Source organism: Styela clava, chromosome 5 (assembly GCF_964204865.1).
Source record: "Styela clava chromosome 5, kaStyClav1.hap1.2, whole genome shotgun sequence".
NCBI lineage: Eukaryota > Metazoa > Chordata > Ascidiacea > Stolidobranchia > Styelidae > Styela > Styela clava.
Window position 1 is genome coordinate 10,660,255 of NC_135254.1, and position 56,456 is coordinate 10,716,710.

The window sequence follows — 56,456 nt, forward strand, 5'->3', positions numbered from 1 at the left end:
AAGCTACACTGCAGTGCAAAATTGCAGATAAAATAAACAACCACGACGACAAGAAAATCATAAAATGTACACATTAAATATTTAGCTTCTTCATACCTCATTGTGACTGCCAGCGCAGGCATCGGGCCCTGTTCGCGGAGAATTAATGCATGTGCGATTTCTCAATTTGATTATGGTTGAGCAGTTACATTCACTCCAAGAAGACCAGGTTCCCCAGTAGTTACCTAGATTGAAACAGTTCGTTTTTATAAATGCAATCATCTAGATCAGTGGTTCCCAAACTTTTTTGACCATCGCCCCCCTAAAGTAGTTTATGCAACTTCATCGCCCCCCTGCACTACAAAAAAATATAAAGTCAGAAACGAATATATTACAGACCAAATAAGAAGACAAATCATAGTTTATAGTGTTTTTTATTAATGAGATACATGAGCTCGGTGTTCTTCAGCGAGTTTTTTATTATATCTAAAATTACCCCGTTTACTGATGAAAAGGTGATTTCGTTGTTTTAATAGCAATAGTAGCCCGGCTGAAAACCCCTTTTTCACCATATAATAGGTCGGAAATGAAAGAATCCAGGGTTCTACCTCCTCAAAAACCGTCGTGTACTCTTGCCTTATAGCATTTCACTTCCTAAATTCACCCCATTTCACATTAAAATAATAAAAACAAAGTCAATTTTCCCAAACTTATAATAATGATTTTCGTACATCTCATTCATTCGTACAGCCTGATGACCTGCACTAAAATATTTCGGAAAAATTCATCCCCGATTCCTCATCCTATCACGGCCTCCAGTCCGATCATCAGTCCATAATTAACCAGCCATTTGTTTTTGGATTCATTGACTCGGATGTGGAAGAAGCCGTGACTGACTATCGGCTACGGCCCAGGGGTCGGCAAATTTTATGTCGCTCGCAGGACAAAATTCAGGGTTGCTAGTCTTTTGCGGGTCGCATATATTTTTCGAAAGTTAAAAACGGAACAGCGCGCGAAAACTGCGACAATTCGTGAACTCAATTCAGTCGTCTTATTGAAAAAATATTACAATGATATTTAATGTGACACCGCTCGTCGCTGCATCACACTGGATATAGCTTTACGACGCCAAGATTGAAACATTTTCTAAATGGGCATCAGCAAACCCACTTCTTTGCTTGTTCTTTGTCTTATTAAAAAAATATTACAATGATATTTAATGTGACACTGTCTCGTTGCTGCATCACGCTGGAAAGCTTTACGACGCCAAGATTGAAACATTTTCTAAATGGGCATCACCAAACCCACTTATTTGCTTGTTTTTTGTAATAAATAATAAAATGGTAATAATAAATGGTGTGTATTAGAATGATAGTTTGAAACAAATACCCCATTTTACAGGCAACAACAAAAATTTTGAAATGGTGAAGTACGGGAAGAATTTTCCGCAGTCAAAGGTCGGGGAAAGGTCCATTCAGTGAATAGCTCGGGCCAGATTATTTTATTCCGGCCGTATTTTGCCGAATACTGGGATACGCAAACTACCTTACCTTACTGCGAAGACGAGACCAGAAATTCTTTCGCGTGTGAATATCGCCCACATGATTCAAGACTGCCAATGCACACAGAGTACAGAATTAAGTGCGCCGAACATAAAACCGGTTTCGCGAAATCGCCCCCTCTCGCCCCCTTAGACTTTTTCGCCCCCCTCTGTATCGTTTTCGCCCACTGGGGGGCGATATCGCCCACTTTGGGAATCACTGATCTAGATAGTAATATATATAGATATACAAAGGGGGTGGTTCAGCAAAGTCCTAACTTTCTAACTAATTTTTTTGCAAAATGTTCTCGAATCTTCATAATATCCTGAACTATCACCCGTTGAAACATAGTATTCATAACTTTCATTAGGAAACCAAATTCCTCGAACTGTTTCACAAATGAAATATCAAATATTAGAATAATGACACTATCTCGAAAAATGCGCAGTGAAAATGCGTGAGCTAGTGAAAACATTTAAAAAATAATTACAAAAAATACGTTGGCTTTGGCGTGACCTATATGGAAGCGAATAACAGAAGTTTGTTCATATCTTATCTCTTTTTCCCGACGATTGCAATAAGTGTCCAGTTTGATGGGAAATGAAGGCGTAACAATCTAATTTTAAAATGGGTTTTTCATTCTCACCTTGTGGAGTCGGAGCTGTGGTCAATAACGGCATAGTTGCATTGCAGGAAGCGGATGGCGTGCATATCTAAAAAAAAACGTTCATTTTGTTCAATCATGCGTGTAGGTGTTTTAACCAAACTAAATGTAAGTCAAAAATTTAATATTTAATGTAGAATGATCAAAATATGATTTTTCTCTGGCAGTGAAATCCGAATTACTTGGGTCCGGAATGAAGGGTTCGCAAGTCACATTCAAAATTGGATTATGGAAATATTTTAATACGTCTATCAATCTGTTTGAATTAATAACGAAATACGACTAATCTGACTTGAATAAATTTACCTGGGTGGCAATGCTATGTGTAGCTATTATTGTCGTAGATGAAGTTGGGGACAAAAATCTACAAAACAGTTGCTATATAACGTAAGTGAGTCTCAACATGAATATGTATGGGAATATTTTTTTATTTCATTGCGAAGTTAGTTTTCGAGCGGCACACTAATCGACATGCTAAAATCCTAAACTTAAATGTAATAGTTATTAACACAGCCAGGTAATAAGCAAGCATTTTGAACGGAAACACAATCATAATGAGTTATATACAGTGGTGGGATTCAACCGGTTCTATAGAACCGTCTTGCGGAATTTTATGAAATCAGCGAACCGGTTAGCATTACTGGTTACTGTCAATGTTATGTTTGTATCAGAACCGGCTGAAAAATATGTCTTTTGTGAAGGAACCGGCTGACAAAAAATTTAAATCCCACCACTGGTTATATATATAAATATGTAAAACAGTTTTACTTTCAACTGTGATGCCGTATCGTTGCAAGCGTATGGACCAATTCTTCCGCTGTCAACACAAGTTCGGTTTCGCAGCTTTATTCCCGGGCATTCACAGCTTCCCCAAGACTCCCATGATCCCCAATTCCAGCCTGCAAAAACATGCAGATTAATATAATAGTTATATATTTTACAACCGAGTATTTCGAAGCAATATGATATCAGTAAATTTAAATCAAGATGAACTGTTAATACAATATGAGCGGTAGAAAAAATAGCATAGCTGCGCAATATATAAATAGCGATGAGATGACATTCTTAAAACTTTAAAACATTATCAAAATCTTTTCCTGCACTCATAGCTAATCAAAAAACTTTTTGTACTGAATATTTTAGATGAAATTCAGCTCACAGATTATTGGCGGTTTTATCGAAAACTGAGAATTCTTCTGACAGTAATTTAATGATATTGTGCAACTGCTTTCTTTAATAAACATAATTTATCCAGTTAAATTTAAAACATCTGACCCAGGCAAATTTAGTATACATTTATTACAAACAAAGTTTTTTACCGATTACTCGTTGACAGACAAATCCAGTTGGCGAATTCGCAGTGCAATTGACGTCATACCACGGTAGATTTGAAAAATACGCGTTAAACCACCCCATAGCAACACAAGGTTCAGATGAATCACTAGTAGGTTCTCCTGGGTTCCAGTTATCGTAGGTTAGTTTCGAATTGTCCTTCCATATGAAGGTAATGTTTGTGCCAACTTCCTTCAATCCAATATAAAATCCATAGGGTTGTCCTGTAGACAATAAAATGCTTTAGAGCAGAATTTCCCAAACTGGGCTCCCTTAGCTTAATTGAGCAGTAAAAAGCATTAATGACGTTTGTGTTGCTACATTGATGAAACATTATCCTTCCTCCTCCTTTCTCCCGGTTAGACACATAAATTGATGCGGCATACGATGGGGTCCGACAAAACTAAGATTCACAAATATGGGTACGCGACTTAAAAAGTTTGGGAAACCCTGCTTCAGATTAATGGAAAGTTATGTCGTGTGCAATTATTGTTGTATGTAAACATGGCTGATCAGGACTGTTGGACATTATTGTAAACAGGTGCAAATATGTAAAGACTGACGAATTAAAAATTCTCAAACAAACGTATTGAGAATTCCAACACAAATCCCAAAACGCATGAACAAAGATAAAGATCATAATGTTAAATAACCTTAAGCAAATTCATTTCGGGATTTGGGGTAAAACGTGAAATGTCTTGTTTACCTGAGGTAGCTGAGACTTGATTCTGAATAAACGTTTGAATCTCGCTCGTTTTTATCATTGCCATCTCACCATCATTGTTTTTACAGAATGTTTCACCATAAACATAAGATTTTATATCATTTTTTCCAGATACGTAGTATTGGTAACTTCCAAATGCATTCCAAATACCTCTACCTTGTCGTAAAATAAAGAGTTTATGAATAAGCACAGCATTTGAAAGACATGATGATATATAGTATATGCCAACCTGCGCAAACGACGGCAACCATCCAAGCAAAAATCCCAACGAATATCAAAAGATTCTCCTTCATTTCCGCGCTAATTATCTAACTTTCTTACCCCATAACATTCTAATTTGAATCCAAAAATTGAAATAAAACAAGGTTGATATATACCAGAGAGGAAAAACTAACAAGTATCGACATAAACTTTCCATGACAATACTAAAACATCAAAAGCTATGAATCGGTTAGATAACATTACTAAATATCTACAAAGCAAATAATATACAATGCATAATACTTCATGCCATAATTAGCAATGAATGATTTAATTGCCCACAATAGCATTAAATATAGTTATTCGAAAATCGTTATTATAAAAAGTTATTCGTTATTATTTTTAGTACACTGCAACTAAAGATCACATTTCTAGCCGCATTATTTTCATTATCAGAAGAGTGATGCAGATAAGACCTTAATTCGACTTGCCAGAATGAAATCATAAGCAATATGATCTGACAATTCTTACCTTACAATAACTAAGTCTAATATGAGTAATGAAGTTAATAAAGATAACATTTTTATAGAATACAAAATGAAACTTCCTATTACGAGTGGGATGTTTCAATAACCTTCTAGTCACAACATTTTTGAAATTACAGCAAAGAGATGATTAATGACGAATATGCTTCAGAAGAAAATACCTATTACAAAACTGATTAGCATTGTAATGCGGTATTCTCTAGTCACTTATGTTTATGTCATGGATCAAGCAAACCTTATTCATACAGAAACATAGCGGTATTTAAAAACATGAAGCACTCAGATATCAAAGTTTAACAATTAGAACGGAAGAGGATTGGCCTATTTAGTTGAGATTTGAACACAACAATTTTTTCTTTTCTAAAAATAAATATCTGTTTCATATTTTAATATATGAGTTGTTTCTAATATTGGACAAATTTTTTAATATGAAATCCTTGATTCTGGGTTCACCAATCAAGTCAAATTATTTGCTTATGTTGAAAATGATATTTCGATCATATTCTGTTTGTTTTTGTAGTATAATAAACAATTACTATAATAAGGTAAATAAAATTTATTAAACTCCTGACACATGAATAACAGACGAAAAGAATGAATGAATTGTATTGTTTGCTACATTGATTAGCTCATTGGTAGCGTTTTCCGTTTTGTCTTCTACTGCAGAAGCCATACAATAACCATTATTATGGCCTTCTTACTAAGGAAATGCATGTCGAGAAAACAACAACGGAGAATATGACTAATCTAAGCAGAACGAAGATGAAAATTACATAAACAACAACTATTAAAGTCATACATGAATATCATGACAACTTTATAAGCAAAGCCAAGTAAAGCGATGAATATTGTGGGCTATACTAGAGTTTTAACCTAATAAATGTATGATAATCTCTTGTGACCGACTGCTGTGCTATCGTAAATGGCAGAAGGATTATTGAACCATTATTAAAAATACAAAATTCGATATTTGTAGAAAAACTATTTATTCATAAAATAATAAATCCATGAGTTCAAATCAATTGCGTTTTATGGAACAAAAAAAAATAATCATTAAATTCTAAAATTTGTGTTGAAATAAATGAACGATTGTTGGTAAATGAGATGAATTCAGGTTTTAAGTTACACAAAATTTTTTTTTCTAATTATATGTAACAACACGATTTCTCGAATATCATCCTTTTTCTTAAGGGGTGTAATTAGGCACTTTTATTTTCCATTGCAGAGATGAGTGTAACATTACGATGATGACTTGTGCAACAAACACTATTTTCTGAGAGTAGATGTGTGAGCTACATATTTAGTGACGACTTATGTTTATTTGGTATGAGTATGTGATTCGTCCAATTTTCTAGAATTTGAGCCAGTTTTGGGGAAAGTTTAACGAAATTTGATTCAAAAATTACGATTACATATTGTAAACTGTATTTTAGAGATACACTAAGATAACTGTTTACGTACTGACGTTTGCGCAAATGATTCACTGGAATAATTAGTCATAAAAAATGAACCTTGGTGATCCCCTCGCATATAATTGATCACAGTATAGTTAAATCTGTATTCAAGTTGCATTTGTTTGCATTTTTGTTTATCAGTGCATATTATAGCCACCTGTGCTGTATATTTAAAAATATGAAAATTTCGCATTGTGACTAAATATCTCAAACCGAAATTAGTATAGCGATACCAAACAGTGATATGTAAATGGGGCATTGGAGTATGTATCAAGCGCACGTATCTGACTTATTATACATATTTTCAATTTCAATAAAATATGAAGGAATAATATACTAGTGGCAGAAGTAACTGAATGCCAAGGATTTATCAATTCTTTGGAACAAGTTTTTTTTTTAATGTTTTGGCATTTTCATTATCATTCTGTTTAACATATTTTTCAGAGCAATCATCCGCAAAGCATTACAATCTATAATTGAATTTTGTCAGCTTATAGGATTTAGAAGAATGAGAATTGAATCAATATTTTTGTTTATTCTTCTTCAATACCCAAGGCATCTGAACGCAGCAGGTATTATTTTATTGTTATGACTTTTTTAGGAAATTTGCTAGAAACAAAGTCATTCATTCAAGAAAAAGGGAGCTTGATCACTGATCAATGTTAGTGCAACCACGAAACGCCATCAAGAAATTTTGAGACGTTAAGAGATTGAAGCATAGAATTGAGCGTTGGTTAATACCGATGGGCATGAGGCCTAAAACTAACTGAATTTAACGGCTGAAAACTTTTAGAGGGACAATATTCAAAGATTCAAAAGAAAATTTTAAAAGCGGTAACAACGGTTGTCTGACAATGTGAATGAGTTTAGAAAATATAGGATTACATTACATCTCAAATATTAATTTATTTTGCCAGAATGTCGTGAAACGCCCATGGATCTTGTATTTGTGCTGGATGGATCGGGTTCCATCAGAGATGAGAATTGGGAGCTTATGAAGTCATGGGTCAAGTTGGTAGCAGAAAATTATGACTTAGGCGGATTAACACAGATTGGCGTCGTTCAGTTCTCACACTGGTTTCCAAATGAAAGGTAAGCTTAGAAAGATATAATCATTCAACAAATCCACGTCAATAAAGTAAGATTTTCCTTTTATTCATTTTGTAAGCCGAATTTATAATTTTTCTTTAAATTTTTCAAAGCAACTGCTCAATCAATTAAAATTAATTTACCCATAAACAGCTGCCATGCCATGAATGATTTTTTTTCAAGCGTCAGACCATGAATGTAGCTTCGAAAATTTTCTGACTGATGTACTGAGCTGTGTTATATATTGTAATATTTTTGGACACGTTAGTGGACATAACGATCGTTTTGTTATTATGTTGTTATTGTTCTTGTTGTTCTTTGTTACACAGAAAAAAAAATCGTTTTTCTCTTTGATCACTGGACCAATCGCTTTAAAATTTCAGTGTTTATTGAGGATCGAATTTTTTGCTAAAATGCTATAACTTTGATTTATTTTAAATATTCAATCGAGCTGTATGAAATTCGTTATTTTGTGTGCTATGACGTCATCAAAGTTTGCCACCATTTGGCGCTACGTTTTCATATATTGAACATATCTCTCTAGTTTCAATTACCCAAAAAGAGTCAATTTCAAACTTTGCCACTTTGTTGTTCCACTTCGCTTCGTGTTTTCACTGCTTTTATTTGAGTACAGTCAGCATACATTCTTCCAAAATCATTTTCGGCTTTTTTTGGGGTTTTCGAATCCATTGTCATTCAAACACAAAATATGATAAAATGATTTTCATTTTTTTTAACAGCGCACAGCCATATTTAAAAACTGAAATACAGCTCGGAAAACTGAAGACTGAAGCCCAATTCAAGGTAAAATATTCATCGAGCGTTGAATACCGCTGAGAGGGGCAGCGTCACGGTACGATCAGACGAGAGTGCTTGCTGATAATGTCTCAAGCATGGTAGAATAAAAAGTATTTTTCTATAAATAAAATACAATGGTGAAATTTCGAGTTAGCTATTGGGCGACATGGGTGTCAAAAAAAAATTGAAAAAAACAGCAATATCATTCGTAAAATCAAAAATACTAAAAACCAAAATTCAGACGGACTTTTTTTTTTTTTTTTTTTTTTTTATATATTCATTAATATATAAAACACAATTGATCGGTACATCTACAACAATCACTAATCATGAACAATACACAATTCATCATATAAAATAATCAGTAAATGTATCATAAAATTTTCCATTTTTGATCAGACGGACTTCGTGTGTACACGAAATGTAGTTTCCCAACAATGCTATTGAGCTAGTGTGGAGTCACCTTCTATGCAGAATAGAATTTAAAGGAAAATTCGTCGTATGATTTATCTTATTAAAAAGATTTGTTCACAAATGTGTGATATTTAAATATATCAAAATGCAATTAGCTTCAAAATAATAACTTGAACTGAGTATTCCTTAGGCCGCTGTTGACGAAATATCAATTCATGGATTCACAACTTACACTGCACATGCTATCAACAAAACAGTGAATGAAGATTTCATGAGATCTGATCGTTTCTATGATGCTTCAGTGAAGAAAGTCATTATTTTATTTACAGATGGAAGGTAATATCTTGTGTGAACAATGTCTGAATACACGTAAAATGCACCTTTGAATCGTATCGTTAACTGTTGTTAATGTTTTTGTTATTATTGTTAATGTTCACGGTTCATGTAATGGTAGTTAGCAGAGTTCTTTTGATATATCCGTATATTTAGCCCCTTTGTTTTTCAACTTGGGTTTCTGCGCGATATATATTATTTTTATACCATCAAGATATTAGTTGTTGAAAATCTAAATAAATGTTATTTCAAAGCTGATTACTACTTTATTATTTACCAAATTATTCTAATCTTAGACATCCAAAAATTAAGAAGTAGTATAAAACCGTTTTTGTTTTGCTCGATTTTTTGAAGGTATGCTCGTGTAACAAGTCTTAAATATGTGTGTAGATTGTAGATAATTTTTTAAATCTTTTGAAGATCTACCGACAGAAATGATTTGCTTTTGTCAGCAAAATATGCTCGGTCAAATGGGATTACTATATTTGCAGTTGGTGCTGGAGGTTATGTAATGGAGGAATTACAGGTAATCTGAAAAGTTGTAACAAATTGAAATAAGAGAAATTTTATGTTTCAATATATTATAGCTTTTCTACCTTTTGTCTAATCAATATATTTCTGTGTATTAAAGATTGTTCATCAACAAGACTGAGAAAGTATGACCAAATTAGTTATCAGGATAAAACTCTTTTTGACTGAGATTGATAAGTAACAATGTAGGCTACTGTAGTTGTTTAAATGTTCTTTCTATTTGGGCATTCGTGAGTGAGACCAGCTTCTTCTCTGTTTCTTGTATCTGGGATTGGCAAAACATATTTCATTCAAATAATATTTTTCTATTAAATAATTAGGCATGATGATGGAGAAATGACGTATCGCGGGAGCTCGAGCTGATATGCGACTGACGACGTTCCATTTAATCGCTGTAGCCCCAGTGGTGATGACATTTGTGGCTGCGAGCCATCGCACACTTGATTTGGATTTGTTCGCAATTACTGGATGGTGTGCTATATAGTAACTGAGAAAACACGCAAACCTATAAGCCATACTCGCATATTAATTTCATTCTGACAAAATGTCTATAACTCTGGCGATGAATTTGTATCTCATGATTAGATAAGTTAGGACTCCATGATCCAGGAGAATTTGGAAATATTGAATAACCATCATTGTATGATACACCGATAAAGTCAACTAATACGCATTATGCACATGCACGTGATTTGCATATAAATCAACCCGGTAGACACCCAGAATCTTCGCTGATACATGAGGACCCGTTCTCCAGCAAAACGTTAAGCCATGCATGCAAAATTGCAGATCAATAACGGCAGTATATTGCGGAGCTGCCAGTTTATTTGGACGCTGCCCGGCTCTTCAGCATCTCAGCTTGTGCGGTTTTCCGTGGCTAATTGTCAAAACATGTTCACTTGAATTCCTAACTTCCAAACTTCCCCCAGTTGTGGAATATCGAAATTAGTTTACGAGAAAATCTCCTGGAGCAACATCTAACAAATCGATACTTCCATACGTTTGATATCAGAGCATTTTGTTTCCTTATTGCAAACCATAATACACTGCATTTGATGAATGATCTCGTTTGCAATGAATTTTCTTTTAGGAATATTTACTATAGTGACGCTATGATTCGAGTCTTTTGCACCATCCACGTTTTGCCTGTGCTTGAACATATTTGAATAAACAGCGCTAGGATTGAGGGCATGGACGTGCCAAACTTTGCTGCTGCCCAGTATGAGGTTATGATAATGATGCCCCCCAACTTCAAAAATAATTCGTGGGATAAACAAATTAAAGCTGTTGCTATACATGAGAATGAATAAAGTAAATATGTGATAAATCACGCAATGAACAGACGAGCACATTGGCGGACAAGTGCGGTCAGCCACCACTATTATCACAATCAGTCACACATGACTACACACGTCATCTCAGCTTTCACTTGAATAAAACACATAGAGAAAAAATGTGTGATATCGCGAACTCTACAGCTTGGATCTGCTGCCTCTTCCCCGCTGGTCTGCCCCATAGTGAGGATAAAATCAAATATTAAATTGAAATTAAATGTTTCAAGCATGGTCTCTACTAGCACAATAAATCGTTTCTCAAATATCTCAATACCTGTGTGTTAGAAAACAGATTTGAGCTATGTTCATCTATAGATCATAGTTGAATTATACTCGAGGAAATTTGAACTCGACCTCGGCAAAAACAACTATGTGTTGGCATGTAATAAGACTCCGGCATCCCTTTTCATTTAGCATTCACTGGTATGATTGTCTTCATTACGATTTTAATATTTATTGATGTAACAAGTTTTATTTATGTCTTTGTGTCCACGTTTAACGACCTAGTTGTATTGGGATCATATGAGGAGGTATCAAATAAAACGGTAACAAAAATATTTTTTTAGTAACGAACAAGACCTAACCTTGTATAGCTTTGCTACATCGGATGTTTAAACCGAAAAATATAAAAATCAACTCTTATTAACAGATTATTGCAAATGGCCAGATCAATAACAATGAACGAGTGATTACAGTTTCAAATTTTACTAAGCTGAATACTACGGTAGATATTTTGAAGCAGGGTATATGCGCTATCCAAGGTAATATTGAATATTATATATATAATAGGTAATATTAATTGTCAGTTTTTATTGGAGCTGCTACGATATGTTAGTAGCATATAATATCGAACTACGTTTTCAAAATATTCTTTGCGCCCGAATCTGATATTGAGCCAAGACACTAAAATAATTAAATGCTCCACATTTCGACATCATAGGCCGAAATGATATTCGATTTTTTTTGTTGTTAAAATCAGTGGATTATAAGATGAGATGCTTCTTGCAGGCTACCACAACAAATTTAACGATTGAAATTCATTTTCTCGTTTTCGAAAAGCATTTCGTTCAATGCGCAGAGCTAATAACAACTCATTTCCTACATATTTTATCGCATATAATATAGAAATTCACATTCACCACAAGGTATAACAGCTAAAATGTACAAATTAAAGAGGGAATTATATAAGATTCAAAAAAATATTTATATTCGTTTATGGTTCCCTTCATAGTGTCTCGCTACACTTGCACAACTTCATCGCTAGAAGTTCAATGGAAAACAACTACATTTAAGTTGATGTTCTCATACAGACTTCAAATTCAGGTTACCTTCATAAATAGAATAAAAGTCATTTTATTGGTTTAAACACTTTCAGTTTGCGTTATAACATGTAATTTTATGCTAAATATCACATTTATGTATTTAACTTATAAGGATCTCAAGACCAAAGAAATCAAGAAGACAAGTGTTCAATTACTCATGAAAAAGGAACCAACAATAAAAATTCACGAAGAAAACATATCTTCGACGTTTGCTTGTCGAATAATTTATCCTCGAACGTAAGGGCAATCAGCTAACTAAAGCAAATCATTCGAGCATGTATGTTTTTACGTCACAACTCACAAATACCGCCATCGGTATCACATCATGAGAAAGCGTTTACCAAGATTTAATATGCGCTTCATGTTTTCATTTGAGATATATAGGTCATATTTGAACAAATACATTCAATTTAAAATATTAATTTGTGAATATAAGCTATCAAACAATATTCAGAAGGAAACGTGGGATGGCTGTTATCAGGATAAAGCTTTCAATAGATTATGACTTTAATTTACTCGAGTTTATGAATATTTGTTGAAAACACTTAATAATTAGACAATAGTGCTTGTGTACCCGTTTTCATTTATGGTGGGAAATAGAGAGCCAAGGAATATCACAATGCATCCATAATATACTACATCAAACTTATATTATTAAACGGGATGCTTGAAAAGGGGCAAATGTATTTCAAAGAAACCATTAGCAGCTCAGATCATGAGAGTTATACAAATATAGATTCTTCTTAGCTGGTTCGTATGCCACTTTCGGTCTTTGCCACATTTAAAAAAACGGATCAGCAGATGACTTAACTACACGTGACTTGCCTTTATAATAAAAGAACCGAATTTCACATCCGAATCTCACGGAAAATTAACGAGAAAAACTTGAATCAATATGCAATGGTATTTTGTTTCAATAAATATCAGTCAACACAAGCGCAGAAGTTTAAGAACAAGTAGTAAGAGTTAAAGTCACAATGCGTATATGTGTCTCGGAAAGAATAACATGATTCAGGATTGAACAAAAATGACAAAGGGCGATCGCCATTTATATTCAACATGTCAAGCATCATATTCATTTTCAGGCATTGAATTGATGTACGGATGTTCTTTTGTTGTACGATCATTCATTTCTTCGTTCTGATGATCTCCGTCTTTTATTTCTTCATAATTATGTGGGATTTCATAATTTCCTTCTTTCTCTTCTCTTAACTCATTATTTCGGGAGTTCAATTGTGATGTTTGAATTTTATCATATTTTTCATAAGAAACCGGGACGTCATTAACAACCTCATTCATCTCTGAAAGACGTTGTGGTTGAGTTGCGATTTTTTGAGAATTCCTTCTGTAAACAACAAAAAGGTTAGAAATAGTTCTCACATAGGCTTTTGAATAAGAAACAATGAATTTGAGACAATTTCTTGAATTGCTTCTGTTATAGAGGACTTAGACGTTATTGTGATCGATAGACACAAAACTCTGGACGAAAATGTTAGAGCCCAGTATCTCAGCCATTGTTCCGGACACTGAGAATGGATATACGACTGTATAAAAAGTTTTATTACACTTACTCAATTGAGATGAAATACTCAAAATCAGTGAAAATATACACATTTTGCTGTAGTATCGATCATTTCTCACCTCATTACTTTGCATCTACGAATCAGCAAACCAATTCCAAATAAAATGGCTGCAAGAATCAATGTGACTATGGATGAGACAATTGAAACCAATAAATTGTTGTGGTCTGCAATATAATTCAACAAATAAAAGGATAATAAATTAAAAAAAAAACTATCAGGATAGGACAAAATAGTTGTTTAGAAAACCTAATTTTGTGCACTTAAGATTATTGTCTCTCATAATTTGTAATCTATATAATCTTACCACCAGAAGTGGAAGTCGATGTGGTAGTAGTGATTGCACTAGTTGGAAAGAGAATGTTTATCGCCGTAGTTTTTGTGTTGTTCGCATTAGCAGACAATGTGGGAGTATGTGTCATGTCTCTAGGAATTGTAAATGTGGTAGTCATTTTAACAGTTACCGCGGTGGATGTTGTATCACAGGCAGTGTCTCCTGAACAATTGGTCGTCTGAAGGAAGCAATTGTGTTTAGCAATTTTTTGATTCAATACGTTGTACAATAATCTTTATATATTTCAACAGTCATTTAAATCCCGAGTTTAATTAATGTTTTTCAAAAAGTAAAAATATAAAAACCCAAAAGATAAAAAAAAATATACATTAATTCACACGCTAATGAAAAATATCGAAAGTGAATGATTTAGATAAATCAGAAACTTTTTTGGAGAATTTGTACATATTCAGTTCATGCGCCCCGAATCAGAAGTATAGCGGGGATGACCCTGAAGGATGCGGCTTACTACTAAAACAATATAGCATGATGATCATTTTTCTTTAGCCCTTTAGAAGATCGAAAATTATTAACTTACTACAAAAAATGGCATTTTTTATTTCTTACCTCAAAATTAGAACCAATGCAAATATTGGGCCTCGTCCTTCCCGAGTCAATGCATGTTCTATAGCGTTCTTTCATCATTGAGCTGCAGTTGCATGTACTCCATGATGACCACGTTTCCCAATATCTTCCTGCACATTGTAAAGATAATCTTAATTCAGAATTACCGCGCGCATACTCTTTTCATCGATGTTGTTGATGATGCATATTCAAACTATATCATATTCAAACTTTTCTGCCTTTTTAATTTGTTGTTTTCCTCAGATAGTTATAGATCAAGAGTCAGATTTATTTTTATCATCGTTGAAACTAAGTGAAGTTGGAGTTCGTGTTAAATTCAAATTACTTTTCGTCTTTTCCGTTATACTAAAAACCTATTTTTAACATTTATACTGTTCTAATCACACAGCAAAAGTATATTCGCGCTGGAGTTGATTGTATTGGAGCTATGTTAAATAAATTTAAAACAGTTTGACCTGTCACCTCATTTCTCCTTATTTTTTATTTTTCAACTTTAATATCAGAAAAAATATGTTAAAAATTCATTTTTACTCGCTGTCGCAAGTTATTTTACTCACCGATATGGCGTTGACAAACGAACCCTTTTAACCCTGTTGCTCCGGTGAAACAGTCCATCGTATGCCATAGAAGATTTGCGTCATAAGTTTTTTGTTCACCTATCGATACACAAGTCTCTGTTCCACTGATATGATTGTTTGGTTCTCCTTCATCCCAAAGAGGGAATGAAAGGTTCCTTCCATCGTTCCATTGAAATATCGACTTCGATTTGTCATAAACAAGTCCAATGTAGAATGTGTATGGTTCTCCTGTAATAAAACATATCAAATTGTTTTATACTAGTAGGACACGTTTGGACAAGTGTTTTAGCGATGGTCGAGCAGTTGAAGCGTTAGCTCTAACTGTGTTGGCATTCCAGATTACGCATCTCAGTTTTAAAAGCCATCCCACGTCACCCCTGGGTGTAATATATTGGTCAGACAATGCAAAACACTAATAGAAGCTCCTTATATATTGTTAGATATCAGTGGTTTTTGCACGGGTCCGCGTTCGCGTCCTCGTGGGTGTCATATCCCACAAGGAACGGACTCGTTGCATTTCGTTCGTAATGCCATCAACGACCGAAATTATTATATCGCCGCAATACATACACATTCATTGACTTTTAATACTTACAATAATGCACGTACCTGATCCATCAGAAATGAGTGCTTTTATAAATCTTTGTGTTATTTCATTCTTTATTAATGCTAATTCGCCTCCTTCATTTTTGCAAAATGTTTTCGAATATTCATAAGAACTTGAACTACCACCCGGTGAAACATAATATTCATAACTTCCATTGGGAAACCAGTTTCCTCGACCTGTTTCACAAATGAAATACCAAATATTTGAAAAATACCAGAATCTCGAAACATGCGCAGCGAAAATGCACGGTGGAACGAGATGCCATCAGGTATTGCAGGCGCTTGGTTTACTTTAAATACTAAAGTCAAAAATAAAGAGAAGCGGTAATATAGGGACTATTTAAAATTTTTTGGAATATTAGCTATTTTATCACCTTTTGATTAGAGCGAATAGCATAGTTAAAGGCAACGGCGTTGAGTCAGTGGAAACATTCGTAACATAATTACAAAAAGACGTGTGTTCGACGTGACTTATGTGAAAGAGTTTAACAGAGCCCATTGTTCATTTCCCAATCTCTTTTTAGCATTAATTGTAATAAATGGTCAGTTTTCGGGAAATGAAGACGTAATAATATAAATTTAAAATGAGTTTTCCATTCTCACCTAGTTGAGTCGGAGCTGTGTTCATAAAGGCACAGGTAGCGGATGGCGTGCATATCTAAAAACAACGTTCAAATTGTTCATTCGGCATGCAAGTATTTTAACCGAGCTAACTATAATAAACAAGCATTTTGAACGGAAAGTCAATCATAATAAGTTATATATCTAAAACAAGTTTACTTCAGACTGTGTTGCCGTGTCATTGCATGAGTATGGACCAATTCTTCCGCTGTCAACACAAGTTCGGTTACGCTGTCTTATTCCCGGGCATTCACAACTTCCCCAAGACTCCAATGATCCCTAGTTCCAGCCTGCAGAAACATACAAAGAAAAATAGGAGGTATATTCTTTACAACTAAGTATTCTGGATCAATTTTTTATCAGTAAATGTAAATCAAGGTGAACTGTTAATACAGTATGAGCGGCAGAAACAATAGCATAGATGTGCAAGGTATATAAGTAGTGATAAGATCAAAAACAGTTAGATAGTTTTGCTTGCAGTAAATTTATGATATTGTGAAACTGCTTTCTTTAAACATAATTTATCCAGTTAAATTTAAAATATTGGACCCAGATAACCCAATTCTCAATTTTTCTTAAGAGTATTTGCTCAAAGCAAAGTTAGTCGCACTCATTCGGAATAAAGAATACTAGTATCTGATAAATATACGGGCGGTAGCTAAAATGCCAAGTGTCACTGCAATTATACAGTATTTCGTTGGTGCAATAAACACCAGCGGATGCCTGCTGATGCGTTACTACAAGCAGTTCAAATTAATGCTATAATGAGCATAATCATGGGCAGTAACTCTTGACATGGTTACAATTTATCAAATTGGCGTTAAAATATATAAATAGGTATTTGCAAAAAGATTTTGACTCTTGTGTTTTACAAAGTTCAGACGACCATTTATTGCATAAAAGATTAGTCCGTATTCACAAAAAATATATAATCTACAAATTAAGTATAAATTTATTACAAACAAATGTTATTACCGATTAATCGTTGACAGACAAATCCAGTTGGTAAATTCGCAGCGCAATCGACGTCAGACCACGGTAGATTTGCAATATACGTGTGAAACCACCCTATAGCACCACAAGGTTGGGGTCTCCCACTAGAAGGTTCTCCTGCGTTCCAGTTAGTGTAGGTTAGTTCTGAATTGTCATTCCATATGAAGGTATTACTTGTGCCAACTTCCTTTAAGCCAATATAAAATCCATATGGTGTTCCTGTAAGTGTAGACAATAAAATGCTGTAGAGCAGGGTTTGTCAAACTGGGGCCCTCGGGCCCGCGGTACGTGTTGACTGCACAGAGAGTCCGCAACGATATGAAAAGATTGTGATTGATCTTTAACGATTGATCTTAATCAACAAGTCATAGCATCTTTTTGGTTCAGCTTTGTGGACAAATATTGCAGTCAGTAAAAGCGATTTCAATTTCATTGCTATTTGCGACGATCTACATTGTGAGGCAGCATTTTTAGCTCTTACCAATATGATGACAAAATACAAGTCGAGACTTGTCGTATAATCGAACCTACAAGTTTACTAGTCACAAATTGCTCAAGAATCGATAAATTGAGCAGTGAAAAGCATTATTACCGTTTATGTTGTTATGTTGACAAAACAAATTCTTTCCCCGTTGGTTAGGCGCAAAAACTGATACGGGGTCTGTCAAACCTAAGATTCACAAATAGGGGTCAGACCCAAAAAGTTTGGGAAACCCTGCTTTAGAGTAATAAAAAGTTTTGTCGTGTGTAATATTTGTTGAATGTAAACATCACTGGTTGGAACTGTTGGAGATAAATGAAACTATATTCTTATATATGACGACTGACGAATTAAACAATTCTCAAACAAACGTATGGAGTATTCTAACGCAAATCCTAAAACGCACGAACAAAGATTCTAATGATCATAACGTTAAATACTCTTAAGCAAATTCATTCCGGGATCTGGGGTAAAGCGTAAAATGTCCTGTTTACCTGAGGTAGCTGAGACTTGATTCTGAATAAACGTTTGAATCTCGCTAGTTTTTATCATTGCCATCTCACCATCATTGTTTTTACAGAATGTTTCACCATCAGCATATGATTTTATATCTCCATTTCCAGATACGTAGTATTGGTAACTTCCAAATGCATTCCACTCACCTCTACCTGGTCGCAAAAATAAAGAGTTTATCAATCAGCACATACTTTGAAAGACATGATAATATATAATATATGCCAACCTGCGCTAACGACGGCAACCATCCAAGCAAATATTCCAACGAATATCAAACGTTGTTCTTTCATTTCCGCGGCTAATTATCTAACATTTCTAACTTTCTTAACCCGTACAATTCTGATTTAAATCCAAAAATTGAATAAAACGAGATTGATATATACCAGATAAGCAAAACTAACGACATAAACTTTCCATGACAATACTAAAACATCAAAAGCTATGAATCGATTAGATAACACTACTAAATATGTACAAAGCAAATAATACAATTCATAATACTTTATGCAATACTTAGGAATGAATGATTTGATTGCCCACAATAGCACTAAATGTAATTATTCAAAAATCTTCGATATTATTTTCAGTACACTGCAAATAATTATCAAATTTCTAGCCGCATTAATTTCAGTTTCAGAAGAGTAATGTAGATGAAACCCTAATTCGACTTGCCAGGATGAAATCATAAGCAATATGATCTGACAGTTCTTACTATTCAATATTTAGGCGTAATATGAGTAATGAGGTTAACATTTTTACACATGTTAAAATAAAGCGTTTGTGGGGGACAGAAAGAGTAAAACTTACTGTCATGAGTTGGACATTTCCATAACCTTTTAGTTACAACGTTTTTAAATGACAGCAAAGAGATGATTAATGACGAATATGCTGCAGAAGAAGATACCTATTACAAAGCTAATTAGCAATGTTATAATATTATCTAGTCACTTATGTTCGTGTTATATATTGAGCAAACCTTATTCATACAGAAACATAGTGGCATTTTAAAAAATGACAAAACTCGGATATCAAAATGTAAAAATTATAACAGAGTTGGCCCAATGCTATTTAGTTGAGATTTGAACGAAACAATTAGTTTCTATCCTAAAAATAAATATATGTTTTATATTTTAATGTGAATAAAAATAATATCGTTTAGTGCCATTTCACACACATTTGGTTTTCATAAATAAATAGTGAGAAATTGAAATTGCAAAACTCCTAAATGCAAGTATATACAAGTGTTATAGTGATCACTGACTCAGAGAAATCTTTATGCGGTAATGTAATCAATACGGATAAGTGTGTCTTTTGATGCATTATAATAAAACCGTTAAACTTGAGATGAGATAGCGGGTGCTACAGAATTTAGAGGTAATGTTAAAGACATAATATATATAAGCAACGGCATTCTTGCGGTTTTGCAATGTTTAGGTACTGGGAATCAGAAATCGATTAGTTGGAGTTCAATTACGACAAAATAGCCTTTGGATTCATCACTACAACATCGACAACAACAGTAATTTAGAAAAACGATTTATATGTTCATTTCGTGTTCATAATTTGCACGGGGCAATATTCAAATAACTATTTTTGATTGTTACTTTAGATTTCAAGATTAGACACCGGGCTGTCATCATCTGCGTGCCAACAACAAACGGCCCGTCAGGCGATAATGTTACTTGAGCATAGCGATTAATTAGACTTCTTTTGTCACAATGACATATTCATCACCTTCGGGACCAATAACTGTCCTTTGTATTCTTTTCTGCCTTCGGACTGCCGTGGTAAGTAAATTTTTGGTGCTATCTAAACCTATATTCTGCAAATTTTTCAATTTATATTCACAGTATTGCAAAACTCTTACTTGTAAATTCCATGACACATAAGGTCCAGTAGAAAAAGAAGAATTGCATTTCTACCTTTACGTCAACATATATATTAAAATCTCAATAATAACTTGAAATCCCTTTTTATTTTGAACAACCAATCAAAACTTTTGCGCACGTGTATCCAGCTCAAATCATTTTATCCAGCCTCCTACCAACCCTATCCAATCGTCTTATTTCACAGACCTACAAAATAATGCATGTTCTGTTACTTCCCTGTATTGCCCTATTTTAAAGATATTAAAACTTTAATCCTCCTCAGCGATTAATGAACAGAATTTATGTATGCAAAATAGATATATTTTTCATGAAATCTAGACATCCCACTCGTTTACATTATTTGTTTTGACGTGTTTTATATACGTTGTTTCTACATCACCACGCTTTCCTATTCTTGCTAATATACGTACATGCATGCAGCTATACGTTATGTTGTTTTGAGTCGATAAATTTATAACAAGACATTTACACAATTTGAATTATATGACAAAAAGATGGTGAAACTTTCAGAGATCTTACAGTAAGTTTCTCATTGTTCAGACTTGTTCTGGCATATGTAACACCAAAGTAATCAATTGTATTGGTTGACAAGAGCCCTCTCCTAAATTTATTGTATGTTTTTCCACATATGTGACTTTTGGTTGAATACAACTATATAAAATTAAACTCAGTTACTTTGTAGCTCCATTCATGAATCGTGGTTGAGCCTAACAAATCTTGTAACATGGCCCTGATTAGGTAACAAAATTTGGACAAATAATAGCTGTGACCTCCAAGTCAGGAAGTTTGATTAAAATTTATATCAATTTACAATGAAAGGTATATATGTGAAGGTAAACTAGTAATATATATTTGCGAAATGCGTTTTAAATTCAATGTTCGATAAAAAATAAATTCAAATTAGTTAGTAAAATTCTCTGACCAAGTTTATTGCATATATATATTTGAATAAATGTCAAATTCTAACACGATTGTCAGCTCTACCACTAGAGAATCAGATGAAATTTAGTTTTGCATATTTCATACCTTTATTGGGAGATTTGATAGACAAAACGGAAAAGCTAGATTTGATAAAAATACCCATCGATTAAATAAAATTGGTAGTGTAAATTTTTATAGATTGGAATGAAATACTGTTACTATGACGAAAAAGGCAATGCTATGCATGATTGAAAAGTATGGATTCAACTTTATTTATGGAATCTGTAAATAAAATATAAAGCAGTATAAGGCAGAACAGCGTAACATATTCGAAAACTAAAAAATAGTCAAAATTTACGGTAAAAATAACTTGAAAAACCCTTCCAGATAACCAGACAAATGAATATTGTTCCCAATACATGTTTATATCATAGCATCAAAGTAGATATAGTTTGGTAAAGATTTAAACAACGAAGGCGTTTTGTCTAATAACCGATCCGGGTCCGATCTGTAAATAGTTAACCAAGTAATCATTGAAGTAATCAAATGTTTCATTGAAGAAGAATATCATGACAATTTTCTAAGTTTCGTTCACACCTTCAATGAAAATAACGCTTTGGTAAAGCAGTTTGAATTGGATTGTTCAAATTCATAATTATTTTACAAAATCAATAAAGTATATTCATTGTGAATTTAACTTATATATTGGTACTAAGTTGATATTTTTGTCAGTTTTCTTTTGTAAATTGTCGACCTTGGGGCGAAGTTGTTGAACCTTCATCATTTAATCAATTTAAAACAAACTTCAAATTTACTATCGTAAAGTTAATAATTGGTATTCGAAAATACCTTTTCAAAAAACAAAGCAGGAGCAGTTTATAGTCAACCCGGGGCGCTCCAGAGGTGTGTGTACCAATATGGAAGTAGTTAATTTTGTTCGCCTACTTTACATCAAGTTTTGTGAAGGTACTGAAACCTGTGGGCAAAGGGCATGTTAACTTGACTAACACAGACAATCCCAAGTTCGTAATACAAACAAATAAAAGGGAAATCGGGATAAAATTATGGCCTAACCCTAACCTGGTACACACACTACGGTAGTAGCCAACCAGATGTATAATATATTAGATAATCAACAGTTACTTCCAGAAGCAACATGGCTCGTAGTTAGGTAAGCATTAGTAGGTTTATTCATCAGTCTGAACCTGTTTTTCTGCTACTAATCCAATAAATATGTAATATTGATTATAGTTTAATTTAACTTTCCCATCCTTATTTAATGTTGTCAATATTTGCATATGGATCATCGTTTACTTCAATGTCAGCCCCTTCGGCATCTCCCGTGACATCGGAATTCTGATCTGTTTCAGGTTTATTGATCGTTGCATAAGTTACTTCATTGAAGTTTGAAGAATCATCTTTTCTGGGTTTCTGTACAACAAGGGTCACTTTATTGTCGTCTCCATCTGAAGATGTTTCCTGTTTCACGGGTTCTTTCGATTTGGTCTTCTGCACGGTAGCGTAAGTCGGACTAGGCACTAGCTTTTCATCAAAAGAATTTTCTGGTTGCGACATTTTTTTAGAATCCTCAACATAGTGCTTTTGAACCGTTGCGTAAACCACAGGGGAGTTCTCGTCAGGGTAACCAGAAACATTACATTTTTCACTCATTTTTTGCTTATCAACAACAGCGTATTGAGTTTCTGATACATCTGCCGCATCCAAATCTTTTGAGAATTTGGATACCTTTTTCGAATTTGTCTTGTTTACAGCAGTATATAAAGCATTGTCGTTGCCTTCTGTGGTCACATCGTTTATCTGATTCTGATGGTTATCGGCAATGGCGTAGAGGGAATCTTGCCCGTTTGATGAGTCAACTTGATCTTCGGGTAAGAGAGAATTATTGTCTGCGTGTCCATCAGGGTTTGCAAACGTCTGATAACGAAGAGTTTCCGTATTTTGAGAATTGTCTCGACCTGATTCCACATCTTCGGGATCTGTAGCAGTAAAACATGTTAGTGATATATATTAATATGAATCAGCTGTTTTGACACACTTGAAGCATTTTCGTTTGGAGGAGTTGGAAAATAGGTCGGAGCCATTCAGATTAACTGACTACATTTGGATACGGACTCATACACCCTATTACCTACTCGAGTTACTTATATTAATATAATAAACCAAAACTGAATGCATGATGAAGTTCATTAGAAACAACAATTATGAATTGTTACTGGAAAGATTCTATTTAGTATAGGTTGGTATCGTTGCAACAGGTTGTGAGTTAAATGTAACATCTTATCTTGTTTTACGCTTCTCTGTGTAGTATTCCTATATGCTATATATTCTCAATATATTTCCCACAAAATCACTTTTTTCCCATTAGGCATATAGCTCAAATAAGATAATCATATGTTGCACATTTTGGGGGCTCCCGAAGTATGCGAACCAAGATGGCGGACATCGGAATGTAATATGTGTATTAGGTTAAGGTTAGGCCATAATATTAGGTATAAATACTACGGGAGGCTCTTGGCTAGTCTTCGAACTGATAATAGGACTAAAATGAGGAAAATTGGAAAAAAATTATCGCCTAACCCTAACCTGTTACCCATGTTACGTTCCGATGTCCGCCATCTTGGTTCGCATACTTCGGGAGCACCCCTTTTTGTTTGTCATACATTTACTAGCATGTGGTGGACAGTAAAGTATAAGAATTCATCAACGCAGGTAGAATACGTTGACGTAATACTTTAAATGAAGTTACATTAACTTACGATCTGACATTATATCTCTCGAATTAAGTTGATTTTCCATTTCTAAATCTTTATGGTAATTGCAACGATCTCCTGTGTTTATGATTCCGCGGCCTCTTCTGAAAGCAAAACTTTAGATTGTATGCATTCTCGGTGAAATGAGTAAACCCTTAAAAAGATATTTGGTATTTTTTCACTATTCATAAAAGATGTAATGTCATAATGTTGGGTATATTACCTTTTTTTGAGTTGCTTTGAAAGTATAAAAACAATGATAAGCGCTAAAAGAAGACACCCTCCGATAGTTCCCACGACTGGTCCAATGATTGATGTTTGTGCAGCGGGTGTAAATGAACGAAGAATTCCAATCGTCGAAATGTCAGGAATTTCTGTGTGAGATAATATAGGAATTAATATCAGTACAATATAAATGATCAGAAATCTAATTTAATACATTATGTTCATTTAACACATTTTTGCGAGCTGAAATTGAATTTAAAATATTTTGCAACGCTCACATTTGAAAATTAATCGTACGAAAGTTATTTGACTGCTTCATCATGATGTTATACATTTGAACATTCTAATTGGTCTTTTGATCGATGAACAAATGTTGGCCACGTTCTCGCGTGCATTTTAATAAATGACTCAATTGTAGAAAAGGTGAAACTGATTGTATAAACTTATTATTTGTTATGGCAATGCTGTTATAATCATCCCACGTTACGTTTGTTGAAATTATTTGAGTTTGGTTTAAGGAGGATTTTGTCAATATTAACTCTGATCAAATATAGATTGTTGCTTTCATGCAGCTACTAGTATAGGATCAAGCCATAAAATTATAAATTGCTGTTATTTTGCGCGTTGCGTGTTGATTGCTACTAGATTCTGGATTGGTAATGACTGTAGAATTCTGCTCAAAGCATGTAGTGGCGGCAGTAGACGTAGAATCAGTGTTTGTGGGAGTAGAATCAGATTGAGTAATTCTTCCGGTGGTTGTTTTCATTACCGTTGTTGCTGTAGACAAAATTGGCGATGTGACTTCACAATTATTTCATTGACTCGTTTCGTACGTTGATTGTATAATTGTACTTGTAGGGATAGTGGTTTCCAGTGAGCTACTTGGTATTTCACCGCTACCGAAAGTTGTCATTTCACTTGCCGTCGTCGTCCTCTTCTCATTTATCTGTGTGAGAGACATGGTTGAAGGCCCTGTAATCATCGTGCTTTCCGTATTAAAAACGTGGCTGTTCGGCGATCTGGATAGTTGAATGGGTAAAAATTTATGCCCGTTCCTTCAGTGCTATTAATTTTAAATTAAGATGTGAATTAAAAAGTCACTGTCGTCATTTGGTCTTCTTCCGTGCCTGCAAATGAAGAAGAAGTGCCTTGCAAGTTAAAGTTTGCGTTTGCCACAACATACACACCGGTAGTCATGGTAGTCATTACTTCGGTGGGTTCTTCGTTTGTTGACGAGGTGGTTAACTCATCAGCAGTTGTAGTTAATGGAGATGTTGTTTCCGCAACAGTAGTGGTATAACAAGTTGGGTCTTTTGTACAATTTGCAGTCTGTTAAAAATATTAAATCAAACTAAAAGAAAATTGAAATTGATCAGTATAATTACAATTCCCAAGCATGGCTTTAAATGGCAAAAGTTTCTGTAACATACCCAGAAAGCATTAATATTTTCAATATACACAGGTTATGATATACAATAGTATCACTCTGATTCTTCCACCGCCAAAACGATTTGATCATGCCGTGGAAATAAGTTCTACGCTATACGCTATATTATTTTGAGGTTCAAGATCATCTCTAACATGCTAAAGTAGATTATTCCGAATGAAGAATGCCATCACTTTATAACGTGGTTACTCGAGAATGAAAAACTATCATTCATTATAGCTGTGTATAAATTTGACATTGAGTTCAATCTACACTGCAGTACAAAATTGCAGATAAAATAAACAACCACGACGACAAGAAAATTATAAAATGTACACATTAAATATTTAGCTTCTTCATACCTCATTGTGACTGCCAACGCAGGCATCGGGCCCTGTTCGCGGAGAATTGATGCAAGTGCGATTTCTCAATTTGATTATGGTTGAGCAGTTACATTCACTCCAAGAAGACCAGGTTCCCCAGTATTTACCTATATTGGAACTGTTATTTTTTATAAATGCAATCAGCTAGATAGTAATATACCTAAATATACAATGGGGGTGGTTCAGCAAAGTTCGCATTGACTATGAAGTCAATGTCATTAAAATATATAAATATTTATTTGTATAAAGAAATAGGAATTGAGTGGCAAATTTAGTATACATTTATTACAAACAAAGTTTTTTACCGATTACTCGTTGACAGACAAATCCAGTTGGCGAATTCTTAGCGCATTCGACGTCATACCACGGTAGATTTGCAAAATACGCGTTAAACCACCCCATAGCAACACACGGTTCAGGTTTATCACTAGACGGTTCTCCTGAGTTCCAGTTAGTGTAAGTTAGTTCCGAATTGTCATTCCATATGAAGGTATTGTTTGTGCCAACTTCCTTTAATCCAATATAAAATCCATAGGGTTGTCCTGTAGACAATAAAATGCTTTAAAGCAGAATTTCCCAAACTGGGGTCTTTTAGCTAAATTGAGCAGTAAAAGCATTAATGACGTGTGTGTTGCTGCATTAATGAAACATTATCCTTCCTCATCTTTCCTCCTGGTTAGATACATAAATTGATGCGGCATATGATAGGGGTCCGACAATACTAAGATTCACAAATAGGGGTACGCGACTTAAAAAGTTTGGGAAACCCTGCTTCAGATTAATGGAAAGTGATGTAAGGTTGTATGTAAACATGGCTGGTTAGGACTGTTGGACATAATTGAAAAGAGGTGCAAATATGTAAAGACTGACGAATTCTCAGACAAACGTATTGAGAATTCTAACCCAAATCACGAAACGCATGAACAAAGATAAAGACCATAATGTTAAATAACCTTAAGCAAATTCATTTCGGGATTTGAGGTAAAACGTGAAATGTCCTGTTTACCTGAGGTAGCTGAGACTTGATTCTGAATAAACGTTTGAATCTCGCTAGTTTTTATCATTGCCATCTCACCATCATTGTTTTTACAGAATGTTTCACCATCAGCATATGGTTTTATATCTTTTTCTCCAGATACGTAGTATTGGTAACTTCCAAATGCATTCCAATTACCTCTACCTTGTCGTAAAATAAAGAGTTTATGAATGAGCACATAACTTGAAAGACATGATATATAATAGATACCAACCTGCGCTAACGACAGCAATCATCCAAGCAAATAATCCAATGTATATAATAGGTTTCTTATTCATTTCCGCGGCTAAATATATAACATTTCTAACTTTCCCCATAACATTACAATTTGAATACGAAAATGGAAATAAAACAAGAATGGTGTGTATTTGCGAGCTGAGAACGTTTTCATCTTCTTCATCAAAAAATGAGAATATTTAAAATAGTGTTTGGTTAGGTTTGAAAACAACTAACAAAAAATTTGTCTATATATTGTGAATTAACGCTCTGACCGTGAATGCAGCTATGTATTTATTCAGCAGAGAACCCTGCGGAAAACTAACGACATGAACTTTTCTTGACAATATTAAAACATCAAAAGCTATGGACCGATTATATACCACTACTAAATTTCTTCCAAAGCTAATAATACAACTTTATGCAATACTTATGAATGGGTGATTTGTTTGCCCACAATAACATTGAATATAATTATTCGAAAATCTTCGATACTATTTTGAGTACACTGCGACTAATTATCAAATTTCTATCCACATTACTTTCAGTATCAGAAGAATGATGCAGCTGAAACCTTAATTAGACTCGCCAGGATGAAATTATAAGCAATATGATATAGCATTTGTTAGATCAGTCAGTTAGATCTGACAGTTCTTATCTTACAATAACTAAGTCTAATATGAGTAATAAAGGTAATATTTTTATAAATGAAAACATAAATAAAATTTTTGTGGGGGACAGAATGAAACTTCCTATTACGAGTGGGATGTTTCAATAACCTTTAAAGAAAAGATTAACGACGAATATGCTTCAGAAGACGAAACCTATTACAAAGCTACTTAGCAATGTTATAGCATTATTCAGTCACTTATGTTCGTGTTATATATTGAGCAAAGCTTATTCATATAGAAACATCGTGGCATATTAAAAACTGATAACACGCAGATATCGTATTGTGGAAAATTAACAGGGTTGGCCTAATACTATTTATTGGAATTTCTACGCAACAATTAGTTAATATTCTGAAAATACCTGAATTATATTTTAATATACGAATTGTTTCGAATATTGGCCGAATTGTTTTCATATGATATTCTTGATTCTGGTTTCACCAATCAAATCAATTTATTCGCCTATGTTGAAAATAATATTTTTTCATCGTCTGTTCGTCCTTGTGGTATATGACTAGGAACTCACAAAATAAATATTATTCATTTCACTACTGACACATATAAACACTTGAATGAATGAATGAATGAATGAATGAATGAATGAATGAATGAATGAATGAATGAATGAATGAATGAATGAATGAATGAATAGCTTGTTTGCTACATTGATTGGCTCATTAATTGCGCTTTGACTTCTACTGCAGAAGCAAGGATAACCATTACTATGGCCTTCTTACTAAGGAAATGCATGTCGAGAAAACAACAACGGAGAATATGACTAATCTAAGCAGAACGAAGATGGAAATGACACGTACCACAACTATTAGAATAATACATGAACATCATGACAACTTTATAAGCAAAGCCAAGTAAAGCGATGAATATTGTGGGCTATACTAGAGTTTTAACCTAATAAATGTACAGTAATCTCTTGTGACCGACTGCTGTGCTATCGTAAATGGCAGAAGGATTATTGAACCATTATTAAAAATACATTATTTGATATTTGTAAGAAAACTATTCATTTATGAAATAATAAATCCATGAGATTAGATCAATTGCGTCTTGTGGAACAAAAAACAACAACATAAAATTCAAAAATCTGTGTTGAAATAAATGAACGATTGTTGGTAAATGAGATGAATTCAGGTTTTAAGTTTCACACAAAAAATTTAAATTATATGTAACAACATGATTTCTCGAATATCATTCTTTCTCTTGAGGGGTGTAATTAGACACTTTTATTTTCCATTGCAGAAATGAGTGTAACATTACGATGATGACTTGTGCAACAAACACTATTTTCTGAGAGTAAATGTGTGAGCTACATATTTGATTCAAAATTTACGATTAAATATTGTAAACTGTATTTTAGAGATAAAATAAGTAAAATAACTGTTAACGTTCTGGCATTTGCGAAAATGATTCACTGGAATAATTAGTCATAAAAAACGAACCTTGGTGATCCCCTCGCATTTAATTGAGTTAGATAGTTAAATCTGTATTCAATTTGCATTTGTTCGTTTATCATTGCATCTTAGCCACCTGTGTTGTATATTTGGAAGATATGAGCATTTCGCACTGTGAGTAAATATCCTCAATCGAAATTAGTATAGCGATACCAAGCAGTGTTATGTAATTGGGGCATTGGCGTATGTATCAAGCGCACGTATTTAACTTATCTATTACATATGCCTGAAATTATACATATTTTAAATTTCAATAAAATATGAATAAATTAATATACTAGTGGCAGAAGTAACTGAATGTCAAGTATTTATCAATTCTTTGGAAAAGTTTCTTTAAAATGTTTTGGTATTTTTATTAGTCATTTTGTTTAACACTTTTTTCATAGCTAATCTTTTTTACTGCTAGTTACGTCCGCAAAGCGTTACAATCTATATTTGAATTTTGTCAGCTTATATGATTCAGAAGAATGAGAATCGAATCAATATTTTTGTTTGTTCTTCTTCAATATCCGAGGCTTCTGAACGCAGCAGGTATTATTTCATTGCTATGACTTTTTTTTAGAAAATTTACTGAAAACAAGATTACTCATTCAGGTATAAGGGAGATTGATCTGATTAAAGATTTTGAGACTATAAGAGATTAAGGGATAGAATTGAACGTTGGTAAATACCGATCGGCACTAAGCTTAAAAGCAGTTCATATCAATACAATCATTAAAAGATGTGTGAGGTATTGAATTCCATATACATGGAGTTTTTGGAATGAACCTAGGAATTATAGGTACACTAACAGTAAACCGATGAGAGCTCACAGTCAATCGTATTTAACGGCTGAAAACTTTTTAGGGGGACAATATTCACATTTTTGAACATTTGGTAAGCGGTAACAACGGTTGCCTGACAATATGAAATGGTAAAATTTGTTTAGATAATATAGGATTACATTACGTTGAATATAGTTCCAAATATTAATTTATTTTGCCAGAATGTCGGGAAACGCCCATGGATCTTGTATTTATGCTGGATGGATCGGGTTCTATCACAAATGTGAATTGGGAGCTTATGAAGTCATGGGTCAAGTTGGTAGCAGAAAATTAAGACTTAGGCGGATTAACACAGATTGGCGTCGTTCAGTTCTCACACTGGTTTTCAAATGAGAAGTAGCTATAGAAAGAGATTTCATTTTATTTAATTAGATTTAAGCCGCATTGATACCTAATTTATTTAAATTATTCAAAGCAGCTGCTCTATCAGTCAAGATCAAATTGCCTAGAAACAGCTTCCATGACATGTATTTGGCTTAACTTTGTGGCGAAGAATGATTCCTTCTTAAGCGTCAAATGAGATCATCATGATCATAATATTTCAAAAATTATGTCAACAGTGTTTTAGCTATGTTTTATCTTTTAGTTCTTTATTAGAAATTAACAAAGAATTAGTTTTGATCGTTTTCCACTTTGTTCCACTTCGGTGCGAGTGTTTTTACGACTTTTATCTGGGTACAGTAAGACTAAGATACATTCTTCAAAAATCATTTTCGGCGTTTGTTTGTGTTTTCAAATTCTTTGTTATTCGATAAAAAAAATTCGATAAAACAATTTTCATTTTTTTTTCATAGCACACAGCCATATTTAAAAACTGAAATTCAGCTAGGAAAACTGAAGACCAAAGCCCAATTGAAGGTAAAATATTCATCAATGGTTGAGCAGTCGAGACTGGTACCGTCACGGTAAGATCAGACCACAGTTCTTGCTGATAAGGTATCGAACATGGCGGAATAAAAAGTATTCCTCTCTAAATAAAATACAATATTAAACTTTCGAGATAATCATTTGGTTCTATAATTCTTAAAAAAAATACCATTCGTAACAAAAAAAAGAAGTTAGCATATTTTAGATTCACATGTACAATAAACGCATTTGCAAAACAAAGCTTGTGAGATAGTGTGGCGTCACGTTTTATGCGAAAAAGGACTAAAGAGTGATGTTTATTAAAGTAATATAAGAACTAAAATAATAACTGAGTATTCATTAGGCCGCTGTTGACGAAATATCAATTCATGGATTCACAACTTACACTGCACATGCTATCAACAAAACAGTAAACGACGATTTCATGAGATCTGATCGTTTTTATGATGCTTCAGTAAAGAAAGTCATTATTTTATTTACAGATGGAAGGTAATAATTTTATTTCAATGCCTGAATACAAGCAAAATGCATCTTTGCATCGTATCGTTAACTGTTGTTCATGTTTTTGTTATTATTGTTAATTTTCACGGTTCATGTAATGGTAGTTAGCAGAGTTCTTTTGATATATCCGTATATTTAGACCCTTTGTTTTTTTTCAACTTGGGTTTCTGCGCGATATATATTATTTTTATATCATCAAGATATTAGTTGTTGAAAATCTAAATAAATGTTATTTCAAAGCTTATTACTCAGAATTGCTACTTTATTATTTACCAAATTATTCTAATCTTAGACATCCAAAAATTAAGAAGTAGTATAAAACCGTTTTTGTTTTGCTCGATTTATTGAAGGTATGTAGATTATATGTATGTAGATTGTAGATGATTGTAGATAATTTTTTAAATCTTTTGAAGATCTACCGACAGAAATGATTTGCTTTTGTCAGCAAAATATGCTCGGTCAAATGGGATTACTATATTTGCAGTTGGTGCTGGAGGTTATGTAATGGAGGAATTACAGGTAATCTGAAAAGTTGTAACAAATTGAAATAAGAGAAATTTTATGTATCAATATGTTATAGCTTTTCTATCTTTTGTCTAATCATTATATTTCTGTGTATTGAAGATTGTTCATCAACAAGACTGAGAAAGTATAACCAAATTAGTTATCAGGATAAAACTCTTTTTGACTGAGATTGATAAGTAACAATGTAGGCTACTGTAGTTGTTTAAATGTTCTTTCTATTTGGGCATTCGTGAGTGAGACCAGCTTCTTCTCTGTTTCTTATATCTGGGATTGGCAAAAAATATTTCATTCAAATAATATTTTTCTATTAATTAAATAATTAGGCATGATGATGGAGAAATGACGTATCGCGGGAGCTCGAGCTGATATGCGACTGACGACGTTCCATTTAATCGCTGTAGCCCCAGTATTGATGACATTTGTGGCTGCGAGCCATCGCACACTTGATTTGGATTTGTTCGCAATTACTGGATGGTGTGCTATATAGTAACTGAGAAAACACGCAAACCTATAAGCCATACTCGCATATTAATTTCATTCTGACAAAATGTCTATAACTCTGGCGATGAATTTGTATCCCATGATTAGATAAGTTAGGACTCCATGATCCAGGAGAATTTGGAAATATTGAATAACCATCATTGTATGATACACCGATAAAGTCAACTAATACACATTATGCACATGCACGTGATTTGCATATAAATCTACCCGATAGACGCTCAGGATCTCCGCTGACACATGAGGCCCGTTCTCCAGCAAAACTGTAAGCCATGGAAGCAAAATTGCAGATCAATAACGGCAGTGTATTGCGGAACTGCCAGTTTATTTGGACGCTGCGCGGCTCTTCAGCATCTCAGCTTGTGCGGTTTTCTGTGTCTAATTGTCAAAACAGGTGACCGTACATTTGAACCCATGTACATTTGAACCCATGTGTATATCCGCGGGTTCAATCAATATGCGGGTTCTAAAACCCATGGGTTAGGTTAGTATGAGTACAAATATCCGTAAAACCAAAAAAATTTCCATAGGTGCAATGGCATGCAGGTGCAATTGTCGTGGGTTCAAATGTAAAGAAACCGTCAAAACATGTTCACTTGAATTCCTAACTTCCAAAGTTTCCCCAGTTGTGGAATATCGAAATTAGTTTACTAGAAAATCATCTGGAGCAACATCCAACAAATCGATACATCCATACGTTTGATATCAGAGCAGTATGTTTCCTTATTGCAAACGATTGCGGAAGTTCTACCATAATACACTGCATTTAATGAATGATCTCGTTTGCAATGAATTTTCATTTAGGAATATTTACTATAGTGACGCTATGATTCGAGTATTTTTCCACCATTCACGTTTTGCCTGTGTTTGAACATATTTGAATAAACAGAGCTAGGATTGAGGGCATGGACGTGCCAAACTTTGCTGCTGTCCAGTATGAGGTTATGATAATGATTCCCCCCAACTTTAAAAATAATTCGGGGGATAAACAAATTAAAGCTGTTGCTATACATGAGAATGAATAATTTAAAGGTCACGTATGAGGGGGAATGTTTGTAAAATTGTGATAAATCACTAAATAGCCAGACGAGCAAAAGGGCGGTCAGCCAATGCTGATTCACCACAACCATCACAATCAGTCACACAAATCTATACACGTCATGTCAGCTTTTACTTGAATAAAACACATAGAGAAAAATGTGTGAAATCGCGAACTCTACAGCTTGGATCTGCTGCCCGCTCATCCGCTGGCAGAGGGAGGATGAAATTCACTTAGTCTAAGTTGAATTAAATGTTTCAAGCATGTACTGGCACAATAAGCCACTTCTCACATATCTCAATACCTGTATCTTAGAAAACATATTTGAGCTATGTTCAGCTATAGATCATAGTTGAATTATACCCGAGGAAACTTGAACTCGACCTTGGCAAAAACAACTATGTGTTGGCATGTAATAAGACTCCAACATCCTCTTAATTTTATTTTTTAATTTGGCATTCACTGGTATAATTGTCTCCATTACAATTTTAATATTCTATTTATGTCTTTGTGTTCACGTTTAACGACATAGTTGAATTGGTATCATATGAGGAAGTATCAAATAAAACGGTAACAAATTTTTTTTTTAGTAACAATCAAGACCTAACCTTTTATTGCTTGGCTACATCGGATGTTTAAACCGAAATTGGGACAGTCGTAAAATGCACACAAGTAAAACTCCACTGGCGAATAAATTTTATATATTTTGACTTTTATTTACAGATTATTGCAAATGGCCAGATCAATAACAATGAACGAGTGATTACAGTTTCAAATTTTACTAGGCTGAATACTACGGTAGATATTTTAAAGCAAGGTATATGTGCTATTCAAGGTAATGTTGATATTAATAGTCAATTTTTATTGAGGCAGCTACGATATGTTAGTAGCATATAATTTCGTACTACGTTTTCATTCTTTGCGCCCGAATCTGATATTGAGCCAAGACACTATAATAATTTTTTTTGTTTAAATCAGTGGATTATAAGATGAGATGCTTTTTGCAGGCTACCACAGCATAATCAACGATCGAAATTTATTTTCTCGTTTCCGAAAAGCATTTCGTTCAATGCGCAGAGCTAATAATAACTCATTTCCTACAGATTTTATAGCATATAATATAGAAATTCACATTCACCACAAGGTATAACAGCTCAAATGTACAAATTAAAGAGGGAATTATATAATATTCAAAAAAAAATATTCATATTTGTTTATAGTTCCCTTCATAGTGTCTCGCTACACTTGCACAACTTCATCGCTAGAAGTTCAATGGAAAACAACTACATTTGAGTCGGTCTTCTCATACAGACTTCAAATTCAGGTTATATTAATAAGTAGAATGAAAGTCATTATATTGCTCTAAACATTTTACTGTGCGCTAGAACAGTGGTTCCCAAACTTTTTTGACCCCTAAAGTAGTATATACAACTTCATCAGGGTTCTACCTCCTCAAAAACCGCCGTGTACTCTTGCTTTATAGCATTTCACTTCCTAAATTCATCCCATTTCACATTAAAATAATGAAAACAAAGTTCGTAATAATAATTTTCGTACATCTCATTCATTCCTACAGCCTGATGACTGGCAACAAAATACTTCGGAAAAATTCATCCCCGATTCCTCATCCTACCACGGCCTCCAGTCCGATCACCAGTCCATAGAATTAATCAGCCATTTGTTTTTGGATTCATGGACTCACATGTGGAAGAAGCCGTGACCGACTATCGGCTACTGCCCAGGGGTCGGCAAAGATTATGTCGCTCGTGGGACAAAATTTAGGGTTGCTAGTCTTTTGCGGGTCCAATATATTTTTTGAAAGTTAAAAATGGTACAGTACGAAAACTGCGACAATTCGTGAACTCAACTCAGTCGTCTTATTAAAAAATTATTTCAAATGACATTCAACGTGACACTGTCTTGTTGCTGTATCACGCTTGATAGCTTTACGACGCCAAGATTGGAACATTTTCCAAATGGGCATCACTAACCCCAATTCTTTGCTTGTTCTTTGTAATGTTCATTTTCAAAAATAATTGTTCGCACAAATATGTACTTCCAAACATCGAAGTGAATATTTTTGCATGGTTTCTGAAATTTTGATGAAGATTTTCTTTAAGAAGATACGTTCTTACAAAAATGAAGCAGTGATGAATCTCTCGAATCGAATATGAATTTTATTTTCCTATTGCAAGAATTCTTTTCGATACTTTTAAATAACAGATTGTTGAATGGTATGAATTAGAAAGATAGTTTGAAACAATTACCCCATTTTACAGGCAACTACTCGCGAAACCACTCTTAAACTAAGCACTGAAAATTTAAAAATGGTAAAATATACAAAGAATTTTCCGCAGTCAAAGGTCGGGAAAGGTCCATTCAGTGAATCGACCGGGCCAGATTATTTTACTCCGGCCGTATTTTGCCGACCACTGGGATACGCAAACTACCGTACTTTACTGCGAAGACGAGTTCAGCAACCCCTTCACGTGTAATAATCGCCCACATGATTCAAGACTGCGAATGCACACAGAGTACAGAATTTGGTGCACGATGCGCCAAACAAAAACAGATTACGCGAAATCGCCCCTCTATCGCCCCCTTCGATTTTTTCGCCCCCCTCTGTATCGTTTTCTCCCACCGGGGGGCGATATCGCCACTTTGGGAATCACTGCGCTAGAACATGCAATTATATGCTTGGTATCACAATTATGTATTTAACTTATAAGGATCTCAAGACCAAAGAAACCAAGAAGACAAGCGTTCAACTACTCATGAAAAAGGAACCAACAATAAAAATTCACGAAGAAAACACATCTTCGAAGTTTGCTTGCGTCACTACGACAAATTTGTATATTTCAAGCAACTACGAAATCGTTGTTGAGCAAATATCGGCAAAAACAAACAATCAAAAAAAAACTATATCCAAAGTTCTTCACAATGCAAATGGGAAGACTGTTATGCGGTTAACGTTTCTTGACTTTGTCTAAGTTATATTCCGGATATCAGACATTTTCAGAAAAAGATATTTTTTACACATACCAACTTGAAACACATGTAAATCTATAAATGTGTGCGTGTTTTTTTCATTCAGTGTATCGGTGGAAACCAAATAAACATATTAGGACAATCCGTCTATTATATGCTGATATAGCCACCACCACATTCAGAGTGTAATAAACTGGGTTAGGAATGCGGAACCGGAAATATTCTGGTCCACCAAGCTCTGTTCTTTATGTATTATTGACTACTTCCATGGTTTCTTATTCGAAATGAAATTGTGGGGAACACTTCATAAAAATAGTGCCAACTGATTACAACTTTAGTCACAGTGCGAAATGCTCATATCTTCCAAATATACAGCACAGGTGGCTAAGATGCAATGATAAACGAACAAATGCAAATTGAATACAGATTCAACTATACTATGATCAATTAAATGCGAGGGGATCACCAAGGCTCGTTTTTTATGACTAAATATTCCAGTGAATCATTTTCGAAAATGCCAGAACGTTAACAGTTATTTTAGTGTATCTCTAATTGATTGGAATTCGATTCAAATCGATAATAGGCCTACATTCAATTATCCAGGCTGTACAGGGTCATTCGATGATGGCGAGGAAAGCCAACATTGCTTGACAAGCAAACTCAGTCCAGTTGAAATAAACTGAATATTTTCTACTTCATTCAGATTCCAGCTTTGTCAAACAGATTATCACCATGTAATGTAAATAGATGGAAATCATGTTTTTAAATTTATAAGAAAAATTTATAGATTTTTGTAATATTATTCGAGGACGCTTTCGAGGTCAATTTGACAATCAGCTAACTAAAGAAAATCATTCGAACATTTATGTTTTTACGTGGTGACGTATTGTTTTACGTCACAATTCACAAATACCGCAATCAATGTTATGCTACGGTTCACATCATGAGAAAAAGTTTACCAAGAATTTATATGTGATTTTTATTTAATTTGGAAAGATTTAGGTCATAATTGAACAAATACCTTCAATTCGAATTATTAATTCAAGATTATATGGTTACAAACATTATTTTTATTGAATATATAATCTTTTTGACTTATATTCATAGTTTTGTACAAGACAAAAACAATAATGGACCATACAAGTATGTTCTGAATTTAGTTATATGTTAAATTTTCCATTACGAACAAAACGAAATCAAGTAATTTTTAAAGTGACATATTTACTATGTGGTCGTGAATTCTATTATTCTTTTATGTCAGTTTGAAGATTTCTTGATAGTGTTGATAAACAATTACAAGAAATTCCATTTTAATGATAACATGCATATTCTTATTCAAATTATGTTTAATCTAACTACTTGAAAAGTCTTTATCAAGAATGTAACCAATTTAAGGTTTTTTTTCTGCTCATATTTTATTCAAAGTATTGACATGCAAGGCAAATAGGTGAGTGTGAACTTATCACTTAGTCCTATAGCATTATATAATAAGACGATTTCACCAAGCTTCAAATTATTAAATACCGAATATTGAAAGAAGAATGTCAGTGGCACATACAAACAAAGAAGAAACAAACTTAACAAGAAATGTGCTTCTAAATTAGAAGGAAAAACGGGATGGATGTTATCAGGGTAAACTTTTCAATCGAATATTTGAGATTAGAAATACCTGTTGAAAACATTTAATAGTTAGGCAATAGTGCTTGTGTACTCGTTTTCATTTATGGTGGGAAATAGAGAACCGAGGAATATCACAATTCATCCATAATACAATACATCAAACTTATATTATTAAACGGACGCTTGAAAAGGGGCAAATGTATTTCAAAGAAACCATTACCAGCCTAGATCACGTTATGCGAGTTATACAAATCCAGATCCATCTTCGGCATATTTAACAAAACGCATCGGCAGATGACGTCACTACACTTGATTTGCCTTTATTAAAAAATCCGAAATTTACATCTGCGATACTCACGAAAAAATAAACGTTTATAATTTGATTTGTTTCAATAAATATCAGTTAGCACAAGCGCAGAAGTTCAAGAACAAGTAGTAATAGGTAAAGTCACAACAAAAGTAGCAATGGTTGATCGTCATTGATAATCAACATTTCAAGCAGCATATTCACTTTCAGGCACTGAATTGATGTACGGATGTTCCTTTGTCATGCTATTATTCATTTCTTCGTATTGATGATTTTCGTCTTTTATTTCTTCATAATTATGCGGGATTTCATAATATCCTTCTTTCTCTTCTCCTAACTCATAGTTTCCGGAGTTCAGTTGTGATGTTTGAATTTCATCAATTTTTTCATTAGAACTCGAGACATCATTAACAACGTTATTCATCTCTGAAAGACGTTGTGGTTGAGTTGCGATTTTTTGAGAATTCCCTCTGTAAACAACAATAAGCGAAATTAAAAATAAGTTCGAAATAATTCATACGTAGGATTTTGAACAAGAAACAAAGACATAGATTGTTTATCGAATTGCTTCCACCATAAATAAAATTGACATCATTGTGATCGATTGACACAAAACATTGGACGAAAATGTTCTTCCAGTCCAGCATTTCAGACATTTTTCCGGAAAATAAGATTGGGTATACGACTGTATAAAAAGGTTCACTTAACTGATTAAATTTAAAGGAAATACTAGAAATTTCCGGAAAATATACACATTTTATTGTAGTATCGAACATTTACTCACCTCATTACTTTGCATCTACGAATCAGCAAACCAATTCCGAATAAAATAGCTGCGAGAATCAATGTGACTATGGATGAGATAATTGCAACCAATAAATTGTTGTGGTCTGCAATATAATTCAACATATACTAAGAATCATGAAACTTAAAAAATCTAACAGGAATTCACCACGAAACAGTACTGAAGAGCGGTTAAACATGAGTTGTAAAAATTTGAAAGTCAGTGAGTATATTGTACTACAAAATGGTAGTTTAGAAACTCTAATTTTGTGCACTTCAGACTAATGTCTCCTATAATTTGTAATCTATTTTAATCTTACCAGCCGTTGTGGTAGTGGTGATTGCACTAGTGGGAAAGAGAATGTTTATCTCCGTAGTTTTTGTGTTGTTTGCAATGGCAGACAATGTGGAAGTATGTGTCATGTAAGTAGGAGTTGTAAATCCATGATATATATTCGTTGTTGTCATTTCAACAGTTGCCGCGGTGGACGTTCTATTACAGGCAGTGTCTCTCGAACAATTGGCCGTCTGAATAAAGTAATTGTTATTTAGCAATTTTTCGTTTAATAAATGTACGATAATTTTTTATATATTCCAACAGTTATTTAAATCCGAAATTTAGTGTTCTTCAAACATTCATAATAATTTAAAAATGCAAAAAATTTAATTCACACGCTAATAAAAAATGTAAATAGTGAATAATTTAGATGAATCAGAAACTTTTTAGGAGAATTTGTCAATAGCCAGGTCCTGCGCCCTGAATCAGAAGTATCAGAAGTATACACTTTTAAGATCGCAGAAACACTAAGATGGTAAGAATAAAACAACATAGAATGATGATATTTTTCTTTAGAGCGCTTTAAAAGATCATAAATCATTGAATTGCTTTATTTCTTACATCAAAATTAGGACCAATGCAAATATTGGGCCCCGCCCTTCCCGTGTCAATGCATGTCCGATTCCTTACTTTCATCATAGAGCTGCAGTTACATATACTCCACGATGACCAGGTTTCCCAGAATTTTCCTACATAGCGTAAAGATAATCATAAGTGTGGTTCCGCTTTTTATTGATTTTGTTGATGATGCAAATTTCCTCTATATCTCATTCTGATTTTCTGATTTTTCAATTTATTGTTTTTTACAACTAACTATAGACTCCGAGCCAGATTTATTTTATCATAGTAGAAACTAAGTTAAGTTGGGGTTCGTGTTAAATCTATATATCTCTTTTAACCTTTTGCGTTTTACCGAAACCCTATTTTTCTAAATAAAGCTAACCAATCGAAACATATTTTTAACTGAATGTGGGAGGTAAACTACCACAATGCTTGCTTGATGTGTCGGCACGTTTTATCGGAGACAAAAGAAAATCATTTTTAACGGAATTTTAAAATCTTGTGAGCAATGAGAATTTTCCAACGTTAAGGGATTTTGCTCTGAGAATCTGATCGATGTTATAAAGCACTTACATTTGCAGAAGCACTTTCTACGTTGTGAAGAGTTTTCACACTAAATGCCTAAATCTCTCTACCTACATCAGGGGTCGGCAACCTACGGCCCGCGGGCAGGATCCAAATCAGGTGTTTTTACGATTATATTCTTTACCTAACAGAATTTATTGCGAGACACGTGTAGACTAAACTATATTATAATCTAACAGGTATAAAATTCACAATTACTCGTTTAATGAGCCTATAATTTCATTATAATTAGACAAATGGCAACAAAACGCAGAAAAGTTGATGTTAATTGCAAAGGTTCAATGGTGCCGAAAATATTCGAATGAAATTTTTAAGATGCAATGCAATGTATCACTGCTTGATTTTTATTATAAAAAGTATTATCCGTTCCGTTTTCAACTTTCTAAAAACATGTGCGGCCCGCCAATGACTTGCAACCCTTAATTTTGGCCCGCGAGCGACAAAAGGGTTGTCCACCCCTGGCCTACATCTTGCACTAAATATAGATATAGGAAGACTTTTGCAGGTTTAGTAAGTTTTTTTGGTGGTTGTTTGCATGTTTTAGCTTGATAAATGATAACAGGCAAATAAAAACTTGATTTAAAACAGTTCTCTTTGAAATTAAATATAGCAATTCGATCTGTCACCTCATCATTTCAAATATTTTTTAATTTTTTATCTTCAATATCACAAAATAACGTTGAAAATTCGCTTCTCCTCGCTGTCGCTAGACATTTTACTCACCGATAATGCGTTGACACACCAATCCTTTCGACCCTGTTCCTGTAATACAGTCCATGGTATGCCATAGAAGATCTGTGTCATAAGTATTTTGTTCACCTATCGATACGCAAGTCTCTGTTCCACTACCAGTATCATGATTATTTGGTTCTCCTTCACCCCAAAAAGAGAATGACAAGTTTGTTCCATCGTTCCATTGGAACATCGACTTTGATTTTTCATAAACGAGTCCAATGTAGAATGTGTATGGTACTCCTGTAATAAGACATATCATATTGATTTATACCCCTAGGACACGTCTAGACAAGTGTTTTAGCGATGACCAATCGGTTGAAGCGTACGAAGTAATTATGTTGGCATTACAGATTATTGTTAGATATCAGTTGGGTTTGTACAGGGACTTGTTCGCTAACTAAGCGTTGAATCCCACGAGAAACGGGCCTATTGCATTCCGTTCGTGATGCCATCAACGATCGAAGTTATTATATCGTCGCAGTACATACATTCCATTGGCTTTCAATGCTTAAAATAATGCACGTACCTGATTCATCAGAAATGAGTGTTTTTATAAATCCTTGAGTTAATTCATTCTTTATTAATGCAAATTCTCCCTCGCTATTTTTGCAAAATGTTTTCGAATCTTCATAAGATCTTGATCTACCCGCCGGTGAAACGTAATATTCATAAGTTCCGTTAGGAAACCAGTTTCCTCGGCCTGTTTCACAAATAAAATATCGAATAATTGAAAAATATCAGTAACTCGAGAAATGCACGGTGGAACAAGATGGCATCAATTGCAGGCACTTGCTTTAACTTCAATACCGAAGTGGGAAATAAAGATAAACGTTGATATATTGACGCATTTAAATTTTTCGATTATAAGCCGTTTTAGCACTTTCGGATTAGAGCGAATGGCATAGTAAAAGCAACGGCGTGATTCAGTGGAGACATTCGTAACCTAGTTACAAAAAAAGAAGTTGGCTTCGACGTGACTTATGTGAAAGAGAATAACAAGCCCATTGTTTATATCTCTTTTTTTTGCAACAATTGTAATAACTGGTCAGTATGCTGGGGACTGAAAACGTAACAATATAATTTTACAATGAATTTTTCATTCTCACCTGGTGGAGTCGGAGTTGTGGTCAATAAAGGCATAGTTGCATTGCAAGAAGCGGATGGCGTGCATATCTAAAAACAACGTTAAATTGTTCAATCGTGCATGTAGGTGTGTTAATCGAACTAACTGTAAGTCCAAAATATAATCAAAAAAAAAATAATTCTGTAACAATAAAATCCAAATTAATGGGGACCAGACTGGATTTGCAAGTCACATTTAAAATTAGAATTGGATTATGGAATTATTTCGATACGTTAGTCAATTTGTTTTAATTAATAACTAAGTATGACTAAACTGACTTGAATAAATTTATCTGAGTGGAAATGCTGGATGTAGCTAAATAATGTCGTCGATGAAGTTGAGTACAAAAATATACCAAACGATAGTTGTATAATGTAAGTGTGTGTCAACAGTGTGCATGAGAAAAAATGTTATTCCCATTTAGAAGTTATCGTTTTGGAACGACAAACTAATCGACATGCTAGAACTTTATAAAAACCCAATCTTATATGTAACAGTCATCAATACAGCTAGGTAATGAGTATTTTGAACGGAAACACAATCATAATGCGTTATATATGTAAACCAAGTTTACTTCCGACTGTGTTGCTGTATCATTGCAAGAGTTTGGACCAATTCTTCCGCTGTCAACACATGTTCGGTTACGCTGCCTTATTCCCTGGCATTCACGACTTCCCCAAGACTCCCATGATCCCAAGTTCAAACCTGCAGAAACATACAGATCAATATAAGAATTATACAACTAATTATTTGGAAGCAGTTTTTTTATCAGTAAATGTAAATCAAGATGAACTGTTAATACAGTATGAGCGGTATAGAAACATTAGCATAGCTGTGCAAGGTATATATAAACAGTGATAAAAGGTCATTATTAAAACTTTAATTAATACATGAAAAGAATGTTTTTTGCGCTAATAGCAAATCAAAAGCAGTTAGTTAGTTTTGCTTGCAGTAAATTTATGATATTGTGAAACTGCTTTCTTTAATAAACATAATTTATCTAGTAAAATTTTAAACATTGGACAGATAACCCAATTCTAAATTTTCCTCAAGACAATTTTCTCAAAGTAAAGTTAGTCGCACTCATTCGGAATAAAGAATACTAGTATTTGATAAAAATACGGGCTGTGGCTGAAATGCCAAGTGTCACTGAAATTATACAGTATTTTGGTGGTGCAATAAACACCAGCGGATGCCTGATGCCTGTGGTAATACAAGCAGTTCAAATCAATGCTATAATGAGCATAATCACGGGCAGTAACTCTTGACATGGTTAAAATTTACTAAATTGGCGTTAAAATATATAAATAGGTATTTGCAAAAAGATTATAACTCTTGTGTTTTACAAAGTTCAGACAACCATTTATTGCATAAAAGATTAGGCCGTATTCACAACAAATACATAACCTACAAATTAAGTATATATTTATTACAAACAAATGTTTTTACCGATTAATCGTTGACAGACAAATCCAGTTGGCGAATTCGCAGCGCAATTGACGTCATACCACGGTAGATTTAAAAAATATACGTTAAACCATCCCATAGCACCACAAGGTTGGGATCTCTCACTAGAAGGTTCTCCTGAGTTCCAGTTAGTGTAAGTTAGTTCAGAATTGTCATTCCACATGAAGGTATTGCTTGTGCCAACTTCCTTTAATCCAATATAAAATCCATAGGGTTGTCCTGTAGACAATAAAATGCCTTAGAGAAAAAAAAAGTTTTGTCGTGTGTAATATTTGTTGTATGTAAACATGATTGGTTGGGACTGTTGGACATTATTGTAAACATGTACAAATATATGAACACTGACGGTTTATAAAATAAAACAAAAAACGTAAAATGTTCTATTTATATATACCTGAAGTAGCTGAGACTTGATTCTGAATAAACGTTTGAATCTCGCTTGTTTTTATCATTGCCATCTCCCCACTATTGTTTTTACAGAATATTTCACCATAAACATAAGACTTTATATCTCCTTTTCCAGATACGAAGTATTGGTAACTACCAAATGCATTCCACTCACCTCTACCTGGTCGCAAAAATAAAGAGTTTATGAATAAGCACATAATATGAAAGACCGGATGATATACGATATATACCAACCTGCGTTAACGACGGCGATCATCCAAGCAAATATCAAAAGTTGCTCTTTCATTTCCGCGGCTAATTATCTAACATTTCCAACTTTTCCAATAACATTTTAATTCGAATGCAAAAATTAAAAAAAAACAAGGATGATATATATTTGCGAGCTGATAACGTTGTCAACTTCTTCGTCACAAAAATGAGAATATTCAAAAAAGTTGTTGCGTAAAGAACCAATATGAAAAACCAACGACATATACTTTTCTTGACGATATTAAAACATCAAAAGCTATGAACCGAATATATAACACTACTAAATTTCTTTCAAAGCTAATAATGCAACAATATGCTATACTTATGAATAAATGATTTGATTGCCCACAATAGCATTAAATATAGGTATTCAAAAATCTTCGATAATATTTTCAGTACACTGCAAATATTCATCCAATGTCTAGCCGCATTAATTTTGAGTTTCAGAAGAGTGATGCAGATGAAACCCTAATTCGACTTGCCAGAATGAAATCATAAGCAATATGATCTAATATTTCTATCTAATTAGGCCTAATATGAGTAATGAAGTTAACATTTTTAACATGTAAAAATAAAAAGCGTTTGTGGGGGACAGAAAGAGCAAAACTTACTATCATGAGTGGGACATTTCCATAACCTTTTAGATACAACCTTTGTTTTAAATGACAGCAAAGAGATGATTAATGACGAAATCTCCTTCAGAAATCGATGCTTATTACAAAGCTAATTAGCATTATTATAGTATTCTCTAATAACTTATGTTCTGTTATGTATTGAGAAAACCTTATTCATACAGGAACTTAGTGGCATTTTAAAAAATGACAAAACTCGGATATCAAAAAGTAAAAATTATAAGAGGGTTGGCCTAATGCTATTTAGTTGAGATTTGAACGAAACAATTAGTTTCTATTTTAAAAATAAATAATGTATTATATAATAAATGTATTATATTGCAAAACTCCTAAATGCAAGTATATACAAGTGTTATAGTGATCACTGGCCCAGAGATATCTTTCTGCGGTAATGTAATAAATACGGTTAAGTTTGTTCCCATATTTCATAAAAATGTCTTTTTATGAATTATAATAAAACAGTTACATTTGAGATGAGATAGCGGGTCCTACAGGATTTAGAGGTAATGTGAAAGACATAATATATACAAGCAATGGCATTCTTGCGGTTTTGCAATCTTTAGGTACTGGGAATCAGAAATCGATTAGTTGGAGTTCAATTATATCAAAATAACCTTGGATTCATCACTACAACATCGACAACAACAATAATTTAGAAAAACGATTTATATGTCCATTTCGTGAACACAATTTGCACGGGGCTCTATTGCATGCAAATAGCTATTTTTGATTGTTACTTTAGATTTCAAGATTATACACCGGGCTGTCATCATCTGTGTGCCAACAACAAACGGCCCGTCAGGCGATAATGTTACTTGAGCATAGCGATTAATTAGACTTCTTTTGTCACAATGACATATTCATCACCTTTGGGACCAATAACTGTCCTTTGTATTCTATTCTGCCTTCTGACTGCCGTGGTCTTATCAATTTCCTCGTATACATCCTGTTCACATGATTTAAAACTTGGATTGACCGGTGTTGCAACCTTAATGTAGTCATCATCAAGACTCCCTTCTTCAGCTAGAGATGAACGGAGAGCGGTCCAGACTACTTTGGTTGTTGATTCCCTTTGTATTTCAGCGAAAATTTCGTTTCAACTTTCCACAGGAGATTTTCTATCGTTCATTGATATTGGTATTGCAGGTAAAATCATATTCTGTATGACTGAATTATTCTTATTTGAATCATTGTTGAGACTTTCTTTAGTTCTCCGGGATTCTTCGGTGTCTGTAGATTTTTTGCTCGTATTCTATTGCTCTATATAGCATAATATCATTTCCGATTTTTATAACTGTGACTTTTGGTAAGGTCGGCAAAGTACTGCGCTAAAATATTTTGATCCTGCTACTATTTTTTGTCTTTCTTCTCATTGAATTTTGTTTTGTTAGGATAACTTCAGGCAGCTGTACAACCTATAATGACACAGTTTTCATTTCCGCCATTATTATTGGGTTTTCCAGTAAACCAAGTTTCATAAGATTCAACCTCGCCATCAATCCACGCAAAGATGTTATTTCTCACTCTTTATAAACTAATAAAAAAGTCATATGGCTTATCTGTGCAATAAATTTTTGTTGTTAAAATTTTGTCGATTATTATGGGCTACAATAAATCTTTGTAGACACGGCCTTGCTCGTTAATAGTTCAAGCCAAAATAATATCCAATAATTCAGAAACTTCAAAATTAAACAAATTTTTATCAGCTATATAAAAAATCTTTCGTCACATTTTCAGCAACTTTATGTCAAACTTATTACTACGCATTTTCAATACTGAATGACGCTACACAAAAAACATCAAGAAAGGAGTATTTGCTCAATGTCATAGCCTATACAACATTGGTAACCAAACTATTATCGCTCGTGGCTCCCTACCAGAGGCGTTTAGCATTCATGGCCCCCTGTTTATGATTCCAGTAGTATTTTATTTTGTAGTGTTATTTTAATTGGTAATTTCCAAATCCCATCATGTTCAAACAAGTAAAAATACCTTGTGAAATAACTTTAACGTCAATGAAATTAGGAAAAACTTGAAATTTCCATGTGAAGGAAAAAGTAAAATCAGAGTTGAGTCTAGCATGATGGCCCCCTCCAACTGCTCTGTAGCCTTTGTGAACCACAGGTACCCGGTTGGGAACTGCTGCTATACAATATAATACCTGAGTCCGATATCACAATACTAGGAATGAAATTTTGCGTTTCGCTTGTTTTACCAAAAGCATCCCACCCTGTTTTATACAAAAGTTTTTACTTTTGACGAAACTCCTTATGTCATCAGCTTTGGATACATAATATTTGATATTTTTATAGTCTCTGCCAACTCCCATGACGATCTATTTAGAGAAAAACTTTGGTACACTGGTTGTGTACATTAAAATTTATATAAAAAAAACTCAATCGGCTTTTGGTGTTCGAAAATATGAGACTAATAATTTTAATAGACTATTTTTATCTGGCTACTGTTTAATAATTTCGTAAACTCTTTAAAAGACCTTTGAAAATTAAAACATTTTTGGGGATGTATTTATTTATTTTTAACATTGTAATTATTTCCATCATCGTTGTAATATTGAGTGTCAAATTGGGACAATATCTCGAGTGCAGAATACATGCTTTGAAGAGAATCGACTTACATATATCACGTACCTTGGACAGAAATAAATTCATAAAGGTTCGTGCTTTGAGTTGTTGTTGTTGATCGGGTTGGTATAATATATGTCGATGCCGTTGAAAGGAATTTTGTCTACCGTATTCTGGGAACTGGTTTTATCCGATGTCGATATTGCCTCTAGAGTTGTCTGCTGGACTGATTGATTGACGAAGTGCAAAGCAAAGACAATCTCATTATCATAAACTGTTGAGGCGATGTTGTCAGCGTTTGCTGTTGTCGATTCGTCCAACCCGAAACCGATGAGCCCAGAACAGGTATTTAAAAAATCACAACAACTAAGCTTCAACATTTATGATACTTGATTCATTCAGAGTAATTTTTCATAAAAACACGAAGACCCTTTCCCTTTTTTATTATTTATTTCACATCTTCGATTCTAGAAAGTAAAGTTTTGGTGCTATCTAAATCTATATTATGCAAATTTTTTATTTTATATTCACAGTATTGCAAACCTCTTACTTACCATGACACAGAAGATCCAGTAGCAGTAGAAGAATCGCATTCCTACGTTTACGTCAACATATATATTAAAATCTCAATAATAACTTGAAATTCCCTTTCTATCTTGAACAACCAATCAAAACTTCTGCGCACGTGTATCCAGCTCAAATCGTTTTATCCTGCCTCCTACAAACCCTATCCAATCGTCTTATTTATTTCACAGACCTACAAAATATTGCATGTTCTGTTACTTTCCTGTATTGCCCTATTTTAAAGATATAACTTTAATCCTCCTCAGCGATTAATGAACAGAATTTATGTATGCAAAATGGATATATTTTTTCAGTTTCATGAAGTTTAGACATCCCACTCGTTTACATTAACTGTTTTAACGTATTTTCTATACGTAGTTTCTACATCACCACGCTTTCCTATTCTTGCTAATATACGTGCATGCATGCAGCTATACGTTATGTTGTTTTGAGTCGATAAATTTATAACAAGACATTTACACAATGTGAATTATATGAAAAAATGATGGTGAAACTTTTAGGGATCTTATAGTAAGTTTCTTATTGTTCACACTTGTCCTGGCATATGTAACACCAAAGTAATCAGTATTGGTGGACAAGAGCCCTCTCCTAAGTTTATTGTATGTTTTTCCACATATGTGACTTTTGGTTGAATACAACTATATAAAATTAAATTCAGTTACTTTGTAGCTCCATTTATAAATCGTGGTTGAGCCTAACAAATCTTGTAACATGGGCCTGATTAAGTAACAAAATTTTGGTCAAATAATGGCTGTGACCACCAAGTCAGGAAGTTTGATTGAAATTTATATGAATTTACAATGAAAGCTATATACGTGAAGGTAAACTAGTAATATATATTTGCGAAATGCGTTTTAAATTCAATGTTCGATTAAAATAAATTCAAATTAGTTAGTAAAAAATTCTCCGACCAAGTTTATTGCATATATATATTTGAATAAATGACAAATTTTAACACGATTGTCAGCTCTACCACTAGAATCAGATGAAATTTAGTTTTGCATATTTTATACCTTTATTGCGAGATTTAATAGACAAAACGGAAAAGCTAGATTTGATAAAAATACCCATCGATTAAATAAAATTGGCAGTGTAAATTTTTATATCTTGGTATGAAACATTGTTACCAAGACGAAAACGGCAATGCTATGCATGATTGAAAAGTATGGATTCAGCTTCATTTATGTAATCTTATGAATCTTTTTCTTTTTCTGTTTTATCAGTGTATATATTACATGAAGCAGTATAAGGCAGAACAGCGTAACATATTCGAAAACTAAAAAATAGTCAAAATTTAGGGTAAAAATAACTTGAAAAAACCTTCCAGATAACCAGACAAATTAATATTGTTCCCAATACATGTTTATATCATGGCATCAAAGTAGATATAGTTTGTTTGGTAAAGATTTGAACAACGACTGCGTTTTGTCTAATAACCGATCCGGGTCCGATCTGTAAATAGTTAACCAAGTAATTGTTCCGAATGCACAACGTGGAAGCAACACGATACTTTCCATTAGATTTGGATCAAAATTCTGCTTTACTGCTTGTTTGTTTCATTGAAGAAGAATATCGTGACAATTTTCTAAGTTTCGTTCACACCTTCAATGAAAATAACGCTTTGGTAAAACAGTTTGAACTGGATTGTTCAAATTCATAATTATTTTACAAAATCAATTAAAGTAAATTCATTGTAAATTTAACTTATATATAAGTACTATGTTGACCTTTTTGTCAGTTTTCTTTTGTAAATTGTCGACGATGGGGCGAAGTTGTTGAACCTTCATCATTCAATCAATTTAAAACAAGCTTCAAAATTACTATTGTAAAGTTAATTGGGATTAGAAAATACCTTTTTAAAAAACAAAGCAGGAGCAGTTTATAATCAACCCGGGGCGCTCCAGAGGTGTGTGTACCAATATGGAAGTAGATAATTTTGTTCGCCTATCTTACATCAGGTTGTGTGAAGGTACGGAAACCTGTGGGCAGAGGGCATGTTCACTTGACTAACACAGACAGTCCCAAACTCGTAACACAACTAAAATAGGGGGAAATCGAAATAAAATTATGGCCTAACCCTAGGCTTACCATACGTCCCGCTTTTCAGAGTTTTGTCCCGCCGTCCCGATAAGTTAGCCAAGAGTACCGCTTTTCCAGCATAAAACACAAACATGTTCTCGTTACTGTTGTAGCCTACTTACTGAAGGTGAATGCGTTTGATTTCCATTGATGGCAGACGTATCACATGTAAAACCAATACTAATTAGTCTAAATTCGAATTATTTGTACCGGTATCGTTAACGTCAATTCCTTCCAATTTTTCGAACTGAATCCGATATTTGGACAGAGAATATGCGCATGAAATTTCGATAACAATATGGTCAATAAAGACAGCCGAGATAGCTTTAAATGTAGGCCTATGTAGTAAAATCGGGAAATGTGAAGTTATAAAATCACAGCTAAGGGGTCGTTGCCTTTCGAGGCGTCCCGATTTGAAGTCACAAAAATATGGTAACCCTACCTAACCCTAACCTGGTACACACACTATGAGAGTAGCCAACCAGATGTATAACATATTAGATAATCAACAGTTACTTCCAGAGGCAACATGGCTCGAAGTTAGGTAAGCATTAGTAGTGTAGCGTACCGGCAGTCTATGTAATAATTATCCAAGTTCAGAATATCTTTCAATATGATCTGAAGTTTCCTCCCAATATTCACTTCAATTTATACTATTTTGTTCTATTTATTAATCACAATCCGCAATACAATCAAATACTCCAATAAAATCAAGAAAACAGAAAGGGTACAACGAAAATAACAAAAATACACAATACTTGAACAGCACTGACAAGACAATAACCAAATCCGTAGTACAACCAACGATTAACATACCGGTACAACCTATAGCAAAACAACTGCAATTGCACTACACTTAAACAACAAAATCATTCTATTGAGCAATTTTAGAATATCCAAACCCGTCATAAACCATAAAATCAAAAATAAACACCAAAAGGTCGTCACAGTAAGTTTATTCATCAGTATGAACCTGTTTTTCTGCTACTGATCAAATAAATATGTGATATTGATTATAGTTTAATTTGACTTTCCCATCCTTATTCAATGTTGTCAATATTTGCATATGGATCATCGTTTACTTCAATGTCAGCCCCTTCGGCATCTCCCGTGACATCGGAATTCTGATCTGTTTCAGATTTATTGACCGTTGCATAAGTTACTTCATTGAAGTTTGAAGAATCATCTTTTTTGGGTTTCTGTACAACAGCAAGGGTCACTTTATTGTCGTCTCCATCTGAAGATGTTTCCTGTTTCACGGGGTCTTTCGATTTGGTCTTCTGCACGGTAGCGTAAGTCGGACCAGGCACTAGCTTTCCATCAAAGGTATTTTCTGGTTGCGACATTTTTTCAGAATCCACAACATTGTGTTTTTGAACCGTTGCGTAAACCTCAGGGGTGTTCTCGTCAGGATAACAAGAAACATTAATTATTTCGCTCTTTTTTTGCTTATCAACGAAAGCGTATTGAGTTTCTGATACATCTGCCGCATCCAAATCTTTTGAGGATTTAAATAACTTTTTCGATTTTGTCTTGTTTACAGCAGTATATATAGCATTGTCGTTGCCTTCTGGGGTCACATCGTTTATCTGATTCTGATGGTTATCGGCAATGGCGTGGAGGGAATCTTGCCCGTTTGATGAGTCAACTTGATCTTCGGGTAAGTGAGAATTATTGTCTGCCTGTCCATCAGGGTTTACAAACGTCTGATAACGGAGAGTTTCCGTATTTTGAGAATGGTCTCGACCTAATTCCACATCTTCGGGATCTGTAGCAGTAAAACATGTTAGTGATAAATATTAATATGAAGCAGCTGTTTTGACACACTTGAAGCATTTTCGTTTGGAGGAGTTGGAAAATAGGTCGGAGCCATTCAGATTAACTGACTACAGATTTGAATAAGGATTCATACAAGCTATTACCTACTCGAGTTACTTATTTTAATATAATCACCATAACTGAATGCATGATGAAGTTCATTAGAAACAACAATTCTGAATTTTTACGTGGAAAGATTCTATTTAGTATCGGTTGGTATCGTTGCAACAGGTTGTGATTTAAATGTAACACCTTTTCTTGTTTTACGCTTCTCTGTGTAGTATTCCTATATGCTATATATTCTTAATATATTTCCCGCAAAATCACTTTTTTCCCATTAGGCATATAGTTCAAATAAGATAATCATATGGTGCACATAGAAATGAGTATTCCTTTTTGTTTGTCATACATTTACTAGCATGTGATGGACAGTAAAGTATAAGAATTCATCAACCCAGATAGAATACGTTGACGTAATACTTTAAATGAAGTTACATTAACTTACGATCTGACATTATATCTCTCGGATTAAGTTGATTTTCCATTTCTAACCCTTCATTGTAATTACAACGATCTCCTGTGTTTATGATTCCGCGGCCTCTGCTGAAAGCAAAACTTTAGATTATATGCATTCTCGGTGAAATGAGTAAACCCCTATTAAAAAGATATTTGGTATTTGTTCACTATTCATAAAAGATGTAATGTCATAATGTTGGATATACTACCTTTTTTTGAGTTGCTTTGAAAGTATAAAAACAATGATAAGCGCTAAAAGAAGAAACCCTCCGATAATTCCCACGACTGGCCCAATAATTGATGTTTGTGCAGCGGGTGTAGATGGACGAAGAATTCCAATCGTCGAAATTTCAGGAACTTCTGTGTGAGATAATATAGGAATTAATATCAGTACAATATAAATGATCAGAAAATTGATTTAATACATTATGTTCATTTAAACAAGCTGACACATTTTCGCGAGCTGAAACTGAATTTAAAATATTTTGCAACGCTACCATTTGAAAATTAATCGTACGAAAGTTATTTGACTGCTTCATTCTGATGTTATACATTTGAACATTCTAATTGGTCTTTTGATCGATGAACAAATGTTGGCCACGTTCTCGCGTGCATTTTAATAAATGACTCAATTGTAGAAAAGGTGAAACTGATTGTATAAACTTATGATTTGTTATGGTAAACTATTGCTAATGCTGTTATAATCATCCCACGTTACGTTTGTTGGTATTATTTGAATTTGGTTTAAGGCGGATTTTGCCAATATTAACTCTGATCAAATATAGATTGTTGCTTTCATGCAGCTACTAGTATAGGATCAAGCCATAAAATTATAAATTGCTGTTATTTTGCGCGTTGCGTGTTGATTGCTACTAGATTCCGGATTGGTAATGACTGTAAAATTCTGCTCAAAGCTTGTAGTGGCGGCAGTAGACGTGGAATCAGTGTTTGTGGGAGTAGAATCAAACTGAGTAATTCTTCCGGTGGTTGTTTTCATTACAGTTGTTGCTGTAGACAAAATGGGTGATGTGACTTCAAAATTACTTCCTTCGCTCGTTTCGTACGTTGATTGTCTAATTGTACTTGCAGGGATAGTGGTTTCCAATGAGCTACTTGGTATTTCTGCGCTACCGAAAGTTGTCTCATTTGCCATCGTCGTTCTCCTCTCATTTATCTGTGTGAGAGACATGGTTGAAGGCCTGTAATCATCGTGCTTTCCGTATTAAAAGCGTGGCTGATCGGCGATCTGGATAGTTGAATGGGCAAAAATTTATGCCCGTTCAGTGCTATTAATTCTAAATTTAGATGTGAATTAAAAAGTCACTGTCGTCATTTGGTCTTGTTCCGTACCTGCGAATGAAGATGAAGTGCCGTGCAAGTTAAAGGTTGCGTTTGCCACAACATACACACCGGTAGTCATGGTAGTCATTACGTCGGTGGGTTCTTCGTTTGTGGACGAGGTGGTTAACTCACCAGCAGTTGTAGTTAATTGAAATGTGGTTTCCGCAACTGTAGTCGTATAACAAGCCGGGTCTTTTGTACAATTTGCAGTCTGTTAAAAATATTAAATCAAACTAAGGGAAAATTGAAATTGATCACTATTATTACTATTCCCAAACAGTACTTTTAAATGGCAAAAGTTTCTGTAACATACCCGGAAAGCAATAATATTTTAAATATACACAGGCTATGATATACAATAGTATCACTCTGATTATTCCACCGCCAAAACGATTTGATCATGCCGTGGAAATAAGTTCGACGTTATACGCTATATTATTTTGAGGTTCAAGACCCTCTCTAACATGCTTAAGTAGATTATTCCGAATGGAGAATGCCATCACTTTATAACGTGGTTACTCGAGAATGAAAAACTATCATTTGATATAGCTGTGAATAAATTTGACATCGAGTTAAAGCTACACTGCAGTACAAAACTGCAGATAAAATAAACAACAACGACGACAAAAAAATAATAAAATGTACACATTAAATATTTAGCTTCTACATACCTCATTGCGGCTGCCAGCGCAGGCATCGAGCCTTGTTCGCGGAGAATTAATGCATGTGCGATTTCTCAATTTGATTATGGTTGAGCAGTTACATTCACTCCAAGAAGACCAGGTTCCCCAGTATTTACCTATATTGGAACTGTTATTTTTTTATAAATGCAATCAGCTAGATAGTAATATATATAGATATACAAAGGGGGTTTTCAGCAAAGTTCTAACTTTCTAACAAACTTTTTTGCAAAATGTTCTCGAATCTTCATAAGATCCTGAACTACCATCCGTTGGAACATAGTATTCATAACTTCCATTAGAAAACCAGATTCCTCGATCTGTTTCACCAATTAAATATCAAATAATAGAATAATGACAGTATCTCGAAAAATGCGCAGTGAAAATGCGTGAGCTAGTGAAAACAATTGAAAAATAATTACGAAAAATAGTTGGCTTTGGCGTGACTCATATGGAAGCGAATAACAGAGCCCATTGTTCATATATCCCATCTCTTTTCCCCGACGATTGCAATAAGTGTCCAGTTTGATGGGAAATGAAGACGTAACATGGGTTTTTCATTCTCACCTTGTGGAGTCGGAGCTGTGGTCACTAACGGCATAGTTGCATTGCAGGAAGCGGATGGCGTGCATATCTAAAAACAACGTTCAATTTGTTCAATCGTGCATGTAGGTGTTTTAACTAAACTAAATGTAAGTCAAAAATTTAATATTTAATGTAGAATGATCAAAAAATGATTGGCAATGAAATCCGAATTAGTTGGGTCCGGACTGAAGGGTTCGCAAGTCACATTCAAAATTGGATTATGGAAATATTTTGATACGTCAATCAATCTGAATTAGTAACAAAATACGACTAAACTGACTTGAATAAATTTACCTGGGTGGCAATTCTAGGTGTGGCTATTAATGTCGTCGATGAAGTTAGGGACAAAAATCTACAAAACGGTTGTTATATAACGTAATTGAGTCTCAACATGGATATGTATGGGTATTTTTTTTTTATTTCATTGGAAAGTTAGTTTTCGAACGACACACTAATCGACATGCTAGGACCCTATAAAATCCTAAACTTAAATTTAATAGTTATCAAAATAGCCAGGTAATAAGGAAGCATTTTGAACGAAAACACAATCATAATGAGCTATATACAGTGGTGGGATTCAGCCGGTTCGCACCGGTTCTATAGAACCGTCTCACGGAATTTTATGAGATCAGCGAACCGGTTAGCATTACTGGTTA

At 34.0% G+C, this 56,456-nt stretch overlaps 6 protein-coding genes across 9 annotated transcripts in view; 1 reads left to right on the forward strand and 5 right to left on the reverse strand.

The window, feature by feature from the left end:
* Nucleotides 1-4,522, reverse strand: part of LOC144422996 (uncharacterized) — a 7,871-nt gene extending 3,349 nt beyond the window's left edge. The window contains exons 1-6 of the mRNA XM_078113139.1: nt 4,470-4,522; nt 4,223-4,396; nt 3,504-3,740; nt 2,953-3,083; nt 2,167-2,233; nt 97-224 (exon numbers count right to left, since the gene is read on the reverse strand). Of these exons, the coding sequence (XP_077969265.1) occupies nt 97-224; nt 2,167-2,233; nt 2,953-3,083; nt 3,504-3,740; nt 4,223-4,396; nt 4,470-4,491 (759 nt within the window). The 5' untranslated portion in view covers nt 4,492-4,522. The remainder of the gene's footprint in view (nt 1-96; nt 225-2,166; nt 2,234-2,952; nt 3,084-3,503; nt 3,741-4,222; nt 4,397-4,469) is intronic.
* Nucleotides 4,523-6,885: 2,363 nt separating this feature from the next.
* LOC144423055 (collagen alpha-1(XXI) chain-like) lies at nt 6,886-11,693 on the forward strand. Of its 2 annotated transcripts, none has more exons than XM_078113242.1 (5): nt 6,886-7,012; nt 7,358-7,532; nt 8,270-8,333; nt 8,932-9,600; nt 11,589-11,693. In XM_078113242.1, exons 1-4 carry the CDS (start codon nt 6,949-6,951, stop codon nt 9,079-9,081), a joined length of 453 nt encoding a protein of 150 aa, XP_077969368.1. In that variant the 5' UTR covers nt 6,886-6,948; the 3' UTR covers nt 9,082-9,600; nt 11,589-11,693. The 2 variants fall into 2 exon arrangements, with proteins under 2 accessions (XP_077969368.1, XP_077969369.1); XM_078113243.1 differs by lacking the exon at nt 11,589-11,693 and adding an exon at nt 9,926-10,330.
* Nucleotides 11,694-13,323: 1,630 nt separating this feature from the next.
* LOC144422855 (uncharacterized) lies at nt 13,324-20,261 on the reverse strand. The gene is made up of 12 exons (XM_078112743.1): nt 18,782-20,261; nt 18,534-18,707; nt 17,541-17,777; nt 17,485-17,498; nt 16,725-16,844; nt 16,548-16,602; nt 15,948-16,121; nt 15,318-15,566; nt 14,743-14,870; nt 14,149-14,353; nt 13,903-14,008; nt 13,324-13,606 (listed from the first exon to the last, which is right to left on the reverse strand). The coding sequence occupies exons 1-12, from the start codon at nt 18,843-18,845 to the stop codon at nt 13,324-13,326; spliced, it is 1,809 nt and encodes a 602-aa protein (XP_077968869.1). The 5' UTR covers nt 18,846-20,261.
* Nucleotides 20,262-20,842: 581 nt separating this feature from the next.
* Nucleotides 20,843-27,523, reverse strand: LOC144422856 (uncharacterized). Its single transcript, XM_078112744.1, has 8 exons — nt 27,421-27,523; nt 27,177-27,350; nt 26,476-26,712; nt 26,150-26,277; nt 25,549-25,690; nt 24,360-24,510; nt 24,143-24,240; nt 20,843-23,362 (listed from the first exon to the last, which is right to left on the reverse strand). Exons 1-8 carry the CDS (start codon nt 27,521-27,523, stop codon nt 22,638-22,640), a joined length of 1,758 nt encoding a protein of 585 aa, XP_077968870.1. The 3' UTR covers nt 20,843-22,637.
* Nucleotides 27,524-38,862: 11,339 nt separating this feature from the next.
* LOC144422857 (uncharacterized) lies at nt 38,863-45,051 on the reverse strand. Its single transcript, XM_078112745.1, has 11 exons — nt 44,968-45,051; nt 44,720-44,893; nt 44,308-44,544; nt 43,433-43,563; nt 42,842-42,908; nt 42,262-42,435; nt 41,724-41,975; nt 40,416-40,543; nt 39,838-40,045; nt 39,519-39,624; nt 38,863-39,204 (listed from the first exon to the last, which is right to left on the reverse strand). The coding sequence occupies exons 1-11, from the start codon at nt 45,017-45,019 to the stop codon at nt 38,922-38,924; spliced, it is 1,812 nt and encodes a 603-aa protein (XP_077968871.1). The 5' UTR covers nt 45,020-45,051; the 3' UTR covers nt 38,863-38,921.
* A 6,471-nt stretch (nt 45,052-51,522) lies between these two features.
* LOC120344702 (uncharacterized) overlaps nt 51,523-56,456 on the reverse strand; it is a 7,024-nt gene continuing 2,090 nt past the window's right edge. Inside the window, exons 5-10 of one of the 3 annotated variants that reach the window (XM_078112832.1) lie at nt 55,783-55,849; nt 55,207-55,334; nt 54,605-54,746; nt 53,404-53,554; nt 53,184-53,281; nt 51,523-52,628 (exon numbers count right to left, since the gene is read on the reverse strand). In XM_078112832.1, the coding sequence (XP_077968958.1) occupies nt 51,901-52,628; nt 53,184-53,281; nt 53,404-53,554; nt 54,605-54,746; nt 55,207-55,334; nt 55,783-55,849 (1,314 nt within the window). In that variant the 3' untranslated portion in view covers nt 51,523-51,900. Of the gene's footprint in view, nt 52,629-53,183; nt 53,282-53,403; nt 53,555-54,544; nt 54,747-55,206; nt 55,335-55,782; nt 55,850-56,456 lie in introns of all 3 variants that reach the window. The other 2 variants (XM_078112831.1, XM_078112830.1) reach the window with 2 other exon arrangements.

Excerpts from the sequence above, each read along its gene's own strand:
- LOC144423055 (XM_078113242.1), top strand. The coding sequence starts at position 6,949 with ATGAGAATTGAATCAATATTTTTGTTTATTCTTCTTCAATACCCAAGG. Across the intron at positions 7,013-7,357 it reads AAGGCATCTGAACGCAGCAG|AATGTCGTGAAACGCCCATG; the intron begins GTATTATTTTAT and ends TTATTTTGCCAG. Across the intron at positions 7,533-8,269 it reads CACTGGTTTCCAAATGAAAG|CGCACAGCCATATTTAAAAA; the intron begins GTAAGCTTAGAA and ends TTTTTTTAACAG.
- LOC144422855 (XM_078112743.1), bottom strand. The coding sequence starts at position 18,845 with ATGAAAGAACAACGTTTGATATTCGTTGGAATATTTGCTTGGATGGTT. Across the intron at positions 16,603-16,724 it reads ACACGGCAACACAGTCTGAA|ATATGCACGCCATCCGCTAC; the intron begins GTAAACTTGTTT and ends CGTTGTTTTTAG. Across the intron at positions 14,871-15,317 it reads CGTTTGTCAACGCCATATCG|GAAGATATTGGGAAACGTGG; the intron begins GTGAGTAAAATA and ends TACAATGTGCAG.
- LOC144422856 (XM_078112744.1), bottom strand. The coding sequence starts at position 27,523 with ATGGGGAAAGTTAGAAATGTTATATATTTAGCCGCGGAAATGAATAAG. Across the intron at positions 24,241-24,359 it reads TCAAAGCAACTCAAAAAAAG|AAGAGGCCGCGGAATCATAA; the intron begins GTAATATACCCA and ends TTTTGCTTTCAG. Across the intron at positions 23,363-24,142 it reads GAGAGATATAATGTCAGATC|ATCCCGAAGATGTGGAATCA; the intron begins GTAAGTTAATGT and ends TTACTGCTACAG.
- LOC144422857 (XM_078112745.1), bottom strand. The coding sequence starts at position 45,019 with ATGAAAGAGCAACTTTTGATATTTGCTTGGATGATCGCCGTCGTTAAC. Across the intron at positions 42,909-43,432 it reads ATACAGCAACACAGTCGGAA|ATATGCACGCCATCCGCTTC; the intron begins GTAAACTTGGTT and ends CGTTGTTTTTAG. Across the intron at positions 40,046-40,415 it reads GCATTGGTCCTAATTTTGAT|ACGGCCAATTGTTCGAGAGA; the intron begins GTAAGAAATAAA and ends TACTTTATTCAG.